Genomic DNA, 71,274 nt, shown 5'->3' with positions numbered 1-71,274 from the left:
ATGACGGTGTTTCGAAGAAGAGTTTGGTCACGGACGCGGATTACTCTATAAGCCCACTTTCACGCTTCTCGTGGAGGATAAATGTAACAGATGAATCTTTGCGAGCGCTCACCTCGGGACAAGACGACCCAGCATTAAACTTGTCGTCGTGTGCTGACTCCGGAGTGTAATTTTGCATTAGCCATCGTACTTCTTTGGTACAATGTTTGTGAAATTTATGCCGCATTGGCTTGTTCATGGTACTGATCAATATCTGATACAGTCGAACACGGATATATCGAACTCCAAGGGGATCGCGAAATAGTTCGATATATGAAAAATTCGATATAAAAAATATGGGCTCTGAGACCTCACCTATGGCGGACGATCAGTTACCGATCGTCGCATTCAAGAATGACAACTAATTCCGCACTCACGACGCAACAGGACGCTTTATTTCCGTGAAAAAAAAATCGCTGATCTTGGCCTGCTTCTTCGTCTTGGAAATGAAATTAAAGACGCTGGTCTCGATCTTCTCGAGGCTGCACAACTAGAAACTTCCAGCAGTACGCTGCGCCTTCGCACACCATGCACAACACGCACGCAAAAGAAGAACAGCGCGCACGTACCACAAGAACTTTGAAGGTAACAATTCCAAGGCTCTCTGAACGGACTCCAACAAAGCGCTCGCGATGGTCATCTCCGAGAGAAACAGTGATCTCCGAAAGGTGCGGGACAACTCGCCAAACAGCAGCAACAGCAGCAAAATGCAAAAGAAGGAGGAGGCCGCCAGTGCCTTCGTTCCCTCTTCCCTTTCCCGAGACGACATCGGGGGAAGACAGACCCAGAGAGAGAGAGAAAAAAACCTTTTTCGGCAAGCCGGATAACGTACGCAGCCGCAAAAAAAAAAAAATAAATAAAAAGGACGTGCGCAGTCGGGGCATCCCTACCTGACACTGTCACATTTTCCGAGCGTTCGGGCTTGTGTGCATAGAGAGATTTAGCATATCGGGCTCCGTCCGCTAACGCTACGGCGGCCGGTAGCGGGGCCCGATTGGGCAAGCGCAAGTTCGTTCCGGTAGGGGGGATTAGTACCGCGAGCCAGTCTTCGCCATGCCCGCGCATTCCTCCACATCCTCCTCAACCTCATCGGGGGTGCAGCGACCGCCGAAGAGCACCTTCCAGCTCGCGCGGCGTTCGATATACCCAATGTCGGGAAAAATACGGTTCGATATAAACGTACGAATTCCTATACTTTTACACAGAATTTTCAAGGGGATAATTTATGAGTTCGATATAGACAATAATTCGATATACCCGTGTTCGATATATCCGTGTTCGACTGTATGTGATATTGGCAGGCGTAACTTGCGTGCTGTCAGGTATGAGTGCTCCGCTAGATTTTCTAAGTGCACAAAGTCGATTTACATCATAGTGTGTATGGCCGCTACATGACCATCGGAGGAAACACTGCTTACGGAGACACAGTCACTAAATTTCAAGGCAGCGGAATTGCAATCAGCTGCATGCAAATTCTGGCTTCGGGACGCCGGCCTGTGACACACGCCCGGCGCTCATATAGATCTCACTAAGTTCGCGTCATAAACGTTTATACTCTCGTGAACATACCACGCTTGCAAGCAGAGTGCCTGCTCCACGTTATTCGGTATTTCGAACGCGGACAAACGGTAAATCGCTGTCTTGAACGAGCCCCAAAAGCAACGGCGACAGTGGGGAGCGGGCCGGGGACTCCCGCGCCTGCTTTCGAAGCGGGCCGCTAGGGGGATTTCAGTGGCGCCCCTACAGGCCGCGCTCTAGGCGTATAAAGTGCATTCGCACTTAAAATGCCTTGCACCGGTCGTGCCACCATCGCATTAGTGACAGCTTTCAGGCGCAGGTAAACCGGTTGCACTCAGCTGGGTTCCCTGATTCCGTCCTCCAGAGCGTGGGCAACAAGATTTGGCGAGAACTGCGCACTCCTTCGTGTATACAGGAACTTGCAAGGGACAGTGACAAGACTGCTGTGATGCCTTACATTCATGGTGTTAGCCACAGGCTGAAGAAGGTTGTGGGAAGAGCAGGTGTGCGCCTGGTTTTCTCGGCCCCCAACAAACTCAGCAAGATGTGCGCGCGAGTTAATGATGGTTCGCCTTCCCATACAGATTGTGACAAAAATCACGTGCGACCCTTCACCAAGTGCAGGGCCGGCGTGGTTTACTCCTTTCCTCTGGACTGTGACCGCCAGTATGTAGGCCAAACTGGGCGGTGCCTGAACGTATGGCTTATGGAGCACGCGTACAATGTCAAAGCCAAATCCGGTGGCTGCAGCTCCACTCGCACGTGTCGTCCTGCAAATGCACTCCTAAATTTGATCAGTGTAAAGTTATTAAGCACTACAGAAATCAGCGCACGCGTGAGCTGCTGGAAGCATACACGATTTATAAGGGAGGCGATGATTGCGTAAGCACCCCTTCTGTTGCTTCGTCTGCAAAAGAGATAGCGTTTATTGAAGACGAAGCGAAATGATCAAACTAGTGATATGACTGCACAAAGATGATCTTTCTTGTCTATACTTTTAAAGTTTTATGTAATCTTTCTGGTTTCTGGATTCTTTCCGCACTTATCTTGCTGTAACCTTTTCGTTTATATTGCTCAGCGGCAAATAAACACTTTGTTGGTAGTCAGCGCTGTGTGTGTAGCCTCCTTCCTTCTGTCCCGTCTTGAGCGCTGTTTTTTGTGTGAAGTATGAACCAACAGGCCAAAACACTTCCATTGCCTAAGTTAATTCCACATGTGTGCTGAATATATGAAAAAGCGCCAGACTACGTTTGCAGGTTAAAAACCGGACTGCCTGAATTTTATTCCGTCTATAACAACAGAATTTCCACATTCTCATAACAGTACAGGTTTCATATAATAATATATATCGCGCGTCTGCGCCGCCAACGGCGCAAATACGCACTTACTTCTTCATTTCGCTGAGCCCATTCCGATGAAGTTAGGAATTTGAATCAGTAAAAACAACTGCAGCAGAAAAGGTCTTTTACCAAGGCCGGATTTGGCCTCTATTGTGCCCGAACACATCCAATGCGTTAATCTTCGGCCCGAATAGAAAGCGTAGCACACCACTTAGCAGTGACTGCGGACAGGCGCGTAGCCAGGATTTTTTTTCGGGGGGGGGGGGGCTCAAGTTGTTCTCAAGCACCCCCCCTCCCTTCCGACAGAAAAAATACGCGGTAAGACAAAATACACATTTGGTTCATTACACAGTCTGCATTGCCCCAATAGCAATGATACCAATCTTATCGCATACCAATATTACCGTTTGAATCCCGACTTTTTTTTAGCACAAAAATGTTTTGCTGTGTTCTACTAAATTCTACGGCTCCCCTGAGCCCATAAACGAAAAAAAGAGCTGGTAGTGCAAGTAATTACTGATTTAATTATTAGGCCAAGAATTTAACACATCCAACAATTAAAAATGTTATTTTTTGAGCGAGAAAAATATTTCCCTGTTTCCATAGGTTTATTGACCACATGATCCTACAAGGAAACGGTGAGCTCCGCAGTGCAGATATTTACTGATTTACAAGCCTGGGAATACAACTAGGACCTCTCGTTCTTTTATCCTCAACGTCATAATTTCATCTTCACTGGACCACTTTCTTCTTTGTAGCATCTGGCTCCGCTGAAACGCTACAATGGTGATGTATACCGCAAAACGCAGCCTTGAAGGACAATTCGCCGAAAAAAAAAAGTTTTCTTTTGTTCTCTGTGCGCTAGAGTGGCTAAAGCAATTTGATTCCTTTTGGAATCACGAAACATGAAGCAGTGGTGCCTCCCTACCCACTTTCCGGCGATTTCTCTATGACATCACAGGATCTAGTTTGTACAATTGGCCCCCGACGACCCCGGCCACCGCCAAAAAACGTGATCGCGCGATTGTTGAAGGGCGTCGATTCAATTGATCCTATCATTTGAATTCTAACGTGCAGTTAACACACTCAGAACCACGTTTTAGTGCTGGCCTAAGCTACGTCACTCCTTCCGATATTACGTTAGTGCAGCGCGAAATTTGGAGATTTTTTATATTTGTGGCATTACTTCGGTTGAAAAGCGTCTTCCGTGATTGGAATGGAGCTGAGTGAGTTGCCAAAGGATAGTTCTTTCAAATTGAACAAAGTTGTACTTTGTCTTCAAATGGCTCATTTAAGATATATCTCTCATGATGTAGGTGTCGATTATGGTGGTATTTAGTGCCAGATGAAGTTGTGAACTGGGACAAAATCTGCAAACCGCGTGGTGCAAGTGTGCTGGTGTTGCCGAGATGGCCTGTGGTCGGTAGCCTGGGTATTTTTTTTTTACGACGTTCGTTCGTCATGCCAGATCGATTGAGCATTAACAGAAAGATACTCTTGAGCCAACAGAACTTCAAAAAAAAAGGCCAGAAATAGATAAAGGAAAATTCTACTTGAAAGGCACTTTCCTTTGTTCACCACCAGTACAAAGGTCCTTCCCTTGCGCACACTGCAATGATGATTTTAAAATTGGGTGTAGCAGTGGATGCACGCGTCGGTAGGAAACGCGGTAACAAAAGTCGCGATAACGGGCACACCATGCAACAGCGCCTACCTCACGTGGAGTTGTGTGCCGGTCAATGAAGCAAACTACTGAAACTGCAGCGTGAACAAATACATTTTAACTCTTTATGTGCTTTACTGTTCGTGTACTTCCCGGACAGCGGTAACTCTTGATGTCCCGATACGCTTTGAGTAACCCTCGCCAACTTGTGCATCATAGGATATTTATACATTTATATGAGTTGAATACGTATACGTTTTCCCTCGTTCAAAGTTACCTATCCGCTTCATACCATGGGCGCTCTTTTAGCAACCAATTCAAACGCAAATATTGCATTAAAAATGCAACAAAATATATTTTTTTGGCTCGCAGACATAAAGATACTGTGACATAACGTAAATATTAGGAAGCGATTATTTATATATTAAAAGGCATCAGTGATCACGCAAAGATAAATCAATGGTCAGGGGAAGAAAATGACTTACAATTGGGGTCTCTGTTGAGCGTTGGCACTTCGAGTGTGAGCTTCCCAAATCCCGGGCGCTCCTGTCCTTGCGGCATATGCCGTTGTTGTGACTCGGCCGTGGACGCAATGAAGAGGCTTTACGTGTGAACGAGGTCGAAAATGGCCATCGGGTATTTTTTACTGTCGCGACCGCCGTCTGCCTATGGCAGGGCTGGTGAGCGCCGTGCCTTCACGTTTAGGATAAAGTCTGGAACTGGCCCGGCAAGCCGCAGCGTTCCTTTTTTGTCTATTCGCTGTTCTCCAGTTTTCTAGGTTAGCGAAAAATACCGCCGAAAGAATCTGCCTAATCGGGGAGGACAAAATGACTGTCTGCAACACTGCTTTCTGAAGGGGACACGCAGTGCGCACAAGCTGAGCCCATTCAGTTATTGAAGTACATAATAAAGAATACGCCGATCACAAGAGAAAATAAAACACTGACGTCTCGGCACCCCGAACGGGAGCCTTGTTCCAGTGTTGCGGAATGGGCGTCCCCATTCCATTCCAATTCCATTCCAGGGAATGACAATTCGCCTAAATTCCATTCCTTTCAATTCCTCGGAATGCCAAAAGATCACCCATTCCCATTCCGGGAATGGCCGACCAGTTCCATTCCATTCCTGTAATTCCTCCCCGTTTTATCGGCTGATTATCAAGTTACCAATGAACCCACCATTAAGCTGATGTTATTACGCTCGTTAAGAACTGCTAAAACACGCAAAACACGTCCCCAAGGTCAAGGGATAGGGGCTTTGTGGCTGATCTCGTGCAGTGCGATCACCCCACCAATTCCCACAGGGGCAGTTCTCCCGTTAGTTATTATAGTATTCCCATGGTCAGCATGTCTTTACGAGTTGTGGTGTTTTCATATTGTTTAAGCCTGAATGTGTTAATGCTAAAGTCACGACATGTTCTTTTTGTACTGACAAAAGTATGGTTGAAGAAGACATATTCCTTAAACGCGTATTACACGCGTAGTAGTTTACACGAGTATGAAGTGGTCGTGAGTATGGTTAGAACTATAATTTTGTTAACGGTGAACAGAACCTCTGGATCTGGTGGTATCAGTTGGAAGAGTTACCGCTCCAGCACTTTGTCCTGTCTTTGCACCAAATACGCATCACGGGCCGCAGAGGTCGTCAGCTCTCACGGATGTCAAGCGCGCGTTGAAAGCATGGATAGGTTGAAAACTTTCTGTGTTTGCGTGTGTGCAGGCTTGCAATGTCGCCCTTGCCGAAAAGCTTAGTTACGTGCGTCAGGTATCATCCACTGCACACGATCGGAAGTTCAGGCTGTGCCTAGAGTATGCGCGACCTTTGTATAGGTGTCTCGGTGGGAACCAATGCGCCGAGATATTTTTTTTTCTCTCGTTAGTGTATACTGGGATAGTGCACTTGTTTTTATACTAATTTGCGTCTTGTTTTTTCTTTTAGAAATTGGGAGATCGTTCACACTTTTACCCCACGCAACCTTTGAAGCTAGATAAATAAAGAAGGACTCAGAGAATGCGTTGCGACCGCGGGCTCAGCAAAAACTGAATCCAAGGCCTGTATAACTCATTGTATAACTGAGGCCTGTATGACTAATTTGATGAGTTGCATGCAGTGGAGTAGCAATGTAGGTTCCCCCAAGTGTCCTCTGGTCTGGGCGATCAACCGAAAAAAAAGTAAAGAAAAATGATAACGATAATAATAGAAGAACACGTTCGGAAGTCGGCCAGTCTAGTGTTGCGAAAATCCCTACACCAGAAAAAATACTTAGGTGCCCTCGTTGATTGATTGTAGGGTTTAACGCGCCGACGCAACGCAGGCGATGAGGCGAGCTGCAGTGGAGCTCTCCGGATTAATTTTGACCACCTGGGGATCTTCAACGTGCGCCGAAACCTCGTACACACAGGCGTTTTTGCTTTTGTGCTCCATCATAAAAGCGGCCACCGCGGCCGGGAATCGAACCCGTGACCTCGTCCTCAGCATCGCAATTAGATGTCCTCGTGAATTTTATATGCTGCAATAAAGGTCTCAAGCTGCAGTGAAAGGTCGAAAAAAGCTTTATTTTGGTTTCATTCATCAAATTACGTAACAAAATGGTATCAGCTAAATGGGTGCTTCGCCATGCAGTTCTCAAAACACGAAGTGTAAATGACGGCTGCTTCAACGATCAGTTGTAAAAACAAAAAAAAATCAAAATAAAACAGTTGCCTTCTGCCTATACGTGGCGCTTGACAAACATGAGCTGCTCGAAAGACGTGTTTGAGAGCCGGTTTCGCTTTGCTGTCATTATCAGGGATGCCGTGGAAAACACGCGTTCCACGTAAGCTGACGTCGCATTTACACTGAAAACGGCCCTTGAGAATCGCAAAGCAAGGGAAAGCGGCTAGCGTTCGCTTTCAAATAGGTCGGAACCGTTTCGCAACATACCTTGCAGCGTGCAGCTTGTTTTTTTTTCTTCATGGGTAATATAAAAAAACTGTTTTCAATGTACCATGTTGGTGGACCTATTGTGCGTACGTGAGCCGCTGGGCGCAGGAGCAAGTGTGCGGCAGTGCGCTATGAAATCGGTGTTTATTTCCCATAAAAAGCTAGGAGGAAGAGGGTAGGGGTATCACAGAAAGTGAAGGGGGAAGCATAGCCCAGCTTGAACAGTATGGGCGTACTCCTAAATCAATCATTGGGCTTCTTTTGTCGCCTACAGGCGCCAGTGTGGTGGCAGTGCCAACAAGAGACCCCCCCCCCCTCCTCCCCTCCTTTCAGGCGCCAGGTGTGCGGTTACTTAAGCCTTGCATCCAGCATAGGGAAGCAGAAGTCGTCATCAAAGCTGTACTTGCTGTCTAGAGAATTATTTATTATATTTTTGTCGGTTGCAGTAGCGACTGTTCAGGTGACGGAGAGCTTCTTCTTTGTAGCTTTCCTTTGTAGCCGTATGGCTGCATTCAGGTGGATGTCAAACTTTCCTTCATAGAAAGTTACTCCACCTTGGGGATTTCCCCTAAATCTGGTCGATTAACACCTGTTCTTCACTTCGAGTTGTTGATCAATTCGCTCTCGCGCTACAAACTGCTAGCCTCCTGGTTAGCTCAGTTGGTAGAGTGACTGCTCCGGTTAAGCGGTGGTCTCGGGTTCGAATCCTGGACCGGGACACATTTTTCTTCAACTGCGAAGTTTCTGAGAAAGCTGTTTAGCTTTCCTTTGTAGCCGTATGGCTGCATTCAGGTAAATGTCAAGCTTTCCTTCATAGAAAGTTACTCCACCTTGGGGATTTCCCCTAAATCTGGTCGATTAACACCTGTCCTTCACTTCGATATGTTGATCAATTCGCTCTCCGGCTACAAATTCTAGCCTCCTGGTTAGCTCAGTTGGTAGAGCGACTGCTCCGGTTTTAAGCGGTGGTCCCGGGTACGAATGCTGGACCAGGACGAATTTTTCTTCAACTGCGAAGTTTCTGAGAAAGCTGTATAGCTTTCCTTTGTAGCCGTATGGCTGCATTCAGATGGATGTCAAACTTTCCTTCATAGAAACTTACTCCACCTTGAGGATTTCCCCTAAATCTGGTCGATTAAGAGCTTCTTCTATCTGGTGAGAGGTTTGTTTGTGCCGCGAGCTGTTCGCTGATTTTGCAGACGCTCCCTAGAACAGAGCGAACGCGGCCTTTATTCCGCCGCTAATTGCCGCGTCGGAGCTGGGAGGCGCAGCCGTGGCCGCAGTTCCTATTTCATGGGCTCTCCTGTTTCGGGTGGATCCCCGAACCAATATTTTACGCCTTCGTCGACGCTTCTTCGGGCAAAGGCGTCCAAGTGTCTAGACAGGAGGGACAGTATTGCAAACGTTCCTGGGGGAGAACTGGGGAGCGCGAGGTGAGATGGGGCGTAAGCTGATATGTGGAACTTTGCAGTGAACATAAGCACCGCGCCACAGTCCCGCTTAATGGAAGGTTGGATGCAAGTCGCCGAAGATTCCAGAAGCAAAAAAACAAAAGTTGAGGGGGGGGGGGGGGCGGAGAAAGCTCGCAGCCGGGGCGGATGCGCTGCCAAGGTAAAAAATCACAAGGCCCAGTTAGTGGGAGAAAGGGGGGAGGGGGATGCCTCCGCAGTAGCTCCCCACCACGCATACCAACGGCTTAGAGCCGCGGTTATTACGCGGAAAATCGCGACGAATGTCGTAGCAGCGCTGTATATAAGGGCAGAATTGTAGTAGGGTCGCTGCATATACATATACCGTTGCTTGAAAACAGCCACTCGATTTCAACGGTACTGTGTTTGTTAAATTCAAGGCTCCGGCTTTCTGATGTTTTAACTTGGGCTGGTGGGTTCTTTTGCGTGTTTATGCATATTTTGACAAAAACCGCGCGTAGGAGGAAAAAGTACATGGGCTTTACCTCGATATATCGAATAGCGCGGTGCCCGCGAAATAGTTCGATATAACCAGAATTCGATATATAAAATCACGCAAAAAACGCGTTATAAACTGGTACAAATCAATAAATGAACGAATCGTGCAGTAAATACTCACTTGGAGCTTAAAAGTATTTATTCATTTGGCTTAAAGTACTGCAGCAGGGTAGCCTGCTTCTTGTTGGCAGTGGCGTGTTAGACACGACTTCGTCAACGTAGTCCAAACGTTCCACAAGCGACAGGCCGGTGCCTTCTACAGCGCTGCAGTAGCGGTGCAGTAGGGCCAAAACCTCTGAAGCCTTGGTCGAAGTCGGGAGCGGGCCACTGTCAGCACTTGCGGGTACAATCTCGGCAGCGTCTTCGTTTGTCCGCTCAGTAGTAACCTCCGCTACGATATCCACATCCCTCAACTCCGCCGTTGATCCGGTGCTGTCGTCAACGCCAACAAAGTCATCAGTGCACATGCTTCGTGGCTCAGCACCAACAAAGCGCTCCAGCTGGCCCCAGGTTTCTTCAAGCGCGCATTCTTCTTTTGCACCTTCTAATTCTGCTTCGGTGCAACCGATGCGCAGCAGTCGGGAACGCCCATCGCGCCACCGCTATTCTCGAGGGTACTGCGGGATAGCTCGCCGCCTGTCAAAAGAGCGCGAGCGGTCTGGGCAGTCTGGGGTGGCGGAGTTCGATATACCCATTTCATGTGCGTCGCAGTTGGAAATAAAAAATTAAAAATGGATGTGATTTTCTGCGTGATATAGAAAGTGTTCGATATAGACAATAATTCGATATACCCGTGTTCGATATATCGAGGTTTGACTGTACATGTAATTCCATTCCCATTCCATTCCGTGCAAAAGGCACTTAATTCCATTCCCATTCCATTCCTTCAAGTATTGTCGCCATTCCATTCCCATTCCATTCCGTGCAAAAGGCACTTAATTCCATTCCCATTCCATTCCTTCAAGTATTGTCGCCATTCCATTCCCATTCCATTCCGGGGTCGCGAAAATGTGGAATGATTCCGGATTCATTCCGATTCCGCACTGGTAACTCCGCAACACTGCGTTCACACTCCGTGAACAAGGCTCCCGTTCGGGGTGCCGAGACGTCAGTGATTTATTTTCTCTTGTGATCGGCGCATTCTTTATTATGTACTTCAATATCATTCCCAACCAGACGAGTGTCCGTCGAAGCCTTGATCCCATTCATTTATCCCACGCCAACACCCTCCCGGAATCCACAGAAACGTGAAGCAGAATTAAGGGGTGACGCGCAGAAGAGGGGCATACATATGCGCCACGTCCACAAAGGGCCTCTGCCCAACCACGAAATTCATCCAGCTATATAAAGCACGCGTTTCGCATACCCATCGCTTGTTTCAGTTTACTTGCAGGAGTATTGACTGTCTGCCACCGCCGCTTGCACGTGGTTCTGCAGAACCACGTGCAAGCGGCGGTGGCAGACAGTCAATCTTACACATACAAAGATCGTCTTTTCCCTTTCGGCCCTTCATCGTACCAGTCTTCACTCATAAATGGCCGCCGGTCTCTCTTCTGTTACGTCGCCAGTTAGTGCGGCCCACTCCTTGCTTCCCAGCTCATACAGTGACGAGTCAACCTCCTTTGCTGAGAACGACTCAGCCGTCCAATTATTCTCTGTACTGTGGCGACATGCCACACGCAAAGGAACACAACGCACGCCTTTGGCGTCCCGTCCGCTGAGTGTATCCGAGAACTGCGCTGCACCCCTCCGACGCAATTATCCTGGCCCGGGCGCTTTAGGACAGGCATTGAGTCGTGAATATTTTTAATAGTGGCACATCCGAAGTATATGCGCCTTTGTTTACAGGCCACGTACCAGGCATAACAGGCAGCACGGTGCCGGCCTGAAAAATTTCAGGGGGTGCTGAAGCCAGGGTGGGGGGCTGAAGCTTCCCCCACCCCCCCCTGGCTACGCCACTGACTGTGGAGTTTTGATATTAAGTCACCAAAGATGTCATCTGTCGCATGGAAGGAAGTTTGTCGACTGTCTTCAATGCCTCGTTTTGTTTGAGCGACCCAGGAATTATTCAGTTTGAAAGCACAAGACCAGAGTTTAAACCACGCAGAAGTGGTGCTTTTCGACTTTTTGTGCAATACTTAAAGGGTCCATGCAGACAAAATACAAGTTGGTTTTATTCGAAAGATTTCGTGTTTTGTAGTGCCCCCAACGCGTGTTTGGAAGCAAGGGATGCTTTCTTCACTGAGAAATTAATAACTTTATGTTAAAATTTTGATTCTCGCCCCAAATCGCATGTTCTTGTGACGTCTGCAATGAAATCACAAGAACAGGACTTCATTTAGTCCTGTTCTTAGGTGGCTGCAGAGCCTTGTTTACTGTTAGTCTACCTAGATGGCACCACCATACCGCGGCGGAGTGGTGGTGGAAGAAAAGTAGGGAAGAGAGTGGGACGTAGGAAGAGTAATTTACCGAATAAGAATTTAAAACAGAAGGGGGGAGTGGTAAACAGATGTGCAAGGGCAGGAAGGGAGGGGAAGGGATGGGAGTTTAAAACCAGGGGGGAGGGGGTCTAACCCATTAGTGAAGTGTAGGACAAATAAGTAGAGTAACACACGCAAGTCGGTTGGTGACAATCCACGTCCCGATACAAAGTGAGGGCCTCTAATCATGCTCATTATCATCATGGGGCCGTTTTCTGCCTTTGCTTTGTTTTTGACCGTATGTGTACCTGGCTTGTTTTTGTTCAAGAGAAAATCATCGTTGCGTGAAACAAGGTGTTCGCTCGACCAATATGGCCCCATTAGACACCGTCGCCTACGCCAATCGCCCAGTGTCGTCTAAGACAACCCCATAGCGCCGCAGTGCTGTGCAGCTAAACCAAGCATAGTGCACGTAGTACCAACAGCAGTACGTATCGGTACTTCTGTGTTTACGTGAACGTTCGTAACTTCCACTGTTTATCCCGCCATACCTGTTGCTATATAAATAATGTGCCCTACATTTAAGCGCAAATAGCTCATTCGGCAAGCTGCCTAATTTGCGTTTGCTTTTGCCGGCCTCAGCCAACCGCAGAGCTGGCACATATGACATCATAGGTCCTTTTGTGGGAAATGAGCTAGTGGGTCGCATGGCGATTCCTTTTTTCCTCATTACATAGCTTGTTTGAGCAAAATTAAGATTACGCTAAAAGTGGTGTCAGTATGATTCTCACGAGGTAATATTACGAATGAACCGAACTTGTGTTTTGTCTGCATTGCCCTTTTATAATAGACAATCAAAACTGCGTAACTGTCATACAGTGAAACGTTCTGTGTGCTTACTTGACATACGACTTCCACCTCGCACTGCCTCACTTTTTCATCCTGTTTACGATTGCGGCGTTTCGCATCAGCTTCAAGTTGTCTTCATTCCTTGTTCTCCTGTCGTCGTGCACGTCTCAAACTTGCGCTGCGTTACGTGGCAGCGTGCGAGCGGTGGTGGTTGCGGGTTTGGGCAGTTTAGGTGCGGCGGGTGTCCGTCCATATGCTCGTGATTCTGCATCCTTAGCTTCCCTCACTTCTTTTTGTGAGGGGGGTCCACGCTTCCCTGGTGTGGTTTATGTAGACACTGCAGTTTTTAGCATACTCGAATACAAAGGACTTTTGAAGACACAATATGTTGCCCTGATGGTGATGGACATGGGGACGTTGCAGCCAAATTGCAAATAGTATTGGCGGGAAGCGCAAATTAACACTAGGACCGAGAAGAGAACAACAACATAGACAAGACGTCTCTGTCCTCGTGTTAATTTGCGCTTCGCGCGAATGCAATGTATTACCAACTCGCCCAAGCTTCCGCTCTTGCAAATAGTACATCGACCGTGGGTTTATGACTGCAGATGGCATAGTCTCTGGTCACTCTTTTTGAGCGGGTATGCGAGAATAGTGTTAGTGTGGTCTGGTCTTCGAGAGCGAGACTGGCCAAAGCTGCTTCCAGTAAGTCTTACTGCAGTGAGTCGTAATGCGTGGAGGGGGCTGTTGAGTCAGGGGACGTTGACTAGGGGTTCCTTATCTTTGTTTCTTCCACCACATTTCCCACCCTTGCTTCAATAAAGTTTATTCCCCATCGCTCTCTTATCTCTGTGTCTGCGTATGTGGCTTGATTGGCATCGCAGCCAATGGGATTTTTTGTACCCCCGTAAGCACTCCGGTTGACGGATTGTGTGGGACCCATACAATGTGTGAAAGCATTGACAGCTTGACGGGCGTTTTACAATGTACTAGCGGCATATGCGAATTTGCCTTAATATTGCAAAATGAACAAGAACATGAAATATTCGACAAAAGTGGCAATGTCAGCTTGACAGTTCCTGTTGGATGTTTATAACTCTTAAAACCTAAAAACAATGCACCACGAACCTGCTTTCGTTGCTGCAAGTGTTGTCTAAACCGAATATAATCTTTCTGAAGCTGCGAGGCAACGTCTTTATTCCAAATTCGGTTGTAGATTTTCTGCTTGACACAATATCCGGGAATCCACAATCAGTTTCAATGTAAAGGACCACAAGGACAGGCGGTTGGCGAGAGCCAGAACGCTAAACAACTTGTACGGTGGCAACACCACAAGCGTGTACACTGGTGCAGCCAACCACCGCAACAAGAGAGGTATGGTGGCTGTTGTGACTTTTGAAAGCAAGCGCATAGCGTTACAGCCCCACGCACCGGAACGCGAGATGCCGAAGAGCTGACGCTAACCCCAACAGATGCTTCCAATGTCGTTAGGGACTCTAGTGGCACGGGCAGCAGTCCGTATCCCGCGAAGCAAACCCATGAACTGGAAGGTCGAGGTCGGTTGAACCCCAGCCCACTCCTCCACGGATGGCAACGAGTTTGCCCACTTAGCAGTCCGAGCCTCGCCGACCAGACCAGGGGAGGAGAATGGAAGCACGCACCTCTAACCACCTACCATGACGTCATGGAACACCACAGTAAGACCCTCCCTGCCCCCACTCACAGCGAACGAAAACACAGGGGCTCCAAAAAAGGGGCGTCCTTCATAAACGACGCGGAGGCGCCGTGCGAATGCATGTGTTCTCGGGCTGGGGCGCCGCTTTGAGGTGTTGAGGAGGTAGGAGAACGGCCCAGCGGACTACTGCTCGTCGCTTCGCGCTTTTGGTACCGTACTCCTCTGGGCCGTTCTCCTACCTCATCAACACCTCAAAGCGGAAACCCAGCCCGAGAACACACGCATTCGCACGGCGCCTCCGCATCGTTTATGAAGGACGCCCCTTTTTTGAAGAATTAGGCTTCAAGAAACCGCTCTGAAGTTAATTTGAACTAATAATTTCCCCCAACCTGTTCGAATGAATCAGCTATTTCTCACCCAGTACGATTGCCCCTGAGAATTTGTTCACAACCAGGCACCCTCCCTTACATCTGAGAGCGCAAGGACAACCCTAATTTACCACACCTTACCCCTTCTCCTAACCCCGACCCAGTATGAGGTCATGCTGTATCGCTCGCCCCTTCCGGACTAGGCTCTTCTGGGAGAGAGCTGCGCTGGCTTATACCCTTGTTACTCAAGCGGAGTTAGCCGCGGTTTCGGCGGTAACCGCGGTTAGCGCGAACCCGTTTGTCTACCTCGGTTTGCCTCGCTAACCGACAAAATGGCGCCTCCCGCGTCAGCAGCATCTCGCGCGCGCACATCGCCAGTGAACGCTGAGAAACACACGCATAAGCCCCCAGCCACAACACACGCACTAATCCGGCTGCTGGAGTAGCGATTACCTTCCCTGCGCGGGAACACGCGCAACGCTCCCGTCTACGCAGCTATGACAGCCGATTTGTGCGCTGGGCTACACGGGGGTCAGGGCGGCTACACGGTGAAGCAAGTCCGACGAATTCCCAGAACCTCCGATCATCGTCGTCGTCACCACCTCCGACGTCGATAACGGGTCATCAACAAACAACATCCACCGTGAAAATACCACAGAAAAATGTGCGAGAGAAAAACCCAACCCTCGCAACAGACGCGCAGAAGACACAAGCCACACTTCCATGTGAGGCGTGTTTTTTTTTAATTGATCCAGATCCCGAAACCAAAACTAAATCGAATGAAACTGCAGTGACAAGAAATACTCGGCAACTTTCCCGTAAAAAAGAGGTGGGAAAAAATAGTTGAGATAACGCCCTGAAAAAGCGCACGCAGATCATAGCTCGTATTGAAAATGAGCCTGATCCTGCTGTTTCACGGATCGAAATGAGACAAATCCATTTGCCCAATGGGAGTTTTTTTTTGCGAGAGTTTGCCTTACGGCATAACAGTCATATATACAACATTACATTGGTTTCACGCAGAAACGTCAACAGAGACCGGTACTGAGGGCCCCATATCCACCGCTGTAGATCAGGGGGTCTCCCAGGATGGAGCCCTGTGCCCCGGAGGTGTTGCAGGCGAGAGGTGTGAAGGGCAGGGCAGGTCCATTAAAGGTGGCTCGTGTCGGCTTCAGACGCAGGGACCGTACAAAAGGGACAGGTGTCCGCAAACGGTGCGTGATAGCGGGCAGGCCAAGCGTGGGTCACTGCTGGGGATAATGCCACCCCAACTCGAAGCCTCCGCAGCGAGACCTCCTCCCAGCGAGCGAGCCCACTGGGGAGGTCGATTCCACGTGGTGGAAGTAAAGCACGCGTGGCGCGGCGGAGGTTCTCCTTTTCCACCAGCAGTTCTTCTAGGGTGGACACCGGAAGAAGTGGCAGCGGCCTTTGTAGGTCTATACGGCGACAGGCGCGATCCGCCTCTATGTGGGCAGGAAGCATGTCCCGGCGAACCCACAATACACGCACAGGGCATGGGTATGTGCCCAGGATCGCATGAATACGTGCCGACATGCTGGTGCTACGCGCAACGCGCCGTACATCACGTATCGCCGTCGTTGAGTCCGTGTAAATTTCCAGTTTCACACCGGTAGTTACTGTTGATGAGAGCGCTTGGAGACCATCCCGAATTGCAGTAAGTTCTGCCAACAGGCTTGGGAGAGGTCGGAGGGTCTCGTAGGCGCAGCACTGGTTTAAGGTTGGGTGAGAGGGACAAGCCAAGGCTGTGGTTACGAGGCAGTCGTGTGCCCCGGCGTCCACGAAAGCCTGTATGACTCGTGTCCGCGTCGCAGGCGCCCAGTGACGGACATGAAGGAGGGCTGCATCCGGAGGTTGATGAAGGCCAGAGGTTCGGACATGTAGCCTTGCCAGAGGCTTGTTGTCCGTCACCTGATGGTAGAGCCAGGGCGGTCTAGCCGCAGAAAAGGCTGGCATCGTATCAGGAACGTGGCCCGTATACGCAGCGAGAGCCGCTGCCTCCGGTACATATCGACGCTTTAGCAGGCGAGCGGAACGACGCTGATGGATGATCTCATCTAGGGTGTTTAGCTGGGCTTCGGCTTGTAGCGGCGGGATTGGTGTTATGCGAGGGAGGCCAGTAATGGTACGCATGGCGGCCCTGTTGATGACCTCAAGCCGAGCCCAGTCCGCTTGCGTCATGTGCTGGAACTGGGCCTGATACACAAGCCGTGGCTGTAGTACGGCGCGCACTAGGAGACGGGCAACAGTACAGCAGGCCCCGCCAGACTTCTGAGCGATGCGGCGAACGAGGTGGAGCATCTGTCCGGCTTTCTGCCGAGCAGATCGGAGCCACTGAGCTGCTGACCCTGATGCCGATATTTCTAGTCCTAGGACCCGAAGACGGTGAACCACGGGTATGTCGTTCCCATTCAGTTGCAGTGAAACGGGAGACACTGCAAGGAGACGGCGGCCCCAAGCGTAGGCCACGGGAAGTAAAGCAGTTTTCTCTTGCGAGAGAGAGGGGCCCGCATACTCGCACCATCTCTGGCAGTCTGTTAGTGCTTGCTGGAGGCACTCAGCTTGTCGTGACAGGTCTGGATGCACTGACCACACCGTAATGTCATCCGCGTACATGAGGAAATATAGATCTCGGATTGAAGCAAGGTGCCAAGCTAGCGGCAACATGACGATGTTGAAAAGAAGCGGAGACAAAACAGACCCTTGTGGTACGCCTCGGACTGGTGTAAAGTGACCGAAACTTGCTCCGTTGATGCGGATGGAAAAAGAACGGTGTTGAAGGAAGTATCGGACGAAATCGCAGACTCTGTCTGGAAGGTGGAGGCCATGTAGAACTTGTAGGATGGCAGCGTGACTAACGTTGTCATACGCCTTGCATATGTCCATGGCGAGCACAGATCTCACACGGCGGGATCGGCCTCCAACTAAAACCATAGATGAGAGGTATTCCAACCCATCCTCAGTACCGAGATAGGGCCTGAATCCAATTTGCGCCGGGTGATACCATTGAAAGGTATCAAGCCACCACTGAAGCCGTGTTGCAAGCATTCGCTCTAACAACTTGCACAGCGTCGATGTCAGGGCGATGGGGTGCAAGTTCCGAAGTACATGTGGTGGTTTCCCAGGCTTTGGAATGGGAACAATATCCGCCCGAAGCCAAGAGTCAGGTAGTTGACCGGAGAGCCACACCTGATTAACCGAGTCCAAAAGCGGCACGAGGGCTGGGTCGTCGATGTTCTTGTACACCTCGTAAGTTATGCCGTCGGGACCCGGAGCAGTCCGCTGTTTCGCGTGATCGATCGCTGCCAGGAATTCAGCCACTGTGAACGGTGCCTGGATTCCCAAAACGGCTTTATGAGTAGGCCGTAATCCAACACCGTTAGGCAGGGGGAACGGAGACGGCATGGCGACTGGCACAACGTCAAATGCAGGAAACAAGGCCCGAGCAACGTCGGGGGCGAATTGTGCCGGGTCCTTGTTTGACGCAATACAAGCGCTGGCAGCTGCATCTGGAGGCCGACTGCCCGATTCCATTGCGCGAAACGTGCGCCAGACAGACGCCGTTGAGGAAGATGGGCCTAGAGAGGCGCACCACTCAAGCCAGCGCTGCCTCGACAGTCTTTTGCTTTCGGTTTGACTGCTAAGACTGTTTCGTGGCTGTTTCCAGAATTTTTTTTTTCTTTTCGGAGTGAACTTATTATGAATTCAGACAGCAATTATTAAATCTGCGAAAGATCTGTCCTTAGACGCAACGACGAAGGGAAATTAAACTGACAGATATGAAACAATGATTTCATTTCGTCTCACTCTACCCTACGACGCACCTCTGGTTATATTATTTTTTTACTCCCATGTTTTCCATTTTAGTACTTCAATAAATAGCGGCCGCTTACAAGTCCTAGAAAATATCTTGCCCTCAGAGAGAACGAACCATTTAATGTGCATCAGAAGATAGAAGCAGGTTTTTGTGAAGGGTTTTGTAAATTAAGGCAAAGCAATGAAGAGCGTGGTTCTTCGGGGCCACCTTTAGTCGGGCCCGATAAAATTATTCCAGGGAAGAACCTGAAAAGAGCTGCTAATGGTGCCAAGACTCATTTGCCTTCCATGTATAGTTCTACTGTTCTTGAAGCCCTGTTGCATATTTCAATGCCTTTTCCACGAAAACTCAATCGCACCATGCTTGAACGTCAATTTGCATAAAGTTTTCATAAGAATGTTGCATCAACTTGAGTGTTGCACTTCAATATGAGCCAAATCCAAGTTTATCACCCAAATATTGCTCATATTCACGGCATACCTTTCAATTACTTGTGACCATAAACTTCCCCTTGATGACATTTAAGATATCATACATTTGGCGGTGTTATAATTAGGCCCGGTAACAAACTTACGCTTATTTCTCAAATTCGCGTTAGATGGATCTGGTTCATTTGGGAAAAAACGCCTCGTGTGCACTCACTGTAACGCGACGACCATGGAGCAAAGAAGGCTGGCAATCACAGAGTTTCTCAATATCACCTAGAGTGGAAAGTGTCGCTGCAATCGCACGCCGCCATGGCAATTGTGGGTAACGTGAGAATCGGATTGTCAGCAAGTGGCTTGTGCAAAGTGCTATGGATTGGATTTGTCGGGCCTGAAGTGTTTCTCAGTTCTGTTTTCGGCATGTTTTTAGCATGAAAAAGGAAATATTGCCGCACCGTTTACCATGTTGAGAAAATGCTTAGTGTGCGGCTCACTGGCCCTCGCAGGGATAGATAAGGCCAGCGTGGATAGAAACTTTCTCTCAGAAGGCGGTATATTTACCTCGGAACGCTGGTTACGCTGATGAAGCACAAGGGAAGGTTACAGCTAGGCGAGGCCGATTCTGGAAAGCGCTGTTTTTTGTTGCTGTTCTTGTTGTTGTTTGGGGGGAAGGGGGGGCAGCCACCGTCCAGCCCTACTCCGCCGGTAAGTAGAAAAGGCTGTCCTGTGATGTAACACGTTCACAGCGACGAATCTTCAAGGTAAGTTGGCACAGCGGACTACAGCTGTGGCCAAGAATAGTCGCTGTAGTGGTTACTTTCATGCAAACTTGCGTGCTCAGACTACTTTATTGTTACAAATGAGAGTGCGGCATTTCTTTGTGTGTGGAGGTGTTTATTGGTGCCGAGTAACGCCGTAGTCGCACAACGTAATGGTTATGTACAAAAGAAAGTACCGTGAAAAGTGGGTACAAATGCAGCTTCTCGCATCTAAGGAGCCTGGGCGACGCATCAGCCTTGCAAGGGCGTTCTAGAGCAACCTCAGAAATTAACGAATTTGTTTGCCTGTACAATCAAAGGGCAGGATTAGTGTGGAACCGGCCTATACACGGCAATAACTGCACCGCTGAAGTACTCACCACGAAATTTTCGAGTTCTTGGCCACCGTTTGAGCTAGCGTATATTGTATCACCGGTTTAAACAAAGAATACGCGCAATCACTGCGAACATGCGAAACTTGATCAATCTATGTGACTAACCTCTTGTCACAGGTCGACCGAGGTCGGGTTTTGGAAGTGCTAACTGCCAACATATTGTCACGGGACAGGAAAATGCCCGCGCCGGCATGGTCCACCAACAAACGAAGACAAGGAAGAAGCTCGGGGCGGGGCGCAGCCAGACCGGGCTCAGTTGTGGCTGCATGTAAATAGTGCAAATAGATCGGTCCTCATCTACCATGGTTCGTCTCATCTCTGACTTACCGACTCTTAATCTAACGATACACTGCGAGGTGAGGGCCCCGTTCTGACAACGACCACGACGACGGCGACGACGACGCGGCGGAAGGATGCCCACGCAGTGCTCGTGGCGCGCAGGCGGGCTGCGGTGATTGTCCACAGTGTGGTTGCGCTGAGGCGGAAGAAGTGGCAGGCCACACGAGGGAAGACGTCGGTCAATGAGAGCCCGCCACAACCGAAGAGTGGGGAGGCGAGGCTGGAACGAAGGGAGAACGCCGGGAGGTGTGGACGTGGCAGGTTCGAGCAGCCCGAAGTCCAGAAGTAAGACTCGAAGCTCGTCGCGCTTTCGGGATCCGAGCTTGAGAGGGGTCTACCTAGCGCCTTGGAGTTCTGTGGCCGAGGCGCGACTCCTGACACGTAGAGGCGCGCAACTTCGGCGTGCCCCGCCCTACGGCGACAGCTGCCTCCTGCCCGTCATCGGCCGGCAGTGTCCGGCTGCCTGCTGCTTGCTGCCTGGTGTAACCTGGCACCTGGTCGTGAACGGGTGCCGAGCATTGTCTACAAGGGCAATGGTGCGTCGTCGTCGCCGACGTTCCGGTAGACGCGTAGCCGTCATCGTAGCCCCGTCTCACCTCGCCTCGCATGTTCGCCAGAAGCCACGACGTCCTAGGGATTCCGTCGCATCTCGCTGAACATTCAGTGGGAGTTTTTCTCTGTGTTTTCCTAGGAATTAATATTTCTCACTTTATGCAGATTTGGCGCTGCTTTGAGTTTCAATCGGTTCACTTTTGTAATTTAGCCTATAGTTTTGCCATTTTATTTGCGCTGTGTTACTTTAATATATGTTTGTTTGTTCCGTCGCCAAGCGCCCTCACCTGGTTATTGGCACTGTGGCAAGTCCCAGTCGCCACTGAATAACGAAGACCCTGTGCTTTTCTCTCACACGCCCAGTTCCCCTTGCATGGCCCGACACTAAGCCTGCGAACGGCAGAGCCGCTGCCAAGCAAATACCATGGGGATAAAAGGACGTAGACGTCCTCACCTCCTTTACCGCATTCCCCATTCCTGACCAGGCCACGAGTCAACCCTTCTAAACCAAAAATTGTAACAATAATTAGAAGAGCGCCACTCAAAACCAATTCGGAAAAACTTCTCAATGAACTTTTGCGGCATAGAGATGAGTTAAAATGATAGAGCTCGCACTTCTATACACTGTTTCTTTAGGCAGTGCAGACATACCATAGAAAAAGGCTAGTTCCGGTTGAGTATTTTGTGAACTGTTTGAGCCGCTCTTAATGCATAGACGAAATCAAAAGGTGGAATGTACGTAAGCTACTTGAAAGCGTTATTTGCTAGATTCAGTACATTCCGAAACGTCACAATGCCTAGCACCGCTTTCTTTTGTGCGTGTGTTCCTATATGTTTAACTAACACGCGCAGATTCATAATATGTAGGAGGCATGCATCCCAAGGAATGAATTTCGTTGCAGCGATACAAAGTACCTTCGTTCCTTCACTGCGCCGTAGTAATTATAAACCTATTTGCACCGTTGTAGAAGTTGCATGAAGAATATTTTTCAAATCAAGAGCATGACGGAATCCCGTCTGGCCGGGAGGGTACATTAAAAACGAAAAAGAGACGCCCACCAGTCCAAACAAAACGTACTGACGTTTCGGCTTCCAGCACAGAGCCTTGCTCACAATGAATGCATCAGCAGAAGTGGGTCGTTTAAGTGGGCTTGAGTAATCGCTGCAAAGAGCGTGCGTAGATGGGGTTTAGATTTCCGTCGTTACGATTGACTGTGTTAGGTGTGGTTAGATGTGTTAGATGTGTGGTTAGATGTGTTAGAGGCTTCCGTGCTGGAAGCCGAAACGTCAGTACGTTTTGTTTGGACTGGTCCGCGTCTCTTTTTCGTTCCTAGAATATTTTTCAGTGCAGGCTTGTAAATAGGTTTTTAATTACTGCGGCGCAATGAAGGAACGAAGAAACACATATGCAACCACACAGTGCCGAACTTTCAACTAGATTTTATTGAAAAATGACGGTTCCTATATACACAAAACAAAGAACATTATGACGTCAAAGTACATCACATTTCTAAAAAGGCTACTTTTTCTTTATCTGAAAGCGACATAGATGGAGTACGCAACTCGCGTAAATGGCCCTGTGGTCTCTTTCACGCGATCGCGAGATAAAACGTTGCTTTGCTATTTGCAGGCCCATTCCGGTTCCTGCGGTGTTCCTTTCACCTTGAGAGCTCACGCTTGCTTTAATTCTTACAATGGTGTTTGTGTGCTTAGTAAAGCAAGAAAAATGGGGAATGCAAAACAACAGTTATCAATTAGGCACATCGTTGGCTCAACCTAATGCAGCATCCCACAATACTCAATCAGACGTACTAGTTTCCACGCGAAAATAATTACTTCAATGGCAGTGAGCAGTTGGTAATTGTTAATTTTATATGCCACACCGAGTAGACTAATGCCCCAAACAGCAGTCTGTTCGACATTCGCCCGGTCTGAACAATGGCCTTCCCCTCCCCCGAAATACATACTTAAAACATAAAATGTGCATCGTTCATTCCCATTAAAGTGACACCTCACTTACAAGAAGTGTTTTCTTACGTCAACTCCACATCGAAGTCACCAAAACGTACATTTCAGGGCGGCATTCATGCGGGAAGAATTGCTACATTTGAAGGCGTCCACGAAGGCCTCCAAGTGTCTCAGGGGTGCGTTGCAACGCTCGCGTGGTGGACTGGGCGGGGCCATCGCGCCCATGATCTGACTCTCTAGCGATGGCGGCCGATGCCCGTCACCAGCCGCTGAGTTTTTGCAGAACTTGAAGCACGACATGACGAAGAAGACCTGCTCTTCGGTCATGTGAGCCGATGGTAGTCTCAGGTTCTCCTTGCTCGCCCCGAAGGCCACGTACGCCGCGTGGAGGCCCACAAGGTCGGCGACGTCCGCCAGTGTTATTGTGCGGTTAACGTCGCCACCAGATTCAGACCCGACGACGGAGGAGCCGCCGGCCATCCGGGACTGTTGCAAGCAACGCACTCGCTCTCCATACTGGGACCAGGCAGCGATACTCTCGTTTCCTGCCTGGGTGAGCTTGAGGTGGAGTTTGCGGAGGATCTCGTGGGCCACGACGTGTCCGAGGCCAGCATAGTTGGCCGCCACAAGGCTGTCGAAGGCGAACAGAGGCGTAAGCAAGAGTGAACCGGTAACGACGACCTTGTCTTTGAAATACATGGCGTTGGGCGTCTCCAGGGCGCTCAAGACGAGCTCGGAGACGTTTCTCTGCGTGCGCGCTGCCAAGTCGCAAGTCTCGAGCCAAGTCTCAAAGAAGCTGGGGTAGCCGCGCGCGAGTGGGTAGGCCCCGTACATCGCGTCCAGTTGCCGCAGTGTCGTGGCATCCGCGGGGAAATACCTAGGTGCCACGCGCAGAAGCTGAAACTCCGATATCGAGGAACGGGGTAATCCACTCCAGGGGAAGTGGGGGTTGGCCAAGAGGGAGGTGTACGTGGCACGCAGCTGTTGGCTCATCACTATGGCAGCGTTGGTTGCCCAGGGGTCGAGGTTGTCCAGCAGGTATGAGGCGAATGCGGGACCCTACAGGAAATCGACATAACTATAACGACCTTTAAATCGATTGTATTTTTTCGCCTATGACTTTGGCTTTATTTCGTGAGGCTAACCTAAACGTTGCATCACGAAATCCTAGAAATATAGGTAAGTTTAGAACTAACTATGAAATCCGAAAAAAAAAATGAAATCAGAATGCACTACAAGTACCTTGAGATGTACACTCGTTTCCACAAGCGGAGTGAACATTTAGGCAAAAGCAATCCAAGCGTTGCAAGAAGTGTGTTACAATTTTGGAACAGCGAGTTCAAATATTCTGCGGGAGATGTATGATAAACTTTGCAGTTTATGCTGTTCAGAAATTACATTACAGAAATTGCATTACAGGAACAAAATCCAGAATACTTTACAGAAGGTTTTCTATAACATCCAGCGCAAAACCTTGTAAGTCAGCGAAACAGTTTTCTTGTTAAAAGTTCTGCCGTTCTTGAAGTATTTGCGAGACAACTGCCTTGTGTAGAAACCGGCTTACACTACATGCAAAAAGCCCAGAATGAGATCTGACATTTTATTTATAGTAATTTTTTGCTATTGACAAAAAAAAAAAACAGTGTTGCAGTCAGTGTAAGCATTCTTCTACTGTATTCTGATACTGCCATAGAAGTCTTAATTCCTGGCTAGCTTTTATAATTAGCCTAATATTTTTGTGACCTACACGGAAAGCCATGCCTTACCGGAATTGCGGAGCGTAAAGGTGTTGTTGGCGCTTTTAACAATAAACCATCATTTTTTCAATGTAATGGATGCATTGGGAGTTCCGTACTGAATCGCGAGTCAGCGAATGTTTTCTCAAAATATGCTAGTGTATCTGCCTGAGTTTCTTTTTTCTTCTTCATTGCTCTGTGCCTGTTGCTTACAGTACCAACATAAATTTTTTGTGGTGATGTTGGCATCTGAGTAATAATTTTTTTTTTAGGCTTGACGCAGCTAGTGGTTTTACGCAAGACTGGAATTGTCAAGTGATTTGTAACCACATCCTTTAGAGAAGGTACCGCCTACCAACAAGCACGGGTCTTTCCTTGAACTCCAGGAATTCTGATTCCAGCTACAAGGAGCCAAGTAATACCCATTTCCGGTGGGAATAGTAACGGCAACCTAATCGTCTTCAAAAATGCTATTCAGGTTACATGACCTGGTGCACCTTGAAAATAAATGTAATTAAAAGCATCCTAGTGCGAATCCACCCGTATCCCAACTTGAGTTTTTATGCCATCCGCTTGTAGTTACTTCTTCACTAGTACGGCTTTCTTACAGTAACACCATCGCTGCGACCAAACCTTCCTCTGACGCAGCGTTTAGCAGCGTGTTTTTCAGTTATTGCATTTCATTCTACCTCATAGTGTGCAATTTGTCACGCAATGCCAGATCACAGCTTTAAATAAATCCTGAAGATTCTGTATTTCATGTCCAACAACACAGCTTTTCACTCCTTTTCGTGCATTTAAAATCGCTTGCCTCACGCTTTCATTTTCACCTGTGCCATCTCGTTGAAATAACATCACCGCGAATCCTGCCTCCTATTTGTAAGGTTTGGTTGGAAGAGCCTTCCCGTGGACATCGCACATATCTCTTCGACCGCACACAGTTTCATTTGTCTATTCAGTAAGAACTATTCCTGCCTTATCGCGCACACAGTGCTGCTGTAGTATGATATTTCTCTAAATCCCTGTATAACTGGGTTTGATAAAATAAAGTTGGAAAGTACAGGAATAAGTGAAACAATTCTTTTAAAGCGACAAGTTGCGTAACAGCCGGGAATGTAGGGCATTGTACACTTTTCATTAAAGACAAAAAGGAAAGTTTTCCCATCAAAGGGGCCGTGGAGACAAAATACAAGTTTATTTTACTTGACGATTTGGCGTTTTACCGTGCCCTCAGTGCTTGACGTGCAGATAACGATGCTTTATTCACTTGGGAAATTAAACAATCTCAGCGACCATTAAAATTCTCCTGCTACATCTAATGTGTAAGCAGGTACACCAAACGAAAGGTTAGTGTGTTGACTGAGGCTGCCACTACCAGCAGAAACTTTTTTTACCTCGATTGCCATCCGTATTTCAAGATAGCGCCGACAATACCCCTTCCGCACTTTGTTTGGTTTTGACCAGACTTGTACCTGGCGATCTTTGTTGCAGTTGATAGTAAGCGTTTCGTCTAATATTGAATATGACTTGACAAACAAGAACACGTAGGCGGCAGTGTCACCTATGCCAGTCGAGCAGCGACATGTCGAACGCACTCGCTAAGGCCGGCATGGTGCGCGCCCTACGCAATTGATTCTATGTTTACGTGTTCGTTTGTAAGCCCGCGTTCAGACTACGTGCGCTACATATGCATCGTTCGTACGGACCGTAAGCGTAAACGCGAAAAACGCAATGAGTTTGTTCAGACTATCGCTGCATTGAGCGCAAAGTACACAACGTTTGCTGCCAGCAGGCACGTAAATGTTGCAGGGTCCGCAACTTTTACGACAAGCACAGATGCGACTGTTACGGTGGAGCCAATGGGCAGAGCAGTTTCGGTTTTCACTTTCCGGTCACGTGCCTTCCGGCCTCCCCACACTATTTTTCATCCGCTGACCTCCATCGCACGCATCCGCAGATGCAACGTAGTAGAACAACGCAGTATCGCCAGTCTTCGAGTTCGCAAAAAGATTGCGGAAATCTCCGTCAACGGCCCTGTCGAGGAGATTTGACGAACCCACATTGTTCTACGACTCCCGCGTCTGCGTCGGTTAGCGCGTAGAAAACGATAAGCTCATTTTGGGCTTGAAAGAGCTTTGGCCCCCCTCTAACAGCCGCTTGCTTATCAACGCCATGAAGAAAAATGCGAACGCAGTTGCCCCAGAGCGGTGATTGGCTGGTCATAAAATGCGTATCTTACCAAAGGGTTCAATGTGAAAAAAAAAACTAAACAGCATAACCAATGGGTCACTCGGGACATGATCCACGCCAAACGTAAAGTAAAGCGATTGAAGAAGCACTTGAAATTAAAACCTGGACACGTAGCACTGAATAATATTAGAAAAGCCATTGATGACATGAAAACGAAAATTAAAAAAAAAAAACTAACCACTTTGAGACAACGCTACCAAACTTTCTAAAAAAACTCTCACCTAAAGTTCTGGAATTACCTTAAACCTAAAACCTCCAGCAAAACGTCAACCCCCGAAAAGGAAAGCTAGGTAAACGCAGACTAACTAAATGAATACTGTGGATAACGGAAGCTTACCTGACATGGAATACATTTTCCAGAAGCATATTGACCCATTAGAAAGTTTTAGCAGTCCGTATGCTCCGGCCGTTCCGTTCGTTACGTTGCTACCGGGTTTACCGGGACCCGACTGCGCATGCGCCATTTGTTCCGTACGCGGCCGGCGTCTCTCCCGGCGCTCTGCTTCCGTGTTACCGTGTCCGTAACTTGGTGGCGAGACGTGCATCCTAAGCGGCTGTTGCGGAGGCGTACACAGCCGACCCACAGCCACGCGAAAGTGGGATCCTCAACTACATCCGCTATATAAGTGATGATCGGGCCTAGTAGCTATTGTGTTTATTTCGAACTGAATCGGGCAAGGCCAAGGCCATTCCTTCACGTGAACGGCGCGCGACCATGTCGTCACCAAGGAGGTTAAAAAAAATTTTAAAAATTTCCTGGAGTGGAAGGGGCACCCGTAAAGTGAAGCCGCCGTGACGCCATCTTGCTAGGGGAGAAGACGCGTAGTTGTTGCAGCACGCGTTCCTTGCGCGCACGAAAAAGTGTTGTTGATTCGTGTGCGCGCCATGTAACGAGATCAAAACAAGCATGGTTGGTTCGTGTGTGGCTTACGGTTGTACAAACAGTGTGAACCCGGCCCCGGGAGTCGCATTGCGCACGTAACTTGCACGCGTGCAAGTTGATTCCAAACTGTGGTCATGCTCGTTGCATTGTGTCGCGTAGTATGCGCCTTCAATGTTTAATTTCTTTGCTGCTAGGCTTCTGAAAGATGTTGAGTCTGTCCTTTGTCAGTGTCTTTTGTTTGCCATTTGATAGTATGTTTTAGCAGTTTAATTAACGTCAGGTATCATAAGTCTGTCTTCTTTCAAAAAATAAACACTTTGTTTCCATAAATACAAATTGGTTCATCTTTTTTCGGTAGTTCATGTCACTGGAAATGTAACCTCATGGTGTGATTTATCAGAAATATTGTTGGTTCTTTTTTTTTTGCAGTTTATTTGTGTGTTAGGTTGGGCAGCAATGCAATGAACGTAATAGCATTGGTTGCCATCATACACTCATGAAAGTTTTCTGTATCGATTTTTTGTCATCCCATTATGTCTATTATCACAATAATTCTGCGTGTTTCCAGTTGTTTTTCCGAAAATGCTGCATTTTCTGGTCATGACTGCTGTTTTGCACATTACAGCTGTAACTCTATTGCTTTTTGTTTTTGTTGTTCTTAGAACTTTCACGATCAATTTCTGCATTTGAACAGTTTAGAATAAAGAAGATAAACGAGTTCTTATGTATTTTTTTTCACCTTATGGCCCGGATATGCAGCTGCATATCCGGGCCATAAGGTGAAAAAAAAACGATGTCCCTGTACTCGGAGATCTGACTTTTAACGAAACTTCTGTGGTAGAAATCAATACGGAGACGACGGACATGGCTCGCAGTGTTGAATTAGAGAATGAGAATTCGTTACGTAATTTAAAACCGCTGGGAAAGTCGGCAAATACTGCTGCAAAGCAATCGGCATCTGGTTTCTTTCCCCAAGCAAGATGGCCGCCGGCGGCTTCAGCCGAGCCCATATGTTGGTATAGGTGACTTCCACTCCAGCATTTTTTTTTAACCTCCTTGGTCGTCACCTGCGCTCGCTCTGGTTCCGTCGCCGCCGCCGCAGCCCCTGCCTCACAATGCGTCCGGCCTAGCGCGATTTATTTTAGATTTGCAATGCTTTAGGGGAAACTGCGTTGTTTATTTACGTATTTTTAGCGTGTGGATTTTTGCAACAACTCGGCTAATCAGCCGTCCCACGGAACGAACGGTACGACGCTACGGAGTGCTAAAACACGTTTTCCGTCTCACTCCACGGAAAGAACCCGGTACGTGCGCGCGCATGCGTACTCGGGTCCCGGTAAGCCCGGTAGCAATGTAACGAACGGAACGGCCGGAGCATACGGACTGCTAAAACTCTCTATTTACTGTAACCGAGAACGGAATACTTAATCTATTGCTTGATCTAGACACAAAAAAATCTACGGGCCCGCATGATATCCATAATATTTTTCTTGTAAGATACGCGGAACTAATAGCTAAATATTTATGCATCCTTTTCAACAAGTCACTATCAACTGGTGTTCTACCACAAGAATGGAAAATTGCAAAGGTTGTCCCAGTGCATAAATCAGAAAATACAGGTGATTTCGCCAACCTTCGTCCCATATCATTAACATGCACTGTATGCAAAATACTAGAACACGTCATCCTCAAACACATTACGTCATTTCTTCAGATCTAGAGCATTTTATCGCGGTACCAGCACGGCTTCAGGCAAGGTTTATCTGCTGTCACGCAGCTAGTCGAACTAAGGCACGATATATCAGTGTCTTAATAATTAAATCAGAAACAAATTGACCTAATCTTTTTAGACTTTTCGAAAGTCTTCGATACAGTATCTCATGTAAAACTACTGCGAAAGTTGGAAAATGTGCTTGGCGACAGAGTCCTTGTTACCTGGATTAAAGATTAACTAACTAATCGCATGCAGTGCGTAGAATTCAACAATAAGACATCCGCAATAACACCGGTATCATCAGGAGTTCCCCAGGGTTCTGCTTTGACTCCTATTCTCTTCCTTATTTTTATTAATTATGTACCATCAAGGGTACCAGCTAATATAAAGATTTTCGCAGGTGATGGTGTGATTTACAGCGAAATTAACACAGTAGAAAATAGCTTAGCTCTACAAAACGCCTTGTATGCCATTTGTGCAAGGAAAATCAAATGCTGCTGAACTCCAAAAAGTGTTCGCTCCTGACTGTAAGCAGAAAAAGAAACATTTCCGACTTCCTTTACAATATCAACAATAACCCCCTTGCGCGTGCAACGGAGCATAAATACCTAGGAGTTACAATAACCACCGATTACAGATGGAAATCGCACATAAACAACATCACGTCGTCTGACAGGCACTCCCTTACGTAAAGCTATTGGCTCACACGAGGTATGTCCGGCCGGTACTTGAATACGCCAATATCGTTTGGGCCCTCTTTACTAAAGAATTGATCAATAAGTTGTAAGATGTCCAAAGAAAAGCGGTAAGGTTTATCTATAGCCGATATAAAATGAGCGACTCTCCGACAGAGCTATTAAAACAAGCTGACCTATTCACCCTCGATAATCGAGGCCAGATAGCTGGATTGAAGTTTTTGTTTCACCTCAATTTAGAGGCTTCAAACTATATATCCGTTGATCGAACAAGGCTAACCAGACTAAAACACCCCCAAAGGCTAATAGAATACCGGTTCAACGTAGACTGTTTCAAGTATGCTTTCTTTCAAGTAGCAATAAAGGAATGGAATTCTCTAGGCAACTCAATAACTGGTACCACGAGTTTAACAGAGTTTTTGAGACTGGTAGAAAAGAAAATAACATGATGTGATTATAACTTGTTATCACCGTGTGAATGTATGCATCAACTCATTTTGTGTATCATCTTGTCACGAAATCATGAATTTTTGGGAACGTTTCCAATGAAAAGTATTATAATCAGTAATCCGGTACGCAGAGGAATGTTGTAACCTGTATTATCAAATCCTGTACGGTATTTTACTTTTGTAAAATGTATGCGTTCCTTGTCTATATTTGTTGCATGTACAATGTTTCATACTAAATGTCGAGTAGAGTTTATAATGTACACTATAGTCAACCGATTGACTACAGTGCTCGAAAACTCTGACATGTACTGTGTATATGCCCATCCTGGGAGAATTCCGTGAGGGATTGGCAGTATGTTGAAATAAAATAAATAAATGAATGAATAGTCGGTTGCTAGCTGCGTATACGGAATTTCCAGCAGTTGCGCAGACTGCGATAAATACGCCACTTGCGACTGATGCGACTGTAGTCTGAACGTGGCCTTACTCGATGCAAACTGTTTTTACTGCGACAAAGGGTGCGTTCCAATTTACCGTTTAGACAGCTTCGTTGCCGTCTTCGCGGACAGTCCGCCATGTTAAGCCCCGTTTCAATTCGAACGAAGCAGTCAACGAAGACTCCTTCGAGGAGACAGCATCGAAGTCAGCTACGATGCAGGCTACCTTCCTGTCTAAACTAATAAGTGACGCCAGCGGCACCTTTTTGCGTATTAATGTTGAAACAAAAGCACTTGTCCTTTTATTGAAAGATTTAGTATAATTTCCTAGTGATGAAGATGACTTTGTTTAGTTTTTAAATTACGTAACGTTTGTAATAACAACGGTAATATTTGTTACGATACTTGCGGCTTGCGCACCTCAACATGTCTTCTTCGACGCTGTCGTCTGCGCTGGCGTTGCGTTTGCGACCGCGGCGCCGTTCCAATTTTATTCCTTTAGACGTCCGGTTAGACTGCTTCGTAGGCTGTCTACCAAGCTGTCCGCGAATTGGAACACAGCCAAAGAGTCTATCCACACTAAGCGATTCCCCTGCGAAGCGTGCTAGCCAGCCAAAGGCGGTGGCATCAGCAAAAGGCCTACGTACCCCGAGAGCGTGCTGAATGAGGCGCCAGCAGCGGCGGTACGGCGGCGTGCTGTCGGCCGGCACGCTCGCTTCGGACACCACCGGCGCCATGGTGCGAACAACGTCCCACGACAGCAGCAGCCGCAGCTCCCCTCTCTGCAACGTCGACCGCAGGCCCGACACCAGGGTTCTCACCGAGCCGTTGCCGTAGAAGCGGAGCTCGTCGAACTCCTGTAAGGAAACGCCCCGGTGGGACCTTGGAATAGGGAAACAAAAATCGTACCGGTTCCACGCCACGTAGGAATGGGTGTTGGGGCGAATCTTCCTTTGAAAGCTATGCCTGTTGTCGCAGCTTTGATGCAGACTTCGAAGGTGAATTTATACATCGTTCCTTGTTTGGTGGAATACGACTTAGATAAACCTATCCAAAACCAGATCCAGATAAACCAGATCCAAAAACCGAAACTAAGGGAGATAAAACTGCACAGACAAGAAAAACTCGGCATCTTCCCCATAAAAAAGAGGAGGCAAGAAAATAGGTGAAATTACGCGCGGAAAACGTGTAAGCAGATCGTAGTTCATATCGAAAATGAGCCACATCCCGTTGTTTCGCGGATCGAAATGAGCCAAAATTCATTTGCCCATGGGAGTTCACTGTTGGCGTGACTTTCGGACTGTTTCGTGGGTGTTTTGAGAAGGTTTTTTTTTTTTGCTTTTAGGAGCATGGCTTATCATGAATTCAGACAGCAATTATGAGTTTGTCGGAAGATCTGTCGCCAGACGTCGACGACAAAGTGAACGGAAGAAGAAGTGAACGAAATGAAAACAATCATTTTACCTAGTTTCCCCTGTCCCTACGGCGTAACTCCGGCTATATTTATTTTCTACTCCCGTATTTCGCTTTTCAGTATTTAACTAAATAGCCACCGCTTGGCCCTAGCCAATCTCCCCCCCCCCCCTCCCTCTGAGGGTGCGAACCCCTTCATTAAGGTGAAGAAGATATGAGCAGCCTTCTTGTGAAGCGTTCTGGAAATTGATGGCAAGGCAATTAAAGGTTCCGTACTTCGTGAGTGCCTTCAGGCGTGCTCAAGAACATTATCTTAAGGCAGGATTAGAAGAGAGCTGCTAATGGTGCCAGGACGACTCACCTTCTCTTCTGTACAGTTCTGCTGTCCTTGAAGCCCTGTTTCATATGTTTAATGCCTTTACCGCCCATACTACGTCGCACCATTCTTGAAAGTTAATTTAAATAAAGATTTCATAAGAATGCTGCATCAACTTGGGTGGTTCAATTCAATATGAGCCAAATCCAACCATATCATCCCAGTATTCCTCAAATTCACCGCGTAATTTTAATGGCGTACCTGTGACCATAAACTTCGCCTAGCTGACATGTAAAACATATCATATAACAAATAGCTTTGACAGCGTTGCGTTTGGGTCCCGTAACAAACTTCCGCTTTTTTCTCAAATTCGCTTTAGGTGGATTGCGCTCATTTAACAAAAAATGCCTAACTTGTTCTTTCTGCGCCCGGATAACGGTGCCTGATCCTATATCAACTCAAAGCGTGGCACATTTAAAGTAGTCTGCACGGCCACTTTCGCCTCTAACCCTTGCCTAAGAGGCGCACCATGCAGCATTTTTTATGCCCTTTTTCTTGCTAGGGCTACGTGCTCCTGTAAAATAAGCTGCTGGGCTAGTTGGTGCATATAGCTTCAAGAAAACGAGCGCTATAAACCAGGACAGAAAAAACGAAGAATGACGAGACAGATGCGCTACTAACAACTGATTTATTCCAAGTAAAGATAGGGGTATAAGTAGCTTGTCTACAAACACACATACACACACCAAAAAATAAAATCTAAAATCTAAAAGATACGATAAAATAAAGTAGCGACTGCTGAAGACAACAAACATCTTTTTATCGCATGTTGTCTGGGATCCGGTACTCATTTTAAAGGCATTCCCTTTAGATGCATCGTCAGCGAAAATGGTTGCTGGCAACGCGAACTTAGCACGTTCTTTCAAAAGCACTTGCGAATGCTAATTACAGATGACCCGTTTGTTGTCAAGAATTCATGTGATGTCATAGCCTACTTGGACAGTAATAGCTCGGAATGAGGTGTTTTTCTGTGGATATACAGCATTTATTCTTTTCGATTACGCATGACGAATTGCTTTCGTGTGTCCAAGAGTGCATTGATGTAAATGGAGCAACGAAGTTTCATAATGAGACGGGCATCTCTGTAGACGCGTTTTTATCCAATTTTGTTTAGGCGCTACAGTTGTGAAGTTTGCAGGAGACCTGCACACGCAAAGAAAGGGAATATGCTTTGGTTCGTGTGTAGCCCCTATTCTGTCAAGCATTTTCCTCTCCAGTTTTGTCCGGCGGCTGCGCGATGAGTAAAAAAATGACGTAGTTCTTAATGTTTTTAGGAACGTGTATGACTACCTGATTGTTTTAAGAAAGCGGGAATCTGCAACCTACCACAAAAGTGTTGTGCAGGTTTTGGAGTCCTTTAGGAAGGTAGGTGGCAGCCTGAGTTTCGTTTCACTCATGAGCTTCAGAAAGGGCAGAACCTTATATTTTTAGATATTGACATCTGCATAGCAGAAAGCCACGTTTGCTGGATGCACTGTCCACGCGCGACTAAAGGGCTTCTTCCTTTTGGATCCGCGCATTCGAAAACCGTGAAGCGAGCGCTTGCTATTTCGTGCTTAGAGTGTGCCTTCACCAAATCATGCGTTCACCGCATGCAGGTCAGTTTCGATGCCCAGGTGTCACGACTTGAGGAAGCCGGCTATCCTCGCAGTCTACTGTCAGTTGCGTCTCAGTCGCTACTCAAGAAAATGAAGCACCGGCACTCTAATCGCCGGGTTACCAGTGAAAAGAAAAAGCGACCCGGGGTAGTGCCTTATATGCACAAAGTGGCCCATAATATAAAGAGTGTGGCCGAAAAATATGATGTATACCTATTGTGTTCTCGGCGCGGTGCAAGTTGGCGAGCCTCTGCAAGCGCATTAACTGGGAAAGAAAGACAAGCTGTTGCGAAAAGAAGCACAGTGCACAGTACGTGGACATCCAACTTGGCGTAATTTACCAAATTCTGCCCACTTGCGGTAACGTGTACATCAGACAAACCGGCCGATGCGTAAATGACCGCCTAAGCAACGCCGCCTGTATAAACAATGCCTAACGCGTGAGCGAAAAATGGCCAAACAGCCACTCTCCTGTTGCTCTCTCCTACCCTTCCCCGCTCCGTAGCCTTCCAGCGTGCTTTCGTGTCCGCCAGCCAGCGCCGCTTCTCCGAAACTATGCAAAATACACGGCCGGACTGGAGCTGCGGCGAGCGCGCACTTTCATACGGCCTGCGCACCCAAGAAGGAACCAATACAGCAGATTCTTTACAGTGGGGGCGCTTCGAACCAACCCTCTGCCCTTCCAACCCGCCTTTCTGTTAGTCGACGCATCACTTCTGGCCGAGCAGCTGTGTGTTTTTGACAGTGCGCTTCGCTGCCGGCGGGCCGCTCAGCCCGACCGGAGCGTGAATAGCATAATCACGTTTAGCTAAGCGATAACCCTATCTCCCTCGACGGGAAATCATTCGCGTCACTGGTCGTGCCCTGTGCGTGTGCAAACCAAGACATCATCCGAAAGGAAAAATAAAATAAGAAATGATATTTCAGTCACGGAAAGTGCCGTGTTTATTTGCCTGTCTCCCCATTTTCATATAATACAGTCGCTGATAAGATATGAAGACCTGGCATATTTTTCGTCATGCGCCCCGCGTTGAAATGTTTCTTTCAAATGTTTGATTCGGTACTTCCGAATGATAATGTTAGGCTGTTTGACCCTAATAGACCGAAAATTCAGAAGGGGATAAGGAATCAACTATTTTAAGAACGCCCATGTAAATTAACACTGGCAGGTATCACTTGTAGCCACGGCAGGGCTAGGGCAGCGGCAAATCCGCGCGCACCGCTCCTCTACCCCGCCCGTGCTGTGGGTCAACTGGCGAGGGTTGGTCCGAAGCGCCACGAACTAGCGGCGGTGAAAGGTGGGAACTATACCCGAAGCGCAGGCCGTATGAAACTGCGCGCCCGCCGCTCCTCCAGCCCGGCCGTGGCAAAATAGTGGAAAGTTTGTTAAGCGTTCCCGAGGCGGCGCTCCTACGCCTTCTTGTTTTTCACCATGCCTGTCTGTCTTGGTCTGTCACTGATAAAGCTTCCTTTGTCACGAAGCAAAATCCCTTGCGCTGCCGCAGGCTGATGCCGGCTTTGCGCGCTTATCTACTCGGATCACAGGCCCTGAAATTTTCTGAGTGGGGCATCCCATTTCTATCCCCTCCGAATTTAGGTATTGTTTTGACCCCGCTGTTCACACTCCGCATCGGTACGCACTTCTAAAATTGAGGACTGTACTGTAGAAGCGCCCGGACAGCGTGGCGGGATCCCAGCTGCTTATCCTTTCGTTTCCTATAATTTTCTGTAATTTACAAGCACGTGATATTATTGGAAAGTAATCGTAGAAGTGAGCGCCTGAACAAAAAAAGTGCACGCAATTTGTTCTTCTCTAAATACTCCAGAAAGAAAAATATCAGTAAAATAATGGCTGCCCCATCCGAAAATATTGTTTTTCTGTTAGCTATATGTCTACCCGAAAATCAGTATGTTCTTACACCATATCAGCCCGCCCCCGTCTTTATTTTTGGAAAAATGCAGCAAGTATGAAGCGAGCGAATCGTTGAACGAGATCCCCAGTGCGCCACAGAACTAGCGCTCCGTCGCGGCTAAGATGTAAGCGAAACGGCCCTTGAAGCCCAACAGGCAAGCTGACTGACACACGTCGTAGAAGTGGGTGCAGCTTTCGCGACTCGCGAGGAGTGACGTAAGGCGAGATGTCCGCCGGCACGCGCCACATAGCGGATCAGTGCCTGAACTAAGCGTCCCTACCCTTCCCATTGAAAAGCGCGCGACGCGTCAGGCAATGTTAATACAGGCGGCGTTGGCCTAAGGGAACCTTTCTATCAAGAATGGCACCGGGTCGCATTTGCCCCATCACTTCCGCGAGGGTGGCAATGGATGCCTTCAGCGACTGACTGAAACAATCATATTAGGAAAGAGTCGTGAAACCGTGGCGCGAGAACTGCGTGAAGCGTATTTTATCCAAAAAACAGCGCAGGCTAGATCAGTGAAACATCGCTATCACTGTTTTCGAATGAGTACCGGACCCTAGACAACATGCGATAAAAAGATGTGTTTGTTGTCTTCAGCAGTGGCTAGGTTGTTTTATCGTATCTTCTTTAATTTTAGAGTTTATTTTTTGGTGTGTATGTTTGTTTGTAGACAAGTTACTTATGCCCCTGTCTTTACTTGGAATAAATCAGTTGTTTGTAGCACATCTGTCTCGTCATTCTTCGTTTTTTCTGTCCCGGTTTATAGCGCTTGTTTTCTTGAAGCTACGTGCTCTTTTATGCACCTCGTTTAATCGAGGCGATAAAAGTAGGCTATCACCGGATTTCAGCAAATATATACCGCCTCCAGGCATGGACAGAGTACATTTCTGCTGACGAGGCTGGTGTCGCCGGTGCAAAATGCAGCATGCCGCCTGCTCACACGCCACCTGTTGGGGCCCCGCCTTATGATGCCGGGGGTTCCAGTGAGCACCGCAAATGGCGCTACGGCATTTTTCCCGGCGGTCATTGCCACCGACAACGTGGGGTTTCGTTCCACGTGCACGGGGCCCTTTATGCTCCGTGTCAATAGCAGGACAGTCAAAAGATCCGCCGAGCCATACATGCGATACGAGTGAATTTTAAGTGATTACTCGCAACCTAAGTGATGTAATTTATTTATTTATTTCAGAATACTGTTGGCGTTTAGGCCGTTACAGGGGTGGTACACATTAGGATAGTGAAGCATGGATACGTATAACTCATACAGCAGTATAAACAACAATACATCAGGCTCGATATGTTACATAGCCTACATATACACATCAGAGTTACTAGCAAAAGTAACAATGTTTCAGTCAAAGCATACATACAAACAGTGAGGACAATCAATAACGGTAAAGCAAGGTTACAAAAAAGATTCCTTGAGCCCTTCCTCAAACTTTTCTAGCGAATTAAAATAAAGTGGCAATGGTAACGTATTCCATTGGTGAATTGTTGTAGGAAAAAATGAATTCGCATACACATTAACACGCGCTTGAGGTACTTCGTATGTATTGAGAGAGACGGGTTGTTCCTGGAAACCGCGTTTATTAGCTTCCTGACTCCGGACATTCCGAGGAGGCCGAGCGCACGATGATGATGATTATCTCCAGATGATAATGACGGTGGGCGGCTGGCTACGAGTGATCGAGGAGCGTACCCTTTGGTGACCACAATAGATGATGATGATGCTGGGTTCACGGGAAATATTCTCAACGCACATCCCTGATGCTCACACTTTTCCCCCGCGGCTGAAAACGGGCGCCTACCCGCAGAAGGTTACGTTTGGCGGCGGCTGAACGGTTTCAAGCGGGAGACGTGCACTATCTCTGTCCCACGACAGCAACGGTCTGTTAAAGGATGAACTGGTGAGACGCAATAATTGACTGGACACAAGGTCGCGGGTTCGATTCCCGGTCACGGAGGCCGCTTTTCTGATGGAGGCGAAAAGCAAAAAACGCCCGTGTGTACGAGATTTCGGCGCACGATAAAGATCCCCAGGTGGTCAAAATTAATCCGGAGCCCTCCACTACGGCGCGCCTCATCGCCTGCGTTGCGTCGGCGCGTTAAACCCTACAATCAATCAATCAAATCAATAATTGACTGGAGAAGTCTGGTCGATGACGACATACGGACCAATGTACCTGTGGAGGAACTCCTCGCAGAGTCCTGGTGTTCGAACAGGTGTCCAAAGAAGGACCTCTTCGCCTTTCGAGAACTTAACGGTGCGGTGGGTGTCGTCATATCTGCCCTTTGGGTCTTGCTGGCTCGCATCTGTGTTATGTTTCGCCATACGTCGACAATGGGCGATCCGATCGACAACCTGCTCATGAAGTGAAGTAGCGGAGACTGGGGAGAGAAAAAAACGGTGTCAAGGGCAAAAGAGGGTAGACGGCCGAAAACGAGAAAGAAGGGCGAATAACCGGTGGTGCGCTGGACAGTGGTATTATAAGCAAATGTATCGAAGGGTAGAATGACGTCCCAAATTCGGCGTTCGGGGCTGACGTACATGGAGATCATATCAGAGAGCGTGCGGTGGAACCGTTCAGTGCGGATGGCAGCTATAACAAGTTTTGTGGATGGTGTTTGCAGCGTGAAGAACTTCTGCAACTATTTGTGAAAGAAACGTCTTGCCGCGGTCACTGAACAGAACTCGGGGCGCTCGATGTCGCAGGATGATGTTGCGCAGCAAGAAGTCGGCGACTTCGTGAGCACACCCAGACTGTAGAGAAGCGGTCTCTGCGTACCTGGTCAAGTCATCGACAGCAGTCACTATCCAGCGGTATCCAGTCGACGTCAAAGGTAACGGCCCGTAAAGGTCGATGCCTATTGTGTCAAATGGAACAGAAGGGCAAGGAACCGGCAGCAGCAAACCGGCAGGAGGTGACGTTCGTCGCTTGCGGTGTTGACACAACGCGCAAGAGGCGACGTACTTGGCGACGCTCGTAGAGAGGCCGGGCCAGAAAAATCGACTCCTAACACGGACTGGCAGCCAAGGTGCGCAGCTGTTGCGTCATCGTGAAAAGCTTCGAGTATGCGAAGGCAGATCTGACGAGGGACGACAGGCACCCATTTATGATCCGAATGATGATTGACGTGGTAGAGCACGCCATCCATAATCCAAAAGTTGTTCAGTTGGCGTCGCAAGCGGCTATTGGGTGATCGCGCTGAGCCACTGAGGCGGTCCATTAAAGTTAGGCAATATGTATGGGCCCGCTGAAGCGAAGGCAGCTCCGTGGCCGTCTCCACTGGAGCATGGTTGACGTGTGCCATGGGTAAATGTGGCGGCCGTGGCTCGGAGGACGCAGCTTGTGACGGGGCTGCAAACGCAGTATCCATCAACCGAGGCGCCCAGATAAGTTTTTCATCGTGGATAGCCAACAGAGGGCGTGATGATCCGTAACGATGGTGAACTGACGACCGTAGAAGTATGCAGAGGACAGCTAGGCATTCCTGTTCCGTGATGGTGTAGTTCTTCTCAGCGGGCGTCAGTGAGCGACTAGCATACGCTATGACTTTTTCCCGAAGCTGAGCATCGCGCTCGAGAAGAACGGAACCAATGCCACACCCACTGGCATCAGTGTGCAATATAGTAGTTAAGGCTGAAAGTTGGGCTAGTTGGTGTTGACTTAGATACATATTACCAGGGAAAAAACAGACAGGGACGAAGAAAGAAGCAGACGGGACACTCGCTTGACTTCTAGCGAGTGTCCCGTCTAGCGAGTGTCCCGTCTGCTTCTTTCTTCGTCCCTGTCTGTTTTTTCGCTGGTAATATGCATCTAAGGCAATATAGTAGGCACTGAGTCGTCAAAATGACACAGGACGGGGTCAGAGGTAAGTGCATCTTTCAGAGCTTGAAATGCGGCTTGGCAATCATCCGTCCATGTAAAAGGCACGTTGGCGCGCAAGCGCTGATGCAAGGGAGACGCAAGGATGGCGAGGTTGCGTATAAAACGCCGAAAATATGATGCCAGGCCAAGGAACCGTCGCAGGCTTTTTGTTGAAGAGGGCAAGGAAAATTAATAACGGCAGCTGTTTTGCCAGGAACCTGGCGTATTCCATCTTTGGAGACGACGTGTCCGAACACCTTAATACTCTAGCTGGCAAAATGGCATTTTTTTTATTAAGTTGAAGCCCCGCGTTGGACAGGCAAGTAAATACCTCGTCAAGGCGCTCAAGGTGCTGTGAAAATGTGTACGAAAAAATAACAACATCGTCTGGATAGCACAAACAAGTTTTCCAATTTAGGCCACGACGCACAGTGTCCATTATCTGTTCGGTTGTAGCCGGAGCAATTGCAAAGGCCAAATGGCATTGCGTTACATTCGTAAAGACGATCGGGGGTGGTAAATGCGGTTTTTTCTTTGTGAGCTTCATGCATCGGGATTTGCCAGTACCCCGACCGAAGGTCCAGACTCGAGAAATACTCGGCCCCTTGCAGACAATCTAAGGCATCGTCTATACGGGGCATAGGATACACGTCTTTCTGGGTTATCTTAATGAGTGCCCTGTAGTCGACGCAGAACCGTGCAGAACCGTCTTTCTTCTCGACGAGTACCACTGGGGAATACCAGGAGCTCATCGACGGCCGAATGATTTTGCGCTTGAGCATGTCAGCCACGTTGTCTTCGAAGATTTTTCGTTCAGACGAGGAGACGTGATATGGCCTGCGGTGGATCACGGCTGACCCATCCGTTTTAATTCTGTGCTCCGCTGCAGATGTTTGTGGGATGCTACAGGACTGTGCGTCTAAAGACGCTTGGTGCTTTGTTAGGACGTCCAGTAATAACTTTCTCTGTTTAGGCTTCAGGTCATGACTGATGGTGGACGCAAGAGGCGACATATCATCAAGCGAACCAAATAAGTTTTGTTTGGAAGAGGGCAGGTCACCGGAAACTACTGATGCAGGGGCACGGTCGGCAAATTAAGCTATAGTGGTTCCTTCGGCCAGTAAGATCGCCTCATTTGTAGTGTTCAGTGCAGCAAGCACCGCACACCCGCGCACAAGCCGAACAAGGCAGGTTGGGATGGCGATTCCCTGGTGTATGAACCGGGTAGAGGGCACCACCACAACATTGCCAGCGTTAATTTCGTCCGAGGAGACCGAGAGAATTTCTTCACAACCAGCTTCCAAAACATGATCAGATTTCAGTTTGAGTGTGTGCTGTGACGAATCTAGAAAACTGAATTTTCAGTATCGTCCGGATGGCGGGTTCACGTCAGAAAATAACGGCAGAGGCAGAGGAAAGAAATAAGTCCGAGGATAAGCTGCTGAGCACAGGGCGAAAGAACCGCACATTGAATTGAATGACAGACTTCTCCAATTAATACGGGCACGGTACAATAAGCGGAGGGCCTGATGTCTTGATTATTTGCGGCATATAAATAGGGACCACCGTACGGAGTCTTTACCTTTCGCAGACGGGAACACAGATCAGCATGAATCACAGAAATACTAGCTCCTGTATCCACTGACGCTTCCACTGCAATTCCTTCGACGAGAACAGATAACAGGTTACACGGAAGATCGGGAGGGGTTGCAATCGGTCCACAAAATGCAGTTTTCCCTCCAAGAACTGCATCGTCTAGTTTTCCTGCTGTTGTTTGGGGACATTAGAGCTGGAGACAGGATGGAGAGGCGACAAAGCACGACGGAAGGGTGAAGGGGAACGACGTCGTGTCGGGCGGGAATCGCGTGGTAAGTTTCTGGCGTCATGAACGGGCGAAGGTTGGCGCGGAATTTGGCGAGTAGGGGCGCTGACGAGGGGCGTATCCGAAGTAGGCGTCGGGCTCATACGGCGCGTAGCCTCGGCGTTCGTCCATCTGGCGTCGCCGACAAAACCGCGAAATGTGCCCTCTGATGCCACAGTAATAACACACTGGCCGGTCGCTTACTGGACGCAATGCTCGCCACGCTGGGAATGGAGGCGGTGAAGGCGAAGGCGCAGAAATAGCCGTCAAGTGGCCATGAGTAGTCGGAGGGGCAATTCGCTCCCTGGGCAGAGATGGTCTTGTAACAGCTTCGGAGTAAGACTGGACGTGCGTAAGAGCAGGACCACAAGCCTGTGGAACATCGGTCATGCACGCTAGTTCCTCTTTGATTAGGTCACGCAGCCGATGGGCGTGTACGTGTGTGATCTGGGAGCAGGTAGTGTCACGCTGCTGCAGCTCCTCTCGTATGATTGTTCGGATCAGATTACGAAGCTCTGAATCCGGAAGGGAGCAGGAACTCATGCAATCATGTTGGAGGCGGATGGACTGCAGGTGGTCCAAACGCTGACGGATCGTGCGTACATCCGCAATGGTGGCAGGTTTCTGAACCGCCAGAGCATTTAAGGCGAAAGAGGCGATCCCATTCATGATGGGCTGCACTTGGTCGGTTTCCGACTTTTGGTCATCCCGACGGCACAGTGCTATGGCATCTTCGATGTACGACGCGTACGCCTCGTTTGGTAGCTTCACACGGACCGCGAGTTGCCTTTTGGCTGCATCCGACCGATTTGAGGACGTCCCAAAAATACGGCTCAGCTCTTCGACAAAGCCGGTTCAATCAGAGATATCTTTCTCATTGTTTCGGAACCAGGTCTTCACCGCTTCGGTCAGAAAAAACGAGAAGTTCTGAAGTTTGAATTTATCGTCCCATCCGTTGAATGCGCTTATTCGGTTGAACTGATCAAGCCAGTCTTCAACATCGTCACCGCGGAGACCAGAGAAAAACGGAGGATCGCGCTCGCGGCCGGTGAGGGCAAAAACAGGCTGGACCAGGGCCGCAGCGTTGCTGCCCGACTGGCTGCTCTCGTGCTGCATGGGGGTGGTGGGCAGAAGCAACCTCCGACCTGAACGGAGCTCCAGTGGTGCGACCGCGAGAGGTAGACAGCCGGACGAAAAGCACTCTCCACCACTTGAGAGAAACGGGTTGTTCCTGGAGACCGCGTTTATTAACTTGCTGACTCCGGACGTTCCGAGGAGGCCGAGCGCACGATGATGATGATTATCCCCGGATGATAAAGACGGTGGGCGGCTGGCTATGAGTGATCGAGGAGCGTACCCCTTGGTGACCACAATAGATGACGATGATGCCGGGTTCACGGGGAACATCCTGATGCTCACAGTATATGCACATCCCTGATGCTCACAGTATATTCATTTGCTCCTCTCAGGTTTATTCCGCCACGTGGCGTTAGGTATTTTGTTGTGTTCACGTTTAGCTTATTTTTTTACAATAGTCGGAATTTAACACATGTTTTCTCTTGTTTGTCACGCGCAAAGCAACTGTTTGTCTGGTTTATTTCCATTTTCGATTCGGTACACTAATTGCTGACATCTTCAAGACTGTCATTAAGAAATTTCTGGTCAGCCTCACTATGTATTTCTTTATAAATTCAGCAGTCATCCGCAAAAAGTCGCACTGTAGTACCCGTATCTATGCTCTGTGAAATGTCATTGATATAAATTAAGAATTAAGAAATTAAGAATTTACAATTTAGGAATAAATTACCCCTGAGGTAACCTTGAGCGCCTCTGATATGCAACCATTTATTTCCACATATTGTGTTCTACCTGTGTTCTACATTAATTGTGTTCTACATTACAATTAACTCCTAGAAGTGCTAATTTATTAATTAACTTCATGTGAGCAACCTTGTCAAATACTTTCGAGAAGTACAGGCATATTGCGTCAATCTGGAGGCCGTTATTTAAAGGAGCCATGAAGAGAAAACAAAAGTTTGTTTTATTCGAAAGATTAGGTGTTTCATAGTACCCCAAGCGCTTTCCCGGAAGCAAATGATGCTTTATTCACTGAGAAATACGGCAATTTAAGCCAAAATTTTAAATCTCCCGCTAAAATTGAACATTCCGTGACGTGTACAATGGCGTCATAGAGCCGGTCCATGAAACAGATACTTAGTATGTCGACTCCATATAGCACCCACACGCGGGAGTCGATCGAGACGGCGGCCATTTTAAAAATACTAGTAAAACCTAGTGCACCCGCAGCCCTAGTCATGGAATCGCCTGATCCGGAGAACAAAACTTTCGCCGAGGAGCTCGGGCTTGCATTTAACAACCTCACACCGCAAAAACGCTCAATGCTTCTAAGTGCACGAGCGGCAAGAGTTGTGGGATACGCGGTGGACGGGAAAGCGACCATTCCGCGATAGCCACAACAGACGAACGCCCAGCCGTCGGCACCGCTGCCTCGTCAGCCCCGTCGCGACGGACAAATATAGACTGGTACGTATGTGCCGTATTTTGATTACGGTTAATAATAGTTCAATTTCAGTAGCAGTATCACTTATGCCAGATGGCCGGTGTCGTGTATGGAAAGCCGTTCGCGCGAGCTCTCTGCTTCGACCAGAAAGATACGAGCGTCAATGCGCGGTGTTTACGGCATTTTTTTCCCCAAGGTCAGGGCGATTTGACGAAGTCGGCGACGAGCGCCAGCATGTCTCAGGAGTGAGCTAACGTAAGGGTCCCTGCCGTAACTGAACAAACTGAAGTTTTCAGTGGTTGTAAACTGGAAACGAGCTCGTAACGACAGCAGCAAGCCAACACCATTCGAAACTTACGCGACGGCTGGCACTATCTCGTCGCTTCTTGCTGTTCCTTACTCCCCTCGTTTCTATTTTTACCTTTGTTGGTTGGCGATATGACGGCCAACCTCCTGTGAAGGGATTACGATACGAAGCAAGGTCGCGGCTGTGCGTGCTGGAACGGTTCGTTGGCCCCGAAGAGCCTCGAACCCGAAAATTCGTCTGCGCGACGGCGAGATGTCGAGCTCGGCCGACGCTAGTTTCGTACGCATTGGCGCACACGCTTGCGAGTTCGTTCGGACCTTCAACCGTTTACTCCACCGTTCTTTGTCATAAAAAGAATGTGCAGTATGTTTCACGGGCATTTAGCTCGCTATGCAAGCTGTAAGCCCTGCCTAACATGCGTTTGCTTTTGCCGGCCTCCGCCAATCGCAGAGCATTCCCAAGTGACATCACAGGTTCTGTTGCGGAAAATGAGCTGGTGGGTCGCATGGTCATTTCCTTTTTTCCTAATTATGTAGCTTATTTGAGCGAAGTTTGCGTTATAAGTGGTGTCGTTATGGTTCTAACGAGGCAATCTTTCGAATGAACCAAACTTGTGTTTTCTCTTCATGGCTCCTTTAAGACACGTGAGAAGTCGTCGACAGTTTCTACTCCTCCCATGATTACTGTAGACAGATTTTGCCGAAAGCCGGGCTGGTTTTGGGAAAATACGTTTTCGCCCTCAAGATACGCGTACATAGACTTGGATATAATATGCTCTAGGAGCTTGCAGCATACACAAATGAGTGAAATTGGGCGGTAGTTTTCAGCCTTTGGATGGTCCCCACATTTATGCGTTCGCACAACCTTCGCCACAAGCCAGTCGTCTGGATCACGCTTTTGCTCGATTGAGGCATTAAATATTTTGTACAAATGGTGGGCAAACCATTCCGCATACCTTCGCAGAAAATCATTCGGTATACCATTCAGGTAATTATTCGGTAATCAAAGAGACATCACGGTGGATTGTAAACGCTTAGTTGCTGTAAGCGTATTTGGGATGGAGCCATAAAAAACCAATGTTTTGGCCATTACTCAGGGGATCAAGAAAAGAATGGCTTGTTTTGCGTTACGCTGTGATAGTCATACCAACTTTAAATGCAGATACCAAGGTGGTAGCGGACACGTGCTTTTTTAGATACTAAAACGTGCTCTCTTAGAACTTCGTTTCGCGAATCATAGGTGCTTTCGCGAACTTCTGATTCGTGCGGTTCTGATATTTGAGAAACGCTTTTTTATTCAATTGTGATTTTTCTAAAGTAAATGCCCCAGCTGCGTTTGACACATTTTTCATCTTTATGATCATAATTTGATTTTTATAACATCTGTGGAGGAGGAAAATATTCGTTCCCGTATACTATACAACGTCAAATAGTGGCAGTTATTACCGCGATAACGTGTACCGGACCCGGTCCTTCAGCGGTGAGCCCCTCCACCAGGCGGAGGACAGTGGTCTCGGCGTTCCGTATGCGCGTGATGACGCGTTCCACGTCCTCGACATCGCCGTAGACCGCCAGCAGAGCCCCGTAGCTGGAGGACGTGAAGTCGTCGCTCATGGCTCTGGTGCTCTGAACCCAGGTCACGTACCGCTCGTTCACTGTGGTCCTGCGTGTCAGTGCGTTAAAAATAAAGCGTGTTATCTATCAAAGCAACATTTTAAGTCGGTAGCATCATGAAAACTGGTATTAACGTCCTCGCGCTGCCTGTTGCGTGGATTTTGCACCTATTATTGCTTTTACCATTTACACTCTTTTTCTGCGGTGCTTGATAGACTGCGTACAGGAGGTAATTTAAAAAGGAATGTTAACCTTTATTCTCTCTTGTGTACGAAAATTCGTCTTGCGCGCGGCACGAAGCCATGAGGGACAAAGACAAACAAAAAAACGTAGCCAAAAATGGAATTGTTCTCCTCCTCAATTTCTCTTTTCAAAAGGCAAGCACCATGCTATGTTTCATTATGACCACTTCACGGCATCCGCCGGAAATCCCCAGTCATGTGAATACTGCAGAACACCTGTGGCACAAAGGTAGGACCATTCCCTCTTGTCCTTGTTGATTTATTTGCTTTGTTTACTGAACAATAAATTTCTGAAGGACGAAAAATCTCGTTTATAGGAAGAGAAATGAGTTTACCTTAAAGGGGCACTGACACAAAAATTTTGCATCTTGTTTTTTTTGTTGCGATAAGTAGCTAGTGACCTACTTATAACCTGTAGAAACCTCATTTGCTTCAGCGTGCGACGGTTGTTTAATTAGAGGCATTTTCAATGCGGCCAGTCGCAGTTTCGGTTTCAGCGAGTGCCGCGAAACGATGGATTTTGTGGATTTTGTGTGAACAAAGCTTACCACGTGACCGTCGGAGGGATATCACAGTTACAGAGCAGAGCCGCCGTAGCACTGTCGAATCCGCATCGACGGCAGTTTCTGCGAATGCCCCCCCGTACTGATCTCGTGAGGCGCCTAATTAAAAAGCGACCGTGGATGTGACGCAGGCGCTGCGAGTGCAAATGCTACCGCGGCTAACGAACGACGCGCGCTGCTCGAGACGGTGGTTGGCAAGACGCGCGCTGGGAGCAGCCGGCCGGTCTGCCTACAGGTCCGCCTACAGATGTGTTCGGCTTAGCACTGCGGCGGATATTCGAGTGCCGCTCTCGTAAGCGGTGCAGATGACAATTTTTAATGCAACCCGCCATGGCATCATTAACTCCTTTCTCATGTAAGCCACCATGGTCGGGACTTGGGGACAATTTCGTGCAGCGGTAACAAGCTATCACTCGAGCTACCTGCGCCGGCGTGGGCCACTTCGCGGCCGTGGCCGCCGCCTGCACAGCGACCGTGCGGCTTGCTCAGTGGGCTTTTCGTGCCTCCGGCGCGTTTCCGCATCCAATGGTAATAAACAGTAATAGAAACAGAGTGCCTGGAATCGCTGTAGAACTTTGGTCGCGGTAAGGTGGCACCTTAGTCGCGGCCAGCTGCCCGATGAGCTGACGAAATCACGGCGCCTCCGCCGCCAACGATCGGGTCGTTCGTTCTCGAGAGCAGAAGCTCCGCCCTCCGGCCCTCCGATTGGAGCGGCGAGCCGGCAGTGCGGAAGCGGCAAACACAAACTCGTGACGTGTTTGGATGTTGTTTATTTACACTTGCGCGTGGTCCTCTGCTGGCCGCTCGGTTGCGTTTCGCACACTTCAAAATTGATTTTAAATATGTTCTAGGCTGTATTCACCGCTGATATTTTGCAGATGATGTATATGTGTTCCCACCAATCTATCTCCGAAGTTATCTCGCCTTCAAAATTTTGTGTCAGTGCCCCTTTAAGACTAAAAGTACAAGTTCCGGGAAAAGGACCAAAATTTTGTGCGCCTTACAAGCTCTGCATAACTCCTGCAGTAGGTCCCTTTACAGAGAAGAGTGATTGCGAGCAGAAGTGAAATCTATATATCGCAATTTATAGTTGATTTTGGCATACAGCTTTTTTTTTACTCTGCGTATTCCGCTTATTAGGTATCTCGATTTTATATTGTGTACTCGGAGCGCGTAGGCGGGAGTTAGTATTTGTACGCAAGATATTTCGCCAAGTCGATTATGGCAGCAACATTCCTCTTCCTTTCACTTTTAAATTATTACTTTCCCAGCAGTACTTATACGGGGTCGTTCTGGGGAATAACGAGGGTCAGAAGCGCATATCAAAGTTTGGGGGCTCACTGGTACGGTTTAAAATGGCATACCCCTGAAAGTGCGACGTGTGCATGCAACGATAACAAGAATGGTCCCGAGAAAATTTCGTCAGAGTAGTTCAAGAAAGAGCGTGAAGTAAACAACAAAATCCCTAAATTCGGGAACGGAAGCTTACCTGTGGGCTAGTTGGTACCTTCTAATTAGGCAAACACTACGCTAAGTTTTTTTTCGCAAGTACGCCATTCGGCATAAACCTCAAATAAGTTAACATTTACTCACAGCGTACTCACCTACAGGGCAGAAAGTTAGAGGCTGACCAAGAGGATTCAACTTAAACTCAAGACGACTCAGCGTGCAATGGAACGGAAGATGATAGGTGTAACATTAAGGGACAAGAAGAAAGCGGAGTGGATCAGGGAACAAATGCGTGTTAAGGATATGTTAGTAGAAATTAAGAAGAAATTTGTGCGGGCAGGTCATGTAATGCGAAGGCAAGATAGCCGCTGTTCACGGAGGGTAACAGAGTGGATCCCTAGAGAAGGCAAGCGTGGCAGGGGGCGACAGAAAGGTCGGCAGATGAGATCAAGAAGTTTGCGGGGATAAATTGGTCGCAGTTGGCACAGGCCCGAGATAATTGAAGATCCATGGGCGAGGTCCTTGCTCTGCAGTGGGCGTAGATAGGCTGGTGGTGATGATGGTGATGAAGTTAACATGTACGAAGGACAGGAAGACACGAGATGCACACATACGAAAGCGCAACTATCAACTGGCTTTATTTTCCGGCTATTTCAAAAACAACAGGTAAACGTAAACAAATAAAAATAAAACACGAAAACCACCGCACAAACAATTAACCCTGTCTGTGCTCAGTGCTTCGTAATTCTAATCGTCACCTCTTTCTCTGGTGGACCCGCTCACCTCCCTCCCTATCTCTCTCTCTCTCTCTCTCTCTCTCTCTCTCTCTCTCTCTCTCTCTCTCTGTGATGAACTCAGGGTTCGGTGGTGGGAACCACGAGACGAGCACACGGAGTCAATGACGACAGAGGCCACAACATGAAGGGGAAACGTAGGAGCGATGTATTATGCGGCAAAAACAGCTCAAATGGGTCATGGGCAAAACGGGAAGAAACCAAAATGTTACAAACGCGGCGAACGCAAATGAGAAAGGAGAAAAACAACAAGTGGGATTCAGTCCTGCACCTTCTAACAGTCCCGCGCAAGTCCCAGTTCAGCGAGGGTAGCGAACGCCCAACATACGCGTGCAATCTGGACTGGGCTCACATGGATTGTCGCAGTCACACTAGCCGAGGGTCGCAGACGTGCTGGTCCCGTTTGGCTGGCCCCACGTCACTCGAACCACACGTGGCCCGATCCAGTGGCGCAGCCCAGCAGGAACATGAGGCGGCCCGGCGCGGTAGCACGGACCTCTCGCCCGGAGGCCCAAGAGAGGCAGGCAGGGGCGGCGGCTCCGACGGGTGGTCCTCTCGAACCGATGGCGGCCCCGCCTGAGGGTTGATGACCAGACTCCCCGGCGCAAGGCACGGGTGCCCGGTGTGGTAGCGGGTACGAGCGACCGGCGCTACGTCACGGCCCCCGTAATGCGGCGTTCACTGGCGACGTCCCGGCGCGGTAGCACGGGCGCCGTCGGGGGGGTGTAGATCACGTTCGGTGCTGTCCAAGCACACACCGAGCTTCCGCCGACCGATGGTGGTCCCCGTCGCGTTCCATCCCGTCACGCGCTCCCGCACCGGGGGATTATTGTCCTCTAATTGCAAGCATACCCCTTCGGGGATTGGCGGCACCATTACACTCTCTCTCTCTCTCTCTCTCTCTCTCTCTCTCTCTCTCTCTCTCTCTCTCTCTCTCTCTCTCTCTCTCTCTCTCTCTCTCTCTCTCTCTCTCTCTCTGTCTCTCTCTCTAACTCCCACACGAAGCGCATTTTTGTGCTTAAGTTGAATTTTCCTGTTCCTGAGAGCGCAGACGGCTAGCTACGCATGCGCCCTGGCTCCCTGATGTCCTACTAAAAGATGAATTGCGCTGAACGCCAACGCTGTGAGGCAAAAAAACAAAAACGCCTTTTGTCAGGTGCGATTCGCAAGTATCTACTAAATTCCGTGGGCCTGCGGGAGGTCCGATATAGGACAAACGGGAACGTGCCTCAACGAGCGTCTTCGGGAGCACAAGAACGCACGTGGGAAGCTGTAAGCACCGGGGCAGTAGGTGCAAAAGCGAACCGCTGTTCGAAAGGAGAACAATTTTGGCATCTTCCCACAGCGGAACGACCAGGGAAGTGATAGAAGCTTTTAGAAAAGCAAAAACACCCGTGTGTACAAGATTTCGGCGCACGTGGAAGATCCCCAGGTGGTCAAAATTAATCCGCAGCCCTCCACTACGGCGCGCCTCATCGCCTGCGTTGCGTTGGCGCGTTAAACCACACAATCAATCGATCAATCAATCAATAGAAGCTTTTAGTGTGCCATCGGGGAGCCACGGCGCATGCGTCAGCTAGCCGTCTGTGCTCTCACAAACAGGAAAATTCAACTTAAGCAGAAAAACACGCTTCGTGTGGGAGTGAGAGAGAGAGAGAGAGGGGGGGAGGATGCGAGCGCGTCCGCCAAAGAAAGAGGTGAAGATTAGGATTACCTAGCACTGGGCCCCTATTCTCGGCTGCACTAATTCCCGGGGAATTGGGCAATTTGCCGGAAGTCTTTTCTGGTGGTCTTTCGATTTTGGTCATGTACTTCCGGTTGACAAAGCGGTTGGGTGTGCTTTCGTCAATTTGAAGTTTCATGAGGTTTACTGTCAACAGTTCTAAAGTTTGCCTTATTTCTCTTTACTGAAAGCGGATAATTCTTGGCCGGCAATGAAAAACTAAACTAAATGCACCGGACATGACAACGCAGGCCAGTCATTGCTATTCAACAACAATACTGCTGTAGTACACGCTCTCTCGGTTATTGGCTGGGGAGGCGCGACGTAGTTTAGGCAGTTGGCGGGAACGATCACGTCACACACTGGCAACTTCAACCTGCGTAAAAGTGACGTAATGTTACGTAACAACTTGAAAATGGCGGCTGTTTTGCCGCGAAATAGGGCAAAAAATTTCGCCAACCTTCGGCGGCGCGAAATGTCTGGGAATTTTCAGCAGGCGCAGTTTAGAATGACACGCGGTTTAAAGCATGTTTTCTACCGAAAGAAATAACAGTTTCGACTGTTTTCCAGTCAGCGATCACGGAGCATACAAATGACGTGCAGTATTTTGCTTTTATGTTTGGCAATAAAATAAAAAGCAATTGTTTTGCGTAACCGCAACATTAGAGGGCAGTACAAGCCTCTACATGACAAAGAGAACATTTGTCCACAGAACATTTGTTCAAAGAGAGACAAATTTGTCCACAGTTCTCCTGGTAAGCTGCTGGGTCACATGATCGAACTCAAAAAAAAATAACAAAGAAAAGTTAAACTTTTGTCTATTACAGCGCTGACTGAAGTCAAGCTTGACCAATGAGTGAATCGGCGACATCAGTGCGCTCCGTGGTTATCAGGCGTAGCGCTTCGCTGTTCTTGCGTATCATACAAGCAAGCGATGGTCGCGGCCGTCTTTTTCTGTAATCACACCATAAACTTGTAACATACCAGCAGACGATATCGTGGCGGCGGTGGCGGCCGCGAAGGTGATAACGCAACAAAGCTTGCATTGAAGCAGAGAGCCAAACTATGTTACAAAAAACGATTGAAAGAAATAAATAGATACGGTAAAAAATTGTGTGATGTTCTTTAGCTCGACATCCGCCTTTCGCTCGCTTTTGAATCAACGTTACTCGATCGCCTTGTGGTGGTGACGCCAATTTTGACCTCCAGGAATGTTTTTCTTGCCAGCCTCAGCTACCGTCTTAATTTTTATAGTACATGCCAAGTGTTTTTATATCTTTCTTGCGCAATATTTGATACCTTGGTTGTGATCTTTATGAGTGAAGCGTCAAATCACACTGTATGTCGTCATAGCTATAGGTGCAGCACGTTACTGACTGCTTGCGTCGTGCTTACGCAAAAAAACATGGCGAATTGTTTGGGAATTTGTGCAGTCGAGAATAGGGGCCCTGAGCACAGACAAGGTTTGTTTGTGTGGTGGTTTTTTGGTGTTTTATTGTAGCATAAGCTACACTGGCCGAGGTTGCGCAGTTTCGCGTGGACCTTGGAGGGCGGTGCTGCGCAAGCGCGAGGAGCAATGGATGGGACTGCATTGGATTGGATTAAATTGAATTGTATTGAATTTGAAACCCAGTCCAATTGGAGTACGGGTGTGTAGAGAATTGGGTCTGCACATTCGCCGGTCTGCGCATTCCAGAGGAGTGACGTCATAGACGCGGCAGACGCACTGGTTCCGGCGCGTGCCCAGCTGTGAGCCTCCGTTGAGCAGTAGTCAAGTTTGACGCTGCGCCGGAGCCGCTTGATAGCCGTTTCGCGTGACTTATGGAGAGCCGTGCTGCGCATGCGCGAGGAGCAGTAACTGGACTGGACTGGACTGGATTGGATTGGAAATCGTTTTAGCAGCAATAAGCATGATAATCAGCTAATCCTAGACAACCAGGAAACCTAAAAATAACCAGCTGAACCTTAACCTTAGCGCACGCTACGTATATCCTGGCGTAGCCGAGCTAAGCCACTGCTATTTTTTTTTTTTGCTTGTTTACGTTTCCCTGTTTTTTTTTTGTTTTGTTTTTTTTCTTCGTCGGAAAGTAAAGCCGGTTGATAGTTGCCCTTTCGTATGTGTGCATCTCGTGTCTCACACTCCATCGTGCATGTTAACTCAGCGCAGTGTTTCCTTTACAAAAATTTAAGTTTCACGCAGCGAAGCTATACCTGGACTATTGGCGAATTCCATTGGGCGAACAGGAGCAAGTGGAGCGAGCAGCCAGAGCAGCACACGGGAGTAACAGGGACGTGTGCTTTCGTTCCGCGAATGAAACATTCGCGCTTCTCCGTGAGCAGAGAAAAGAGGGGAGGGCGAGATGTCAAGAGTCATGTGACCAAACGTTTCCCGCGCTCGCTTCCCGGCGCATTTCGCGCGCTCGTGGAGTCCCCACGCAGTTATTCCTCGCCAGTTTTGCCAGATACGTGCGGTGGTTTTGTGTCTGCCTTCCGCATGGCGACGAATGAAGAAGCCTAGCGGATGTTCATGTTCATGTTCATGTTCCATCGTGTCTCCCAAAAATTAGCTGCGAACGATAACAGCGTCCACCGTCTTTTCCAGATACGACTCTACCTTCGGTCGCTGCTCCGGCGGGGTGAACAGGTGCTCGAACATAAACTCATGCAATGTCAAATCGTCGTCGTCGTCGTCGTCGCTGCTGCTGCTGTCCGATGATGAGCTTGCGCTTGAATCTGTGGTGCTTTCATCATCTAAAATTAGCAGCGATTCCTTGTCCAGACGGCCGCGCTTAGCTGCTGCAGTATTAACTCTACGGCTGCTGCCGTACGCACTGAGCGACTACCGCGGCTGCTGGATTCCGCCATTTTTCCTCCGCCACCCGGGGATAAAACCAGAAGTGACACAAAAGAGGTCATGTGACTTCCTCGGCGTTCCCTGTTACTCCGCCGCTGGCGACGGAGCACCGAGAACTGCTCTCGGCTGCTCTCGGCGCCAAAAAAGTGCTCCTCATCGACCAATGAAACACAACGCCCCTGCTCCTGCCCGACCACTGGAAGACGCCAGAACTCGCGAGAGCACTTTGGGTGCAGTTAGAAGTGCTCCTGTTCGCCCAATGGAAAGCGCTATATGAGGCGCGCGCTAGTGAAGGGCTCCAGATTAATTTGTACCACACGGGGGTATTGAACGTACACCAAAATCTACACACGGGTATGCCCGCTTTTCGCCTCCGCCTGAAAATCGGCCACTGTGGCCGCTTTTCAGGCGCCTCGTAAAGAAAAACGGTTTCCCAGACCGGAATCGAACCTGAGTCCCTCGCGTTACGAAGCCGATGCCAATACCATTGCGCCACGGACACACACATTACTCTAATCAAAGCATTGGGGGTAACCTTTCCGCACCGCTGTTGCCACGGACGCTTCCGTTGCTAGGCCGCAAATGAGTACACAATAATATAAAATACGAAATAAATCACGAATTAACGCAATAACTGCACCAAATTATTGAAAACTCGATCTAGTGTATGTTTATACGTCGTTTACGGGGCTGCAGTGCCCTCTCTTGACTACTTTCGGTATCAACGCCAGGCTGATACAGAAAATAGCCAGGAGATGGCGCCACAGCCCCTTTTGGCGGGCTCTGCACTTCCCGACAGCTTTCACGTGGAGCGGAACTGCTTTTTTTTTTTTGTAGCTCAACCTATACAACAATGAGGAGGACCGATTCGTTTTGTGCCTTGAAGCATGAAAATCCGTTTTTCCCGCGGCCTCGGCAAAGTGTAGTGGTTAAGACATAACTTGCCGGGCACTGCGTGTATTTGGGTTTGCTTCCCTTCGTGCTGCAGTTTGTTTTAGGTAGTTGACAACGCACCTGTTTCTCCAACAGACCGCTGTTCCCAACGCCAGATTTTTCGATGCGCAATGAATATAATGCCTACGCATCAACTTTATGTTTAAGTACTAACTGGAGTCCTACATGCATTAGAGTTGGCCTATGAGTGTATACATAATCCTGAAAATAATATCACGATCATTTCGCGTTTTGCATTGTTTCAGCGTTATCTTATTCTATCCGTGCTGAAGACTTGGGATATAGCTACAGAATTTTTGTGCATTATAAATCTGTCCTCAAATTTAAAGTATCAGTGTTATTGAGAGTTCCCAACCATCGAAAGTGAATCTCTCGTTTTAAAAAAGCCAATGTAATCCTGATAAACATTCAATAAACACATGACAGCAGTAGGAACACGCTTCCAGTGCATCGCACCTGAGGAGCAGCGGCCGGTCAGGTTGATGGGAGGATGACAGCAGACGGGCTTCGAGCACGGACTGGACGTCGTACACGTAGGACAGCCGAAGCATGGTCTCGACGGCGTCCGTCGCTGTGGCGTCCGCCTGCGAGAAGCCGAGCCCCTGCTTGTGCACGAATGCTCTCAGCGGCGGAAAGCTGCCCCTCTCCTGGGTGGGCCGCATGCAGGCGTCGTACAGCGACTGGACCTTCTGCATGAGCGTGTACTCGGGGGACGAGCGGTTCGACGACGCTGGAGGAACTGCAGGCGGGGAAGGAGACGGCTTCATTAGAAGGGACAAACCATGGTTACCTGTGGATGCGTAGCTGCGATGACATCTCTAGCATTCTCGTGCACATTAAAGCAGGAAACAATAGCACAACGCTTTTGGAAAAGTGGTGTCTAACCCTAGGCACTTTTAACGTGCACAGGTAAAGATGAGCTCACGTGAGTGAGGGGACTTCACGTTTTCTTAACCTTTTTCCGACGTCATGTATTCGGATTGTACAAATGAAGGAGTGCAGTAGTGATCCCAGCTATTTGGCACTGCGTGACCGGGGTCCCAGTGGAACCTTTAACGTGAAAATAATTTCACTGATAGCGTATCCACGAGAACCGGTGCCGCATTAGCCGAGCCGATTGGTTTTTACCCCCCAGGTCACGGGTTCCGCAGTGTTACTCTGGCGAGAAAAACGGTCTTGGTGGCGTAATTATTGATCGGGGAGCGCATGAGTAAGTACTTGAAAGAGATCCCTACCGGTGTGGCTTGGGACATGCGAGGATTGTATATAATCAATCAGCTGAAGACATTTGCCGTGAGTTATGATTAAGCTCGTACGACAGAACCACTTTGTGGGCTGTGGCCAGTAAAATCTTATTCGCACTGGCGCCACCTCCCGGAAAGCGTCCTTGTACCAAGCAAGTGAGGACGCATGGACGAGAAGTATACTGGAATAGGCGAGTGACGTTAAGTACCTAATATTGTTTACATGTATAACCCAAGCTTCCACTGTTTGTAATTTGGAGTGGTCATCCCTTAACGTATTTTCCGTAAAACCTCTTTGTTAACGTCTAAATGCGTTGAACGTTACGCGTAGTCGAATTATCTAGGCGGCCGGCTGGGGATGTGCAACGGCTTCAAGGAAGAGCAGAAACGACACTTGAAAAATGATGAAACCCTGGTGAGCCCTCCACCCCCCCCCCCCCGAACGCACACACACGCACACAGACGCGCCAGTTTTGCAGATAAGTTTCCCAGAAAGAACTGGAAAATAAGCGATAGCACTCATTATTACCTCGGTCGCTTTAAAAATGCTGAGGCAGGCGGCTTGCCTCCGCTAATCGCACTGGGCAAGGTTATACAAAAGAGTAGTAGTACTGCAGTACCTATCTTGTCGGCGACTGCTGAGGCTTGGTTCCTGACGTGTCTGTTCGCCTCAGCCAGCACCCAGTCGAACGGGGTTCCCGGCACCTCCAGCCGATCGTAGCGGCCGCACACGAAGTGGTAGAAGTCGTCGCATGGGTCAGCTTCCCCCGCAGGCATCATGCTGTACAGCAGCGCTGCTGCCAGTCGGTCGCAGGAGGAGCTGTTGCATATTGCAGTGTGGTTTACGCTCGCAAGGTGCCCTTCGGTCGTCTTCAGGAATGCCCGCAACATGACGACGCAGAGCGCCACGGCAAGCGCCATTCCGGCGATCCTCAGCGCGGCAGAGGCGAAGGTCTGGTCGTCCCTCATGTCATCCTCCACTGGCGTCAAGGGTCCGCCGAGCACGTCGGGAACGGACGCCTCCTTTTCAACGGGTGATGCGTGATCTTGGGCCGGTGCAGCATGACGTGTAGGCGGTGTTGCCTGGTCTACACTCGCGGGTTTGCGCGTCTTCCTTGGTGGACTCTGTTCTTGCGGCGGTAGCGGGCGCTCTTCCTCTGGCGCTAGACGCTGCTCCTGAGGAGCCAGCACCTGATCCGGAGGCGAAACCTGGTGATGAGGCGGCTGGGCCTGATCACGATCTGGTGGCGCCTGAGCAAGATGCACTCGACCTCCTCCTTGAGGTAGCGGCGCATTATCTCGGCTCGGAGGCGCTGGTTGCTTAGTGGACGCAGCCTGGGAAGCGGTTGATTATAACAGGGGGGCGTTGAAGTGGTGAAATGGGCAGTGGATAACGTTAAGGAGCTGTACCCACTAAGGACAAGCGCAGATGCCAAGACAATTGCTTTTGCAGGAAGAAATAAATATTTGTCTTAAATTTCGAAGTGTGAATATTCGACTAAATGAGTAAGCCGCTTAGCTGTCCACTGATCCGTTTCAAAGCCGCCTTCACTACTCGACACAGATGCATGGCTAAGGAGAGTTTCTCGCGCGCCAGATGAGTAGCACGTGTCTAAAGTAGCTGCAGGCTTAAGAGAATTTTAATGAATACCTCCACAACGCCCAATGTATCCCCCAGAGCGCCTTAAAACCGTCCTGCTTAAAGTTGGCGTCACTGCTTTTACAGTAAACGCCCGGTAATACGAACCAAAAAGCAAGTCACCGGAGCTCAAACAAATGAAAGTTCCAACTAGTCAATGCGCAGAATAACAAGGGTGCACTGCGATCTGGAGCAGCAGGTAATGTCAACACATTTATGCTTGAAGACGTCCGTGACTGCAGGCGGCCCTTTGCACGTAAAAGCGACGGCCAGGAGGAAGAGGAAAAACTTTATTGTGAGCCTGGTGATGTGGGAGTGGCTCCTCAGTCCAGGAGACCATGGGACGACCTTGCTGTCTCAGCCCTGGACACCAGGAGTTGCTGTGCATCCAAGCCGGCACTGGTCGTCAGGTTCTCCCACAGCTCGGGGAGGGGAAGGGAAGTGGGTAAAGGTGGGAGGGCTGGGTTGTGTGCGCACCCCAAAATCATGTGTATGAAGGTACATGGGTTAGGGCAGAATTTACATGTGGCAGGGTATTGGTTGGGGTACATCCGATGTAGCCAAGTTGGGTGAGGAAAGGTCATAATATTTTGCTTTAACAAGCGCATGTAGGGTAACGCCTCTTCTTCGCCAACTTCAAAACTGATGAGACGGTCGGAATTCCATCCGGCCATGACTTCCAAGCGGACGGCCGCACTGGTGCTGCCTCCTCCTTCCTTCCCTTTTCGTCGCTGTTCCGCGCTTTTGTCCTGCGAAATGATGCCCTAATCCACCAGCACACCCCACACCACTGCCCTCGCGCCCAAATTGGCCTGGGGCGAAACGAGTAGGTCTTCGAAGACGTGTGCACAGGGGTTATAGCTTGTTTTTACCCGGTACGGCCTCCTCTTTCCATAACGTTCTTCTTAAGCGCACAAAAAACGCACGGACACAGAAGACAAGGGCAAGCGCCACTTCCAACCGAATTTTATTGAACCAGGGTGAAATATATGCCAACAAAAAGACAAGAGATACACAAAGGTTACGATTATACATGGAATAATGGAATCACTTGGCGCTGTTATTCCAATCTCTGTATAACCGTAACCTTTTCGGTATCTCTTGTCTTTTTGCTGGTATATATTGTCACGTGGCTAAAGACGACGCAGTTGTCTTTAAAGAAAAAACGTTTATAGGAGCGAACTTGTGCTCCCCTAACAACTCAAAGAATACACAGGCGGCGAAGCAGCAGACAACAAAGTGACGTGTGCAGGAGAGCTCCGGTGATTCGAATGCCGCGGCGTCGGCTGCGCAAGAATTTATCTTTAGGCGCGAGTGTTTCTGAAACCGTCTAATTACATCCAGAACAAAGAAGATTATTCTAGGCTGTTCACGTTAGTTAGGAACGCTCTGCCCATCAGAAGAGATAACACATAGGGCATAGAAAGAAAGAATGGAACACGCGCTTCCCTTGGCACACAGATAACACAGACCGGCGCAGCTGGGCGGTAAAAGCAGAACACAAATAAACAAACCCATTGCATGGTTCGCGGCAATATTTCACCCTGATCCAATTAAATTCAGTTAGAAGTAGCGCTTGTCCTTGTCTTCTGTGTCCGTGCGTTTTTCGTGCGCTTAAGAAGAACGTTATGGAATACCAACTACCCCGAACGCAAGCTCCTCTTTCCGTTCGAGAGGAGGGGGATTTTCCTGTGGAGGTTGTGGCTGGGTTTTCTGGCCCTGTGAAGCATCTACGAAAGTTGGGCCCACTGCCACATGGTGTACCGTAAACAGCTCACAAGGAACACGGGACGGACGGAAAGGACACAAAAAGCGCGTGTTTGTGTTCGTTCTGTCCGTCCGTCGATCCCTGTACTTTTTAACTTCCGTATTGTGGCCTTTTGTCAGGCGACGATCCGACGGCGGGGATACCCGTAGTTCGAATTATTCTTGTACTCGTTTCCACTTTAACGGGTTTTGTATTCTTCTATGGAGACTTGGACGGACCAAATCGGGCAGTTAGAATTAACCATAAATTCGAATTATCGAAGTTGAATTTATCAACGGCCTTTCACTGTACTACTATACACTACTAAAATATATTACAGTACAATATTACCGCGAACCATGCATTGGGTTTGTTTATTTGTGTTTTGCTTTTACCGCCCGGCTGCGCCGGTCTGTGTTATCTCTGTGCCAAGGGAAGCGCGTGTTCCATGCTTTCTTTCTGTGCCGCATGTGCTATCTGTTCTGATAGGGAGATAATTCCGATCTAACGTGAACAGCCCAGAATAATCTTATTGGATCTAGAATGTTCTAGGTGTTAATCGACGCATGATTGGACTTGCGCAAAACAAACGGGGACGTAGAAGGAACACAAGGACGAGCGCGCTCGTCCTTGTGTTCCTTCCACGTCCCCGTTTGTTTTGCGCAAGTCCAATCATGAATCGTTTCCAACTATAGGCCGGCTTGCTGTGGTGAATCGACGGTTCGAGAACCACGCGCACCGAAAGATAAAAAGCCTGCAGAGCAGACGCCGGGGTATTCGATTCTGCGACGCTCGCTGACGCACGTCACTTTGTTGACTGCTGCTTCTCCGCCTGTGTACTTTTGAGTTGTTAGGGGAGCACAAGTTCGCTCCAATAAACGTGCTTTTTCCTTCAAGACGACTGCCTCATCTTTGGCTCCGTGACATCTGGTCGAGGTGCTGGGTACGCACCCTCTATGCTCCCAACGACATCTGGAAGCCGCCAAGCGAGTCCAACTAGAGCCAGCCGCCGACTGCAAGATCTCCCACCGGAGTTTGGTCTCCTGCCAGACGGACCCAAAAGAACGACCGCTGCAACCACCACTATGATCAACGCAGGCACCATGACCAGCTCTTCTAATCCGGCCCCCGTCCTGCAACAGCCCCGGGAACCACCATCGTTCCGCGGATCACCCGGAGAAGACCCTGAGGACTGGTTGGAGAAAGTGGAACGCGTCCGCATCTTTAACAGGTGGGATAACGAAGAAACCTTCCGCCATGTTTTCTTCTATTTAGAAGATACGGCCCGAACGTGGTTTGAGAACCATGAAAGCTCCCTAACCGACTGGACTCTCTTTAAGAGCGAATTGCTGAAAACATTCGCTACCGTCGTGCGGAAAGAACGAGCCGCCCTTTTGTTGGAAACGCGCACGCAACACCCCAACGAAGGGGTCGTGATCTTCGTTGAGGAGATGAAGCAACTATTTCGCCGCGCGGACCCCAAAATGACGGAAGAAAAGAAGCTACGCTTCTTAATGCGCGGTGTGAAGGAGGAACTCTTTGCTGGACTTGTCCGCAATCCGCCGAAAACTGTCGCCGAATTCGTGACCGAAGCCAGCACCATTGAGAAAGCCCTAGAAATGCGCGCTAAGCAGCATGACCGCAGCTTTGTTGACACGGCCAATGCGAATTGCGCCGAGAGCATGCGCATTCCGGCAGATAGCCTTCGCGAGGCTATCCGCGAAATTGTGAGGGAGGAGCTACGGAAACTGCTCCCAACGCCGCCGCAACCACAAGTAGCTTCCCTTACCGACGTCATTAGAGAAGAAGTGCAGCAAGCGCTGGGAACTTCAACGACGCCAGAAGCACCTCGCGAGCCGCAAGCCATGGCCTACGCGGCTGCTGTCCGTCGCCCTCTCCCACCTGCGCCCTATCGTCGCGAGGCACCGTACCGTCGTCCCCTGTCGCCGGCCCGACCACTTATGGTGCAACCCCCGCCCCAAGGAAGACCGACGTGTGGCGAACGCCCGACAATCGTCCGCTGTGCTACCACTGCGGAGAGGCCAACCACATCTAGCGTCGCTGCCCCTACAAGAGGCTCAGTTTGCGAGGGTTTGCCGTCGACGCACCACGCCCCCTACCCGGCCAGCGCCCATCTGAGATCGACGAATACCTTTCCAACACCATCCGTGGACCCTCCCGTTTCAACCGTTCGCCGTCGCCCTACCCATACCAGTCGCCGAACCGCCGTAGCAATGCTGAGTTCGCACGTGGAAGGTCCCCCAGCCCACGCGGAGGAAACGCAGCAACTTCTGGAGGTGAAGTTGCACAACGGCGGAAAAACGAAAACCCTCCAAAGACGCAAGGACGCACCGAACACCGTGATTCACGACATGCCCTCATCCAGACGACCCGACAGAACCTTGACGAGACTCCCGTACACGACGACAACTACACGGCGCGACGCGTACCCGACATGACCGAGACTGCCGCTGAGAAGACGACGACAACGACGACGCGCCGTACCCGCCCGTCAACACGCACAAGTCGAGATGCGACGCCTCGACGCACCCGGAACTCGAGGAAGGCAGCGTCCGACGTCCAGTTGTCCAACGACGGCTTTGACGTAGTCGCCCTCATCGACACGGGAGTCGACTACTGGGTAATCAGCGGGTTATTCGCGTCTAAGCTGAAGAAAGTTACGACAATATGGGATGGTCCGCACATACGCACAGCAGGAGTTCATCTCGTAACGCCAAGTGCAACGTACACTTCGCGCGTCACCATAGACGGCACCACGTACCCTGCTGCGTTCGTCATTCTGCCTAACTGCTACCGCGACGTTATTCTCGGAATGGGCTTTTTGACGGACAACGGCACAATAATTGATCTGCAGACCAAGTCGATAACTTTATCCTGTGGTCACTCCACGACGCCGCCACCGAACCCCGATCACCGTACTGCTGTAAGGATCGCCGACTATCACGTCACCCGGCCACCCCGCGCAAGCTTGATGATCGCCGTCTATTGTGAGGATGCTGCTCCTGACATCGACGCTATCGTAGAGAGTGACCAAAGGTTGCTTCTCAACCGCGGTGTCTCCCTCGCAAGAGGCATTGCGCGCTTTAAGCAATGCAAATCCCACGTTTTGGTTACTGATTTCACCGAGGAGTACCAGAATCTAAACAAGGGCGCTGCAATTGCGTTCCTCGAAGAAACGCAAGAAGCAAGTCAAGTGATCGCGGTCGCCTACTTTGAACGCACACCCGGAGACACCTTCAAGCTTCCACAGCCCTTCTACGTGAATCCGCCGCTACCCCAAGAACAACGGAACAAATTATTGGCTTCGCTGCGTTGCTACAGCGAGTGTTTTTCATTGAACTCAAAACTACGTCCGACGTCTCTAGCGAATCACCGAATAATAACCGAAGATGGAGCCCGACCTACCCGACACTCACCGTACCGCGTCTCTGCACACGAGAGGGAAGCCATTCGAACTCAAATCGACGACATGCTCAGCGACGACATTATACAGCCATCGAAGAGCTGGGCTGCGCCGGTCGTACTCGTGAAGAAAAAAGACGGCACACTAAGGTTCTGCGTTGATTACCGGCGACTGAACAAAATCACCAAAAAGGACGTGTACCCCCTGCCACGAATCGATGACGCCCTCGACCACCTCTGCCATGCGAAGTACTTCTCATCGATGGACCTGAAGACCGACTACTGGCAAAATGAAGTGGACGAGAGAGACCGAGAGAAGACTGCATTTATAACCCCGGACGGCCTATACGTGTTCAAGGTGATGCCTTTTGGACTGTGCACGGCGCCAGCAACGTTTCAAAGAGTCATGGACACTGTGCTAGCTGGTCTGAAGTGGCACACCTGACTCGTATACCTCGCCGACGTTGTGGTATTTGCCCGGACTTTCAACGAACACCTTCCAAGGTTGGAGTCTGTAATCGAGGCCATTCGTACGTCGGGGTTGACGCTGAGGCCTGAAATGTGCCGTTTCGCGTACGAGGAGCTCACGTTTTTTGGGCCACGTCGTCAACGCCGCGGGAGTCCTACCTGACCCGGCAAAAACTTCAGCCATTGCGAACTTCCCAAGGCCGAAAGACAAGAAGGGCGTGCGATAGGTAGGTAGGTAGGTAGGTAGGTAGGTATGTAGGTAGGTAGGTAGGTGAAAGGTAGGTAGGTAGGTAGGTAGGTAGGTAGGTAGGTAGGTAGGTAGGTAGGTAGGTAGGTAGTGTTACGAATCGGCCAGCGCCGCAGTACTTCCCCGCATCACTCCTCGGCTGTGCGGCGAAGCCACTCGTGCTCCTTCGAAAACAGGCGCAATCATGTCGGCAACAAGTTGCGACAAAGCCTCGTCAGACGCTTCGCTCTCTGCGCATTCGGCGGCTGCCTGCGGCGGCTGAACTTCGGCGGCTGCCTGCACGGCTCGTCTCCACGCTCTTCAAGGACACAGAGGCAGGCCCCGGTGATCGCAACGGAGTCCTCCTCTCTCCCCTCTCTCGGACTCAACGTGCCCGAGGCTATGAACAGCTTACGAACTCTGGAAAGAGTGTAGTGCGTGTTCCCACGTGTTGCGTTTGACCGTGGTCGCTTTTGGGTATAAATAGAGCTGCCCAAGCGTTGTAAACCATTCCTGTTAGAGCAGCGAATCGATGTTGTCGCTCCGCTCGAGTCCTGTATTGTAACCTCGCCCGTCGGGGCATTGTTCTTTGGCTTCGGCTCACCTCTCGCTATGAAGTAAACAGTTACGTTAGCCTACGGCTTCTGGACTTCTTCACGGCTGCAACAGCGGCTGGCCCCTCGCATCATACACGCTACCACTCGTATGTCGGAGGCCACGGAGCTCGGATCGGGTGCCCCCGCCCGGTCCCAACAACTGGTTGGCAGCGGTCGGATGGCAACTTCGTAACACCTGAAGCCAGCGGTGCGAGACCCAACACCACGGACGTCAAGGCGGCTTCGGACTTCGCAGTATTCACGGCGGTCAAGGGTGAGTGCGGGACTTTTCTTCACTGAGTTTTACCAGGCTGCTGAGGATAGCTGGTAGGGCGTGTTTTTGTCGCGTGGGTTATTCGCGCAAAACATTTTTGGAGCAGTGGGAAAGCAGTACTCTAGACCGGCCATGAATTTGAAAGCGTTGAAAAAACCGCAGTTGTTGGAGCTTGCAAAAGAGTTGCGCTTGGATGTTACGGACGCACTGAGAAAGCCAGAGCTGATACAGGCTATACTCGCTGTTGGCGCTGACGATGACGAGCTGTCTGATTGCATTGAGCTGATCAATGACAGGGAGACCGCTAAACGTCAGGCGGAGGCTGAGCGCCAGCGTGAGGAACGCGAGGAAAGAAAGCGGAAAGAGGAACGCGAGGAGAAGAAACAGGAACGAGAACGGGAACGACAGCATGAGCTGGAAATAAAACGTCTTGACATCGAGGCATCTCGATCTAGGCGTGAGAGTGACAGCAGCGCGCCAAGCGTACAGTCTGCGGCGACTGAGCGACCTACGTTGCGAATGTGTGACCTAATGCGACCCTACAAGGTAGGAGAAGACATCGGTCTTTTTTTGGTCAACTTCGAGCGTACGTGTGAGAGGGCCCAGTTTAGCCGAGACTCATGGCCGCAAAAGCTGCTTACGCTTTTGCCAGGTGAGGCATCCGACGTGATGGCCCGCTTGCCAAAGGAGGAGGCGGAGGACTATGAGAAAGTCAAGTCTAGCCTCCTGCGTAAGTACAGGCTGTCAGCAGAGGCGTTTCGCCAGAAGTTCCGTGAAGCCGAGAAAGCCAGGGGCGAGTCGTACTCTGAGTTCGCCTACAAGCTGAGGGCAAACATGGAAGAGTGGCTCAAAGAGGCAAAGGCCTTCGGAGAGCACAACAAGGTAGTTGAGTGCTTCGGTCTTGAGCAGTTTTACCGCCGCCTACCTGAAAACCTGAGACTCTGGGTGCAAGATAGGCCAGGGGTAGATACTGTGGATAAGGCAGCTCAACTAGCCGACGAGTTCATCGCACGTCGAGGTGCGCAGGGGCCGAAAGACGGCCAAAAAGAGTTCAGGCCGAGGCCTGATAAGTTAGGGCCGAAAGGCAGAGCTCCCTACGAAAAGAGCGGAGCAAAAGTGACCGAATCCGCGAATAATGAAACGGGCTCGGAAAACGAAAAGAGCGCAAACGCAGAGGCACAGCGCCAAAAAAAGGCTTTCGAAGCGCGCAAGCAGTCCGCGTGCTACAATTGTGGAGAGACAGGGCATTTCGCAGCTAGTTGCAAAAAGGGCAAGCTTGTCTTTCACATAGTAGACCAGGGTGAGGAGAGCAGACAACTTTTAGAGCCCTACGTACGCGAGCTTGCAGTTAACGGCAAACCGTGCCGAGTGCTTCGCGATTCCGCGGCAACAATGGACGTGGTCCACCCGTCCTACGTCGAACCGCACCAATTCACGGGCGATCGCGCGTGGATAAAGCAGGCCGTAGAAGCGCAAAGCGTGTGTCTTCCGATCGCCAGGATAACCATCGATGGTCCCTTCGGAGAGCTCGAAACCGAGGCCGCTGTCTCTCCCAGCCTTCCGGTGCAGTATCCGTATCTTTTCTCGAACAGGTCCGATCAGCTACTGCGCGAAAGGGGACTCGTTTTCGGGGAAGGGATAGTGTTCGCGCTGACGCGCTCGAAGGCTCGCGAACTCGGAGCGAAGGCGGATGTTGAAAGCAGGAACGATTCGCGAAGAAAGGAGTTCGAGGGAGAGAGACTCCAACGGGAGAACAAGAACCTAGAGCACAAAATTCAACTCGAGCAGGAAGAAGCGAAGCCTGAGTTAGAACTGTTGCTCGAAAAAGACCTCGTTGTGGAGGAAAGCACCGTGCCAGCGCTGCCAGTAGCAGACGCTCGGGAGCGCGAGTCGGAGGCGACGGTTGCGGCCGAGCAGCGCGTCAAGGTTGCGGAGAGAGATAACAACGGCGCATTAGCTCTGACTATCAGCAGAGGGCAGTACGTGTCCACTGAGTGCGATAATGTGTCGGCGTTTGTTTTGGAGATCTCGGCGGAGTGTTCGGATGGTTCAAATTCGCGGGACGCCTTGGAGCGGCTACCGGTCTGAACATGAACATTTCGCGAGGTTTCGCGGGAGTGCGGAAACCATGAGGCTACCGACAGGCAACACGACTCCGCTGAAACGGAGGTTGTTCCTTCGGAAGGTAGTGCAGAAACGAGAGATGTGGTGGCAAAGCCTGCATCCGAGGCAGCGAACGGTTTGCACGGTTCAGTTGGGAGAAATGACGATCTCGCCACTGAGCAAGCCGATTCCGTCCTGCTACCAGCTCAGGAGGAATGCGTAACCGATGATGTTACCGAGAGACCGCACGAGTCCGCTGAAACAGAGGTTCTTTCGTACGGTAGTGCAGAAACGAGCGACGTGGTGGCAAAGCCTGCTGCCGAGGCAGCGAGCGGTTTGCACAGCTCAGTTGGGAGTCATGACGATCTCGCCACTGAGCAAGCCGATTCCGTTCTGCCACCAGCTCAGGTAGCTGACCTCGAGCAACGGCCAGCCGAGCACGCAGAGATTCAGGTGTCGCGGGCGGCTGAGCCGTCTGTTGAGACAGGGCAGCTTGGATCTAGCGTAGCCTTGACAGCCGCAAAACAGAACGAAAACACCCTTCGGTGTTCGCTTGCTGAGGCTGTCGCCGAAAGCGCTAGGGACAACGAGGTAGTGACTGCTCAAAGCTACCAGGTGCCTAATGAGCACGTCGTGACCTTTTTACTCCAAGCTGATGCTCCCGATGATAGGCCAACATCGGCGGAGCTAGTTGAGGTTGCGGTGTCGACTGCGGCTGAGCCGAAGTCGGGAACCGATCAGCCTAGAGGAGAGAACGTAAACACGTTCCGATGTTCGCTTGCCGAACGCGTTCGCGAAAAGGCGAGCAAGAAGGATAGAGGGAAAACTTCCGCGCGTGCTTGCGGCGCGTGTTTCAGTGCAGGCACGCGAAGGGGCAAAGCCGTGAGCTCGCATCGCGCCAGGGGGACGCCGCCTCCAAGAAGGAGTGCGCGCCTCTCGTTTGAACGATGGAAAATCCTTCTCGCTCCTCCGCGCGCTCGACTGTTGTCGAAGCGAACGGCCGGTGTCCTCTCACGCGGTCGCAGCAGCGTTCAGAGAACGGGTGCACCTAAAGTACGGTACAAAAAAAGGGAAAGCTCGGAGCAATGATGAGAGCTCGAATCGCAGCTCTCAGCGCGAGAAGTGGCTTGTAGACGCCTGACTTTCTCAATTTCATTGTTTTCCTGGAACAGGTTTCGCCCTTTGCGATTACATTTCTTTTTGTATGGGGCATTTCCAATCAAGCGAAATGTCACCTTTCAGGTTTGTCACTTGTCTAAAGTACTGCTGGGCAAAAATATAACTAGAGTAGTTAGTTATTCGCGTACTTTTTCGCAACTAAAAGCCTGGTAGAGCTTCAGTGTTGATTTGTCTTCGGACTTGCCGGCGATGCGGTTGTGTCTTCCTGTGTTGTTCTGTTGCTTGCCTGACCAAGCCAGAGACGTTCTTGGGGAGCCACTACTCGTCCAGTGACCCGCCCAGTGAAGCTCCAGCACAGTGTAGTACAGCCCAGGCCTTGAGTCGAGCGTCTGCCGAACACTTCACTTCGACAGTATCCCTCCGGACAACGGTTGTAGACCCTTATCCATCGGGATCTCGCACCCCCGGCGGAGAAGCTGTTACGAATCGGCCAGCGCCGCAGTACTTCCCCGCATCACTCCTCGGCTGTGCGGCGAAGCCACTCGTGCTCCTTCGAAAACAGGCGCAATCATGTCGGCAACAAGTTGCGACAAAGCCTCGTCAGACGCTTCGCTCTCTGCGCATTCGGCGGCTGCCTGCGGCGGCTGAACTTCGGCGGCTGCCTGCACGGCTCGTCTCCACGCTCTTCAAGGACACAGAGGCAGGCCCCGGTGATCGCAACGGAGTCCTCCTCTCTCCCCTCTCTCGGACTCAACGTGCCCGAGGCTATGAACAGCTTACGAACTCTGGAAAGAGTGTAGTGCGTGTTCCCACGTGTTGCGTTTGACCGTGGTCGCTTTTGGGTATAAATAGAGCTGCCCAAGCGTTGTAAACCATTCCTGTTAGAGCAGCGAATCGATGTTGTCGCTCCGCTCGAGTCCTGTATTGTAACCTCGCCCGTCGGGGCATTGTTCGTTGGCTTCGGCTCACCTCTCGCTATGAAGTAAACAGCTACGTTAGCCTACGGCTTCTGGACTTCTTCACGGCTGCAACAGCGGCTGGCCGCTCGCATCATACACGCTACCACTCGTATGTCGGAGGCCACGGAGCTCGGATCGGGTGCCCCCGCCCGGTCCCAACAGTAGGTAGGTAGGTTTGGGTGGGTAGGTAGGTAGGTAGGTAGGTAGGTAGGTAGATAGGTAGGTAGGTAGGTAGAAGCAACTTTATTTAGTCGCCTGCAGAGCGACACCACCATTAAGTGGCGCTGCGACGCGGGCCCTTACGTCTTCTCAGCGGGTGGTCTTTACTCGACTACGCCGCGTGCTACTCCCGCGTTCGGTCGCCCTTGAGGGCAACGTCCCGGCGGTTTCTTTCGGCCTTTGTCTTTCAAGACCCGCCGAGACCTGCCGGACGGCCCAGGTTTGGATTCCTTGGTCATAGCACTTCGCCGCAGCCGCGAGCCGCGGCGGAATCGTTGTACTTGTCGACGCTTCGTTGGGGAACTTGGTGCAGTCCCATAGGATGTGCGTTAGGGTGGCCCTCTCCCGCTGGCACACGCGGCACACATCACTCGCATACACTTGCGGGTACACATGTTTCATCAACACTGGGGTGGGTTGATGAAACATGTATGCAGTTGTCTGAACAGCACCGCCTCCGCTCGGCTCAGCCCCGTGTGCGGGGGTGGGATAGTCCTTCGAGCCAAGAGGTGGAACTGTGTAAGTTTGTTGAACGTCGTCATACGGTCCTTGGCGCTACACCACAGTGGACGGTCGGTTGCAGCGGCGCGGTTGGTTAGCACTCGCACCACTGCGTGTGCCATCTCGTTGTGGTTGTCGTGCTTGGCCGACGCATCGTTGCCCGCGTGCGCCGGGAACCACTTTATTTTAACAAACCTGTTCTCTCGTTGGAGGTTGGCCGAGCACAGAACGCGCACAGCCTCACCACACAGTTTGCCCTTGGCATAATTCCGCACTGCAATCCTGGAATCGCACAACACTGTCTGGCACCCGGGGTCGGCAATGGCCAGGGCAATGGCCACCTCCTCCGCCTGGCACGCCTGTCGGACCCGAACGCTCGCCACCACCCTCGTCGCGCCAGACGACGCCTCGATGACGGTAACCACGAATGCCTCGCTGTCTCCCTGGTATTTGGCCGCGTCCACGAACCTTGCGTGCTCGTCCTTGGCGTACAAGTCGATGAGGGCCTTGGCCCTCGCCGCTCTTCTCTCCTTGTTATACTCCGGATTCATGTTCCTCGCGATGAGGTCTACCCGAATCCGGCGCCGGGTCTCGTCCGGGACAGGAGCGTCGCTGCTCGCCTTCTTCGCCGCAGGCGTGAAGGCCAAGTCTTGCAGTATGCGCCTACCGGTCTCGGTCGTAGAGAGCCGCTCCATCTGGGCGGATCGTTGCGCTTCAGCAATTTCCTCGAGGGTATTGTGTACCCCCAGGCTCAGAAGCTTGTTGGTGCTTGTGCACTCGAACAGCCCGAGCGCCGCCTTGTACGCTCGGCGTATCAGGGCGTTGATCTTATTCTTTTCGCATTGCATCCAATTGTGGAAGGCTGCAACATAGGCGACGTGGCTGATTACATAGGAATGCACAAGCCGAATCAAGCTCTCCTCCTTCATCCCGGCCTTGCGGTTGGCGACACGTCTGATGAGACGCACTGCGTTGGTGATCTTGGCTGTAAGGCGGGAAACGGTCTCGCCGTTGCCGCGACGCTTGTCTATAATCATGCCGAGAACCCGTATGTTGTCGACCTCCGGGATCACCTGGCCGCTCCTCGTCACGATGTTTATCGCCTCGTAATCCCTGGGCTCGCTCTTGTTTCGCTTACGTATTTCGGTCGTAACACCAGCAGCTCCGACTTGCTCGGCGAGCAGATCAAGCCGGATCCGTTTAGCTGGTCTTCGATAGTGTCGACGGCCTCTTGCAGCGTGCTCTCGATGTGACCATCGCTGCCTCCCGTAACCCACAGAGTGATGTCATCGGCGTAGATGGTGTGCCGGACCCCCTCGACTCGAGAGAGCCGCTCGGCAACCCCGATCATAACGAGGTTGAATAACAACGGCGAGATGACCGAGCCCTGGGGGGTCCCGACACTGCCGAGCCTCTTCTCTTGGAGTCACAGATCGCCGGCGCAGAGCTCTGTGGTACGGCCTGTCAGAAAGTTCTTGATATAGTTATAGGTTCTTGCGCCCATGT

General features: G+C 49.8%; 2 protein-coding genes across 2 annotated transcripts; both read right to left on the bottom strand.

Annotated features, from left to right (window-relative positions):
- Nucleotides 1-22,561: 22,561 nt before the first annotated feature.
- On the bottom strand, nucleotides 22,562-46,717 carry LOC144166898 (endothelin-converting enzyme 2-like). The gene is made up of 3 exons (XM_077696349.1): nucleotides 46,504-46,717; nucleotides 31,845-32,054; nucleotides 22,562-24,092 (listed from the first exon to the last, which is right to left on the bottom strand). Exons 1-3 carry the CDS (start codon nucleotides 46,669-46,671, stop codon nucleotides 23,121-23,123), a joined length of 1,350 nt encoding a protein of 449 aa, XP_077552475.1. The 5' UTR covers nucleotides 46,672-46,717; the 3' UTR covers nucleotides 22,562-23,120.
- A 2,359-nt stretch (nucleotides 46,718-49,076) lies between these two features.
- LOC144166892 (neprilysin-1-like) lies at nucleotides 49,077-57,913 on the bottom strand. Its single transcript, XM_077696338.1, has 3 exons — nucleotides 57,115-57,913; nucleotides 55,707-55,989; nucleotides 49,077-49,080 (listed from the first exon to the last, which is right to left on the bottom strand). Exons 1-3 carry the CDS (start codon nucleotides 57,461-57,463, stop codon nucleotides 49,077-49,079), a joined length of 636 nt encoding a protein of 211 aa, XP_077552464.1. The 5' UTR covers nucleotides 57,464-57,913.
- Nucleotides 57,914-71,274: the final 13,361 nt, after the last annotated feature.

Source organism: Haemaphysalis longicornis, unplaced genomic scaffold, assembly GCF_048455015.1.
Source record: "Haemaphysalis longicornis isolate Haplotype H1 unplaced genomic scaffold, Haemaphysalis longicornis Haplotype H1 scaffold_197, whole genome shotgun sequence".
Lineage (NCBI taxonomy): Eukaryota > Metazoa > Arthropoda > Arachnida > Ixodida > Ixodidae > Haemaphysalis > Haemaphysalis longicornis.
This window is presented reverse-complemented; position numbering and strand designations above follow the sequence as displayed.

Bases quoted from the DNA above. Each gene is read 5' to 3' on its own strand.
- LOC144166898 (XM_077696349.1), bottom strand. From the start codon at position 46,671: ATGAGCGACGACTTCACGTCCTCCAGCTACGGGGCTCTGCTGGCGGTC. The intron at 32,055-46,503 runs GTAATAACTGCC...GTTTCCTTACAG, and splicing joins GTCCGGTACACGTTATCGCG to GAGTTCGACGAGCTCCGCTT. The intron at 24,093-31,844 runs GTACGTAGGCCT...GATTTCCTGTAG, and splicing joins TCATTCAGCACGCTCTCGGG to GGTCCCGCATTCGCCTCATA.
- LOC144166892 (XM_077696338.1), bottom strand. From the start codon at position 57,463: ATGAGGGACGACCAGACCTTCGCCTCTGCCGCGCTGAGGATCGCCGGA. The intron at 55,990-57,114 runs GTACTGCAGTAC...CCCCGCCTGCAG, and splicing joins AGCAGTCGCCGACAAGATAG to TTCCTCCAGCGTCGTCGAAC.